The sequence below is a fragment of the Mustela nivalis genome (assembly GCF_964662115.1).
Source record: "Mustela nivalis genome assembly, chromosome: 8".
Taxonomy (NCBI): Eukaryota; Metazoa; Chordata; class Mammalia; order Carnivora; family Mustelidae; genus Mustela; species Mustela nivalis.
The window spans coordinates 6530931-6600598 of NC_139027.1; the positions used below are offsets into that span (position 1 = coordinate 6530931).

At 54.0% G+C, this 69668-nt stretch overlaps 1 protein-coding gene across 12 annotated transcripts; it reads left to right on the top strand.

The window, feature by feature from the left end:
- The first annotated feature begins 2587 nt into the window (after positions 1-2587).
- RRM2 (ribonucleotide reductase regulatory subunit M2) lies at positions 2588-60343 on the top strand. Of its 12 annotated transcripts, XR_014315592.1 has the most exons (13): positions 2921-3108; positions 3199-3273; positions 3626-3772; positions 4045-4161; positions 4734-4867; positions 6908-7002; positions 7129-7262; positions 8212-8316; positions 8403-8516; positions 20363-20465; positions 51301-51400; positions 51700-51847; positions 59033-60343. XR_014315592.1 is itself a non-coding variant. In XM_082745500.1 (10 exons), exons 1-10 carry the CDS (start codon positions 3001-3003, stop codon positions 8744-8746), a joined length of 1179 nt encoding a protein of 392 aa, XP_082601626.1. In that variant the 5' UTR covers positions 2588-3000; the 3' UTR covers positions 8747-10426. The 12 variants fall into 12 exon arrangements, 2 of the variants coding, with proteins under 2 accessions (XP_082601626.1, XP_082601625.1); XR_014315589.1 differs by lacking the exon at positions 59033-60343 and having other exon boundaries at positions 2892-3108; positions 3629-3772; positions 51700-56444; XR_014315590.1 differs by lacking the exons at positions 51301-51400; positions 51700-51847; positions 59033-60343 and adding exons at positions 46515-48134; positions 48497-49390 and having other exon boundaries at positions 2892-3108; positions 3629-3772.
- The last annotated feature ends 9325 nt before the right edge of the window (positions 60344-69668 follow it).

Here is a 69668-nt window from a genome sequence, read left to right on the forward strand (position 1 = left end):
TGTCTTGCAAATGGGTAAATAAAAATCTTAATACAAAAAAAAAGATGTGGTGGATACCTACAAAGGAATATTACTCAGCCGTCAAAAGGAAGAAACTTGCCATCTGCAACAATGTGGATGGAACAGGAAGGTATTATGCTAAGTAAAACAAGTCAGAGAAAGACAGATACCATATGGTTTCATTCACATGAGGAACTTAAGAAAACAGATGAACATAAAGGGAAGGAAAATAAGATGATAATTGAGAGGGAGGCAAACCATGAGACACTGAACTCTAGAAAACAAAGTGAGGGTTGCTGGAGGGGAGGGGGATGGGGTAACTGGGGGATGGGCATTAAAGAGGGCACGTGATGCAATGAACACTGGGTGATATATGCAAGTGATGAACCACTCAATTTGACCTCTGAAACTAAATTAAAAAAAAGTTGGGGTTGAAAATTTCCAGCTGTACAGTTTAAGCTGTGTGACCTTGGGCAGTCTCCTTGCCTCCCTGGCTTTTCTTCCTTCAGCTGAAGAACAGGGCCGCAAATACCCAACGCCGTTGTCTGGACTGAAAGTTTCAAGCGCCTGGCTCAAGGATCCGGGGGCTGTGGGGTATTGGTCATTAGTGTTAACCGACAGTCCCTAGCGGGGGTACTTGGTAGAGTGAGCAGTGGCTTTGAGAAAGCCCCTCAAGTTCCGCTCCGCGGCGGGTTTCTCTGCCTGGGGAGGTGGATGGAGAGGCGGCTCCTCGGTGGCCACCTCACTGTGCCAGCGGGGGACGGGTACAGGCGCAGCCGCGGGGAGCCGGGCAGCCGGAGCGCGGGCCTCGGAAGCGGGGGCGGGGCTTGCAGGTGGGCGGCGTGGGAGCTCCAGCCCCAAGAAGTGTGGCCGCGCGGTCGTCGCGGGGGCGGAGCCTCTCTCTGGCGGACCAATCCTGGAGCAGATGTCAAAACGGGCGCGGCAGGGAAACGAGAAAGAACCGCAGGTAACCCGGCGCCGGCGGCTGGGGCAGCATCCTCCCGGGCGGACTTGGGCGGCCCTGTCTGATCCCGCGCCCTTCTTTCTCCAGCCTAAAGGACAAGAGAGGAGGCTGTGCGAGCCAGAAGGCCCGCTGGGCGGTGTCTCTGGGCGTGATCTTTGCGCAGAGCCACGTAGTTTTCTGCGCCCGCTTCCTCCTGTAAAGTCAGCAGTGAAACCCGTAGGAGGCAGGACGGGACATGCCCAAGTGACTCAGAGCTGGGAGGCAGTGAAGGGGAGAATGGCGACCTTTCTTTCTGCCTCGTGGTACTACCCGTCTTTTCCAAGTTCTCTACAGGGCGCATAGGCTATTTTGGTAGGAAAAAGTTAAGCTGAACATAAAGTCACGAATTCTGGCTAGCTCACAGAGTAATCCTTTATGGTTCCTGGACAAGCAGAGTATAACAGGAGCTGAAGAGCACGTGGTGCCTGAGGGAGCAACCGAAAGGGGTACTTCGGGTACTGATGTGAAATTGGAATGCGAATGGGGTAGCAGAGGATACCAAGGAATCCCTGACCATTTTCTTAGAGGTGATAATGGCTTTATGGGGCATAAAATCACCACTAAAAATAACCATTTTCTGGAGCTGGATGCTGGAGGAAGGTGGAATTGACCACTCCTGCTAGTTGCTTTTAAAATTAAGGATGCTAGACCGAAGTTTTGTCGGTGCTTGCTTTGTCTAAGAGAAATGATTGTCATTAATCTTTCTCTGAGGCTTGAGCACACATTAAACACAGTATGTATGTGAGACTGAGACATGGGAGAAACAGACCCGAGGAGGGGATAGTCCCTATCTCCGACATCTTTATTATACCTAGAGAAAACTGTAAAAAGTCCAATGTTTCTTTTAGAGGCCGCCCTAAGAGTATTTGCAGATGTTGGAACTTTCCCAAGTGAATCATGCATTTTTCAGATCCTAACACTTCTTATTCTTCATTCCTGGCATTATGCCACTTGCAGGGCAAATGTCTGTGGCAAATCCGAAAAACCAAAGTAAAATGAAAACTGCTATTAAGGTCGTGTCTCCCTCATGACAGTGCAGGTTTTCAGTCTCCTCTTCAGGCTCCTTGATGCCCAATCAGCAGTAAATAGATGCCCAGCTCTTTAGTCTTTCTCAGGGCTTTTTTGCTCCGTTTCTAATTTTAAAAAATGCTGACATAGGGGACAGTGGCCTGGCAGCAGACACAAATTCGGTGGGAAACTGCACCAAAAGCGCTCTCTGGCATTTACTTAACTCAGCTCTATCGCATCGCTATTTTATTAATCGTCGCATAGGTTAGGCCCGGCGACAAGTCCCATTTTACCAAGGAGGGCACTGAATCTTTTAGCCAGGTGACATGTCCAAGTGATACAGCACCTGCACTGCGGGACTCGGCAGCCAGCGGCCCTAACCGTTGGGCAGGACGGCTGTCACCGATCCTCCCGCAGATCTGCAGGAACTCGAGGACCCCTTACCCCCGACCCAGGTACACGTATCTAAACGGTCGCAACCCCGCGCTTCTCTCTCAGCCTTGGGCGTTCCCAGGCACTAGCACCAACCTCATTTGCAAAACCACTTGCCCCGACCCGCGACAACGGTCGAGGGGTGGGGGAATCCTCTCCCGCTCCGGGGCGGCCTCCAATCGCGTTGCTGCATTCAATCCCCGGCAGTTCCCGGAGAAGCGAGTTCCGCGCGCGCCGCAGCCCCGGAGTCACGCTGGGGGGTGCAGCCCTTGCCGGGGCGGGGGGCGGCCGGCAGTGGCCGGGGCGGCGGCGCCCCTGAGCGGGTTAGCTGGCCCAGAGAGGGGTCCCAGGGGGTCCCGGGCGGCGGGCGGTCGGCGCTCCCGCGCGCCTCTCGAATCACGCACGTCCGGCCGGAGCGTCCAATGGGAAGGCGGCGTCTGGCCACGCCCACCGCGCGCGCCCCCTCCGCGGTGGGCTTTTAAAGGCAGCCGGGCGGCGCGGGGGCTCCCAGGACCTGCGCGCCGCCTCACCTGCCGTCCCGCCTCGCCGCCGCCGCCATGCTCTCCGTCCGCGTCCCGCTCGCCACCATCGTGGACCCCCAGCAGCAGCAGCAGCTCCAGCTCTCGCCCCTCAAGGGGCTCAGCCTGGCGGACAAGGAGAACACGGTGAGCGCGCGCTCGGGCCGGGCCGGGGCGGCGGGGGGCCTGTGGGGTCGGGGGTCGGGGGCCTGCGCCTCACCGCGCGTCTCCCCGCAGCCCCCGAGTCTCAGCGGGACCCGCGTGCTGGCCAGCAAGACCGCCAGGAGGATCTTCCAGGAACCCGCCGAGCCGGTGAGTGGCCCGAGCGGCCTGCGGGGGCGGGGCGCAGCCGGTTGAGTTCGCCAGCCGCCTCTTGGCGCCAAAGCCTCATTGTCTCCTCTAGGGTTTCAAACCCTAGCCACTCCCCGGGCCCGCGCTTCTTTCCCGCCAAGGCATTCCCTCCCAGTCCTTTGCACTTCCGCAGATCTACTCCTGTTCCTCTGTCACGTCCCGCTTCTGTTCTGAGTAGGATGCGTGTGTGACAGCTCACGCTCACACACCGAACCACCTGGGATTGCCGGGGATTGGACGCACTGGGCCCGAAAAAATGGCAATTTCATGTGGTGCGCCCTATAATTAGCATTTTCATTACTTTCTCGCCCAGCAGAAAACTAAGGTACTTGGCCCCAACGTGGAGGACGAGCCACTACTGCGAGAAAACCCTCGTCGCTTTGTCATCTTCCCTATTGAGTACCATGATATTTGGCAGATGTATAAGAAAGCTGAGGCTTCCTTTTGGACCGCCGAAGAGGTAATCAGAGTCAGGAGCCTGAGACTTAGGAAGTTGAAGCATTGCCCCCAGCTCTGGAGGAAGCCCCCTGCAGTGCGGGTTGTAATTTGTTTGAAATGTCCTTGTTCCCCTGGGGGATGGTTGCCCCCACGGAGGATGCGGGATGCAGGATGCGAGCTGTTCTAACTGGCCAGGGGAGCTATGCACGGGAGGGATGTTCTTTTAAGCCATGAATTAGGTATATGTGCGAGGCCCCACACGCTTAACGTCCCTTGTGAACTTCTAAACTTCAGGTGGATCTCTCCAAGGACATTCAGCACTGGGAGTCCCTGAAGCCTGAGGAGAGATACTTTATATCCCATGTTCTGGCTTTCTTTGCCGCCAGTGATGGCATAGTCAATGAAAACTTGGTGAGTTTCCCAAAAATCTGCTTTCATTCACTTCAAGATTAAAGCGAAAATGAATTCTCTTGCCTCATCTGTTAAGTCACATAGTTGTAAGCTAGTAGTTCTGTTATATGGCGTTTCGTGCTTTATAATATCCTTGGCAATTGTTTTTTCCTTATGGTTAATTCCCCCCACCCCACCACCACTGGCTCTCGGAGAGGCTCAAAGACAAGTTAAGTGCTAGTAATGGGTTTACTCTTTGTGGCTATGACATTGCTTTTCTTTTTGTGGTTTTGCTGTTTTAATCATCTGATTCCATATGTATCCTCTTGTGAGTGGGTTCTTGGTGCCTTGAATTAGGAAAAAAGGAACTGATGAGTGTTTGCAGAATCCCTATACAACAGCCTCTCCGTGTCTCTTGAGCTGTAAATGGAGCATATATGGCATAACATGCTCAGCTTTACCACCGAATAAGGAAGATGTATTGTTTCTAAAAATAGAGACAAATCCTATAATGGTACAAAGGGAGTGTGATGTATCCAGGATCCCCTGAAGGGTTGCGCCTCACGCTGAACTGTGATGTGTTTCACCACTAGGTGGAGCGCTTTAGCCAAGAAGTTCAGATCACAGAAGCCCGCTGTTTCTATGGCTTCCAAATTGCCATGGAAAACATCCATTCGGAGATGTACAGTCTCCTTATTGACACTTACATTAAAGATTCCAAAGAAAGGTGAGTATTTGGCTTGCCTGTTGGTCTGCCAACATGTTTGAGACTCACTAATTGTTACACATTGTTTCAAGTTTCCAGTTCACGTGGGGGTGGAAAAATGACTCTTAAGTGACTAAGCAGACAAAGCAGTTTCTTTCCTTTTTTTTTTTTTAAGATTTTATTTATTTATTTGACAGAGAGAGATCACAAGTAGGCAGAGAGGCAGGCAGAGAGGGAGAAGCAGGCTCCCCCTTGAGCAGGGAGCCTGATGCAGGGCTCGATCCCAGAACCCTGGGACCATGACTTGAGCCGAAGGCAGAGGCTTTAGCGCACTGCGCCACCCAGGCGCCCCCACAAAGCAGTTTCTACTGCCCGTGGTTCTGTCTGAGGATGAGGCCTACACTCAATTTTATTAGCCAGTCACTTAAAAACAAAGTTCTGAGGTTATTCCATTTTTAGAAGTGGAAGTATACTGTTAGTCATTCTCTTTCTTTGTAAACAAAGCAAAACACATCCAAAGAGGCTGTGTACAATGAACTAAATCTTAGGTGTGGCCAGTCTATTAATTTACAATGGGAAGCTGGGGCAAAGTGGAGGGGACTGGAGGGTGCACCTGACTAGAACATTACTACCCTCTTGAAGAGCTCGTAATACAGTACAGAAAATCAGATCTAGAGGTATAAGTGAGAGGAATCCCATAATAAAGTGGGGACAGCAGTTTGCTATTAGATCGGTGAATTTAGGCACAGGACTGTGTGAAGAGATGGTTTGCATCATGGGATCATTTTACAGGTTTGAGATTAGAGAGGAGGAGAACATTAGAAATGGCTGTCTGGGGGCACCTGGGTGGCTCAGTGGGTTAAGCCTCTGCCTTCGGCTCGGGTCATGATCCCAGGGTCCTGAGATCGAACCCCACATTCGGCTTTCTGCTCTGCAGGGAGCCTGCTTTCTCCTCTCTCTCTGCCTGCTTCTCTGCCTACTTGTGATCTCTGTCAGATAAATAAAGAAAAAAATCTTAAAAAAAAAAAAAAAAGAAATGGCTGTCTGAGTGGTCTAGATACTGAGGTCAGCTTCGGCATGAGTCTTTCATGGAACAGAAGTGGTAGGGCCGGAAGGTAGGCCTCCTGGGGGTTACCAGGAAGAGTGTGAAGAGGGAAAATGAGTGGTGGCTTGGCAGGGCTGGCAGGATTGGGGAGACTCTTGGGAGGGGTAGGAAGATTGGAAGACATTTGTAGGCAGAAATAAGGAAAGATAAGGATAGGCATGACTTGGATAAATAACCAGAAGGGGCAGGATCAGGAAGGTGTGGTGGTTAAGCTTCAAAAGCTAGGGAGGGGCAGACCCTGTTTCAGGATGTTGACATGGGAAGACAATGAGGGGAGCCCTTTGGTCCGATGACCTTGGCTTCAGAGAACAAGGTCGTCTCATAAGGAACAGGCTGGGGAATCTGTAGACTGGGAATGCATTGGAGGCGGAAGAGGGCAATAAGGAAGACCCAGGTAAGTGGGGGCCAGTTGGTTTGCTTTCCTGATCTGGGACCATCAGTGTAGTATAGAATTATAGTAGGAAGTAAGCTCAGGTTATCCAGTTTATTGGCTTTAATTATTTTATTACATACATATGGCATTTGGGGCCCATATAAGTGGCCTGATAATATGGACTAGCAAGGAAAGTGCTCTTTGGGAAGATAATGGTCAGCGTAGCTTAAGTCGTCTTAGCAGTTAAGGTTTTATGGCTTCTCAGGTTTAAAGATAGGACCTGTGAACTTTACCATGACCTCATATAATGTCGTGACCTTGATAAAATTAAGCTGATAAATGCTCTTGGTGTAATGGGCTAAGACTTTTCATGTTAGTAGGTCTTGGGGCTCCCTGTGAACTTAAGAATGAATGAATGAATGTTGAGATTTTAGAAAGAACACTGGGGGAAAAACAAAAGCAGTAATGAGAAAACATTTTAGCCTTGAGTCTCTATTTGGCCTTGGCCCCGGTGTTGTTCTCTGGTGGACATTTGAGATAGGCGGTCTTTGTTGTAATTGCTGATGCCCTGCCTGTCTTCTAGGGAATTTCTCTTCAACGCCATCGAGACAATGCCTTGTGTAAAGAAGAAGGCAGATTGGGCCTTGCGTTGGATTGGGGACAAAGAGGCCACCTATGGTAAGGATACCTCTGGCCCCACGTCTGTCAGAGCTTCGGCTTCTGAGTGATGTCCCTAGTCTGTGGCCCCTCCTATGCACCTCCTTCTTAGCTCAGTGGGACTATGTCGGTATTAACTCTTTGCAGGAGAACGGGTTGTGGCCTTTGCTGCCGTGGAAGGAATCTTCTTTTCTGGTTCTTTTGCGTCGATATTCTGGCTCAAGAAACGCGGCCTGATGCCTGGCCTCACGTTTTCCAATGAACTTATCAGCAGAGATGAGGTGAGTCTCGTTCACATTATAGGTTAACATGCATAACCTTGGGCTCACTGCCGGGAACTCAAGATAAAAGGTTGCCCGGTATCCACACTTACCATGTGAGTTCAGCCGTATCCGTACTTGGCAGAAAACAAAAGACTTTAATTCGCTGAGAGTGCTCGTGTTGGCAGTGCCTTTCTGCCTCTGCTGCGCCCTGGGTGATGGGGCGTTTTATTCTTTTGCCCCGTGTTCTGGATGACACTGCTGTCCTTGTAAGTTGTTTGATAAGCGTCCCGATGGAGTAAGAATCCATTCAGGTCCAGTCTATGTCCTCGAGTGCGCTCGGATTAAACGGGAGGGGAAGGTGAAGATGTGCAGATGTTCTGATTTAATTCCAGTCGGCAAGGCAGGCCAGGGCCATGAAGTCTGTCATACTTGGAGTCTCATGGGCAAATGAGTTGGTCTTTCTTTGTAAGAAGCTCATTCCTCCAGTGTAGGCAGATCAGGGTTACTTGGCACTAAGACTCAGGAAGACTGCATTCACTGGAAATCACGGTACTGATTTCCTAAGCTTTAGGCTGTAAGTCTTACAACCAGCTGGCCTCGGTCACTGAGTTTTGCCTTTCTTGCCGGGCATGGTGGCAGAATGGGCGCCCACAGATGTAGGAAGAATGCTTCGAGCAGAAGTCCCACCTCAGCCTTTGCTCCTATTCGGGGCAGTGGGGACCGGACCTGGCCTGCTGTTATTCCCCAGGGAGCAGTGTTGAGGGCCTTGCGTGCAGCTGAACCAGCCATGACCTTCACAGCATGGATGGTATTTGAAGTCCTCTTCCCTTTGACAGCCGAAGCACATACAGCTAGCGCGGCCACACAAGATACAGGAGGAGAATGCAGAAAAGGGGAAAGCCAGTTCCTGTTTGACGTTAATGATAGAAGTTTGGTTTCGACAGTGATCTTAAACCTTTTCTTCTAGGGTTTACACTGTGACTTTGCCTGCCTGATGTTCAAACACCTGGTCCATAAACCTTCCGAGCAGAGAGTGAGGGAAATAATCATCAATGCCGTTCGGATAGAGCAGGTGGGTGACGCATCAGGGTCTCTCGTCCCGGCGAGAAGATGCCTTGATGCTTCCGTTTCATTGAGGAGCTCTGTTTCCGTCCCTAGGAGTTCCTCACGGAGGCGCTGCCTGTGAAGCTCATTGGGATGAACTGCACGTTGATGAAGCAGTACATCGAGTTCGTGGCAGACCGGCTTATGCTGGAGCTGGGTTTTGGCAAGGTACAGTATTGTTTGTAGCCTTCTGGTTCTTCTGAAGTGGGAGTTCCGTATTTAAATTCTGCTGTGAACCTTTTCAGGTTTTCAGAGTAGAAAATCCATTTGACTTTATGGAGAATATTTCACTGGAAGGGAAGACTAACTTCTTTGAGAAGAGAGTAGGCGAGTATCAGAGGATGGGAGTGATGTCCAGTCCAACAGAGAATTCTTTTACCTTGGATGCTGACTTCTAAGTGAACGAAGATGTGCTCTTATTTTGCTGATCCCCGCCCCCTTCTCATAAAAAAAAAAAAAATCAGCCACTTGAAGTGGATCAAACCAGCTACACCATGAATTATCCATAATGTTCATTGATAGTGTTGTTAAAACTGTGTAGCTACCTCATAGGCAAGCCTGTTGATTAGTGACGCTAGTTGTCTCACCTAGAAAGCAGCTTAGACAGAAGCTACTCGGATTGGTAGGAAAGACCTTGGCCGTGTTTGGTGTTTGCAGGCAGGCCGCCATCCGTGAGTTCACCGTGGCTCCTGGCGGCAGTCAGGGCCCAAAGTTCGGGGTCCTGGAGTGAGTCTGACCCCGCAGGATGGGTCAGTTACTCCGAGGTCCTCGGGAGGCTTCAGCCTTGGTGCTTCAAAGCAGATATTAAAGTTTACTTACTGATTTGTATATAAAACTGGCACTTTACACACAAATAAACAGAGTTTGTACTGTTTGAAATAAAGGCCTGATTTCACCTGATTTGGTTTCTAGCCCAAATGCAAAGCCTTCTATTGAGCGCGGATGGGAGCCAGTCTGGAATTTTCCCTGGGCGACCGAAGTTTGTCCATCCTGTGCAGAACAAGCATGTTATTTCTGTTTATTTTCTAGAATGAATCGATGGGCTCTTTGGTCAACTTCAGAGTCAGTCCTGTACACACTAGGTATTAGCCAGCTGGGGCCACAGAGAAGACGGGTTAGGGTTAGGTCGAGTGTCCTGGGACGAGACTGAGGGAAAAGAGCTCCTGACTTCAGTCATTCGAGCTTTAAGTGTGGTGCAGCCTGCCCGCTGGCCACCTGGGGCCGTGCGAGGGGCGGCAGCCTCTTAGTCCTCAAATTGCATCTTTCCCCAACCTCAAGCTCTTACAGAAGATCCTTAGATCCTTAGCATGGATCTGAGATGGTCTTATAAATTGATTTTCCCCCCATCCTTGCACAAAATGCCCCCCTGAGGATCTTGGTGCAATTAAGTGGCACACCCAGGACTGAAGTAGGCGCCCCGAGAGGTTGAGGATGTGTTTTGATTTGGTTGAATTTGTAAGTAGGTACTGTTGACCTAAGCCATTTTCTATTTACTGCATGTTTTTTAAATTGGAATTTTTTTTTACACTGTGTATGTCCTTTTTTTACCTGTGGCTCATAGCTTGAAATAATTGCCCACTTAGTGTGGTTCGGTTGAAGCCATCAGTGTTCAGTGCTGTCACTTCCAGAATTACTCGCAATCTGATCGTTTCCCCCTGACCTTCAGGCGAAAGCTTGAGTCACGTGAGTGATAGTAACACATCCTCGTAATTTTAGATTGAGAGTGTAACATAATAGACTTCATAGGGGGAGTTGGAATCCACCTGCCTTTGTTTCCCTCTGCCTTCTCCTCCCCGCGCCCCCGAAAAAAAACAAAACAACCCAGCCAGGATGTTTGGTGGAAGGTGGTGGAGGACATGCCCCGACCTTTGGCTGCAGTTGGTGACACATTGTATCGTGTTGGCTGCACTGGCCTGTTCTGGTGTCAGTTTTTTTCATTTATTGTATAAATTGTCAAATAGTTGAACCATTTCTGTAACAGGGACTCTCTCTTAAATTATTGTTACCTGAAGTCAGTCCTGATTATGTGGTTCTTAAACTTGTACAACACAAAGGTGAATAAATGTTTTTGCCTCGCATGTCAGGTGCAGGTGGAAGTCGGAAGTCAATTTGGGGATTCGGTGAAGGATTCATTTCTGCCAACTACCAATTCTGTTTCCTGTTGAAAGGGAAGCAGATTCTAGTCAAATGTTTTAAAGTCTCGAAATGGAATGCTGCACAGGGCTTAAGTGAACTTTCTTATGTCCGTTCCTTGATAAACAAGATTGCATTTCAGTTTAGGAAGAAAAAACGGAAGTATTTTTCATGAAGGCGTATGCGTTCATTTGCTTCTCATCTGTTCATACTTATCTCATTCTGCCCTAATGCTTGTTCTGGTTCAAGGTCTATAGCAGACAGGGGTGCCTGAGAGCTGATGGTCAAAAGCATTGCCCAAGCCACTCGAGGAATTTGTAAGCCAGGATCACGGGGGTTTAGCTTCCAACACCCTGGGGAGCCGCTGGCTGAGCCACTGCTCGGCCTCCGTGTTCCCAGCTGTTACATGATGGTGGTGGCACCAGATGGGGCTAAAGGCCCTCCCGGCTTTGCTCTTCCGCATCAGACTGAACTGCGTGGACTTTATGGGCTTGGATTGGCCCTTCTGTCTATAAATGGCCTTTCCTGGCCACCTCCTGAAAGCCATTTTGGAATCCTGACCTCGTATATCCATGCTGCTGCCTTCAGTACGCAGATGTCTGTGACCACAGCTGCCATGGGCGCTCTTCTGAGGTCGGAGGTGCGGCTGGGGGCCTCGCCCTCACTGTGCAGCCGATGCTTCTCCTCGAGGAAGCTGATGCGGGAGCGAACCTGTTAGACAGCGAGCCAGGGCAGGGAAGGAGCAGCAGAGAGCTGGGGGTGGATGGAGCATTAGGAGAGGAGTGTGTGTGCTGGGGATGACCCTGGGGGAGGTGAGGCAGGGGGACCAGTCCGGATTCCCTCCCTGCTCTTCCTGTAAAGGCTCATGGGGAAGGCACATCCACGTCTATGTCCGTCCCCCTGTCTTAGCATGAGGCCTCCGAGGACCGGGCCCTGGTGAATGAGGAAATGAACCGGAGTGGAATAGTTTGGGGCGGGGAGTGTTGGGAGCCGGTGTGTTCTGTGTCTGGGAGGAACCTAGCAGAGATCTTTGCCTTTATACCCAAGGACACTGTGAATGTCATTTGCTTTGTAATATCAGGTTGGTGGCCGACCCAGTGGGGGCGTTCGGGCAGCCATGCTCTCAGGACTGACTCCTAACCGCTTCCTACAGTCCGCTTCACCTGCCGTCCATCGAGGCCAACTGCCCGCTCTAGAACCCCCTTCCGTACTTCGCTTAGAAGTCCTGCGCCAGTTCAGTCTGGTTAGGTCATGGAGTCAGAATTGTCGGATTGCCGGGGCCTGGGTCTCAACCTGAGCTCTGGCTCCTTGCACAGCTGGACCTGGAGGGGTATTGGTAAGGCTGTCGGGTCAGGGAGCTGACTGGCTATTGATGTGAGCTGTTGAGGAAGGGCTTGGCCGTTGTCGGTCTGGAGAGGCTGACAGTGGTTCCGTTCTGCACGGAAGTCTAGTCCAGCTTCCTGGGGAGCGGCTGTAGCTTTGAGGGAACAGGATTGTATGGCTTGGCCTGTTCCAAATGAGAGAAGGCTGATAGCACATCCCACCCTCTCACCGCACCCCCCGTTCTGTAGCGGAGGCTACCCTCCTGCTGTACTCTGGGTACTTGAGAAAGAGTGTGACCAGCGATGGCCCGTGTCACTCCTGGGAGGGGAGTCTCACATCAGGATGTTTTCTGATGAGAGTGGCTGCACCCACTGCACGTGTAAGTTTCAGGGACCACAGTCCCCTTGACCTGGCTCTAAGGACTGGAGTGGTTCCAGCAAGAGAGCAGACTGAGGTGACCCGAACGCCCTCCCAGCTTCCAGCACCTGCCAGTGATCACAAAAGTTAAGTGGGTATTGATTTCCTAAGAAAGGGGAATGTTCAGATGCTGGGAACAAAGACAGGGACTGGGAAGGCTTGGGCTCCTTGCAGCCCTGGCAGTGGGTGGTTATTTGTGACTTCAAGAAATTGCGGGGTGAGGGACCAAGTACCCCTTGGATGTGGAGGGGAGAGATTGCCCTGGGAGGGGGGAGCCCCAGTGGAATGGGGCTAGGAGCTAATCCCGCTGGCGGGGTGGGGAAGATGAGCTGGTTCATCTTTCTGGATTCCACAAATCAAAACCTCAGGCCTGCACCTCTCACCAGGTCGTGGTCTAGGAGGGCCGCCCCAACCTGGGTGCGTGGGATCCTCACCGGTCGTGTTCACTTTGCAAACATGAAACACTGGAGAGAGAGAGAGCCGCATAGGAATAACGGGTATAAAATTCTAAGAACTGGGGTGCCTGGGTGGCTCAGTCGGTGAAGCATCCAGCTCTTGGTTGATTTCAGCTCAGGTCACAATCTCCGGGGTCCTGAGACCAAGCCCCTCATCCAGCTCCATGGGGCGTCGGCTTGGATCGTCTTCCTCTGTTCCTCCCCCTGCTCACATTCTCACTCTGATGGATTTTTTTTTTTGAAAATCCAAGAACTTCTATGATGATCGATTTTATAATGGATCAGAGGGGGAAAAAATGAAAACCCAAAGAACAGAGTATTCTAAAGAAATGGGCACATTTTTACAAAACTTGGTACAATTTCTAGCAATATAACAAGACTACTGGAATGAAAGGTTTTGGAACTTAAAAAAATGCTTAGTAAGGGGAGACACAGCTGAGGGTGAACTGGTGATGGGAAGGGACCTGACAGAATTATCCAGAAATAGATGGGAGAGAGACATGGAGAATGGGAGGGGGCACATATTTTTAAAGGAAGTCTTCATGAGGGACTGCATAGCTAATATTTATAGAGATGATGGCTGATAATATTCTAGAAGCGACTCAATCAGAAAGTGCAAGGAATCCCAAGTCAGATGAATGGAAATAAATCCATACCCAGACTCATTCGTAGTGAATCTGCAGAGCATACAGACAAAGGTCATTCAAGTTTACAGGAACAGTAGATCTATAAAGGAGTAATTATTAGGCTGAAATTTTCAACAGCGCTACAGTCGAAGCCAAAAGGTTATAGAAGCAAATCTTGAGATGCTGAAAAAATAATTACACATATTCAGAAGTAAGAGAAGGACTAAAGGATATACTTTAAAGAGAAAATTGCAGCCAAAAGGAGGGTAGTGAGTGAAGGAATTGGTCAGCATGGGGTGGATGTAAGCGCAGATAAAATGAAGGGGACCCAGAATACTGGATAAGCGGGGGGCCAGGCGTGCGGGTCCTCGTGCTGTGAATCAGCGGGCCAGTGGGCTCACCAGATAGGTCAAGAGTCTACGGCTCTGCTTCCAAGAACACACCAGAGCGTGTCACTTTCAAAGCAGTGGCAGAGAAGGGGTATCGAACGGGTGATCGGTCTAATAGGCAGAGAAGATGAGAAAAAGCAGAGTGGTAAGTGGGAAGCCTGGTCAGATCGATAAGCCCAGTCAGTGTGGGTAGACTAATGAGTTAAAATGACAAGCTCAAGATTCGATGAGAAGAACTCTAGCTAGAAGCTATTTCTGAAAGTTACACACAGGACGCCAAGTGTGGGGAGGATGGGGAAAGCCCCAGGTGACACTGTTCTAAGATAAAAGGGCTTTGAGACAAAAGAGCTTACCGGAAATAGGCGGTCCGACCTGAGGGCTGGTCTAGGAGAAGCGGTTGTAACTTTGCACTTGACCGCAGGGCTTCTGCGTCTGCAGGGTCTGGGGGCATTGCTGTATCTTGCCTCCCAGGGTCAGACGGCGGCTGGACACAGTGGCCAAAGGGGAATGTCTTGTGGTTCTAGTCCACTCCTCTTGAGTCCTGGTCTGTTTTCTTATCCTCCTTAGTGCTTTGCATGGCCCTGTGTTTGCTTTTATGCCAAACCCACAGTCCTCTGAGTCTATGTGCCGTTGGTTAGACTCTCAGGAGCCCAGCCTTTACAGACCGTCTCCTATGACTTCCTGCCAGACACGAGAGGGTGCCTGGTCCTCCTGTGTGCAGGCAGGACCACCGGGGTGGGCTTCTGGGACCCACTGTAGGCTGGGCAGGTGTAACCTATTGGCTGTTCACAACACAAACATTGGGACTAACACCATTTGGCCATACCAGGGGGATGAACCAGGCGAGGGGTTGGGGCCTGGATGGTAGCAGGTGGCAAGAATTGCTGAGTGGGGACGTCAGGCCAGTTTGAGGCAGACTGAGCCTTGGGGGGTGTGGCCTGACCTGAGAGTTCATAGGATCAGGACCAAGGCAGCCTGTGACCCAGAGAAGGCCTTTTCTCTCTCTCTCTCTGTTTTAAGATTTATTTATTTGAGAAAGAACATGAGAGAGTAAGAGGAGGGGCAGAAGGAGAGAATCTTCCAGCAGACCGCCTGCTGAGTGCGGAGCCTGAAACAGCTCAGTCTCACGACCCGGAGATGATGACCTGAGCCGAAACCAAGAGTCGGACACTTAACCGATGAGCCCCCCAGGCGCCCCGGAGAAGGCCTTTCATCCTGCCCTCTGCACTGGGCCGCGCGGTGAGACGGGAGCTCTTGTCTCTCCTGGCACTGATAGATGCTTCAGGCCTGGGTGGGGCCGTGGGAAGCCTTGTTTTTCCCCTCAGAGGCCACTGACTGACCTCTTTTGCTCTGTCAAAAGCTCCCCTGGCCACAGCCCCTGCTGTTCCAGACTCCGTGGGGTGAGGGCTCTGTTCCTCCCAGCCAGAGGGGGAGGGGCGGCTGTTTTTTTCCCTCCTGGCTCTGGAGTTTCAGGTAGAGAGGGGAGGGAGCCACTGTGGCTACCTTGAGGCCAGAAAGGCGGGCCTGTCAAGAGAGGAGCCCACACGCAGGACAGGAGAGCTGATCTGTGGGTCTTCAGAGAAGACAAGGTCTTTGTAACCTTGTGCATTTTCTGGGTCCAGCCATGCCTGAATTCTACGCCTCCCTGAATTTTCACTTAAGTAAACCAATAAAGTCCCAGTAGAATCAGGATGTTTGTGCCACATGCAACGCAGTCATACCTGAACAGCACCCCCAGCCCTGAAATCACTAGGTCCAGCACCACTCTGGGTGGGGGGGCCGCACAGATGACCAGCCCCATCTCACAGAGGTGTCCAGGAGGCTCCGGGAGGCCATGGCCTTGCTGAGGACCGCAGGTAGAAACACAGTGGCCAACCAGAACCGGAACTCGGGTGTCCTAGCCCCATAGCCACATTCTTGTCACTACCCACAGCCCTTCATGAGAGAACAGGCACTCCGGGCCTCCACTCCAGTCCCGAAGAAACTTCTGCTCAGCAGGGATCGTGTCCTCGCTCCCCTTGTCCTGCTCTGCCTTGCCGCTGTGACCGAGGCCAGGTGGCCTCTCTGGGCAGGAGTCTCCCCTGTCCTCACTGGCCCAGGCTTTGGACCCAAGGAGCCCCTCCCAACCTGCTTCTGCGTGTGACTCCCGAGATGAGACCGTTGCCTGCGGAGGCCACACTGCCCTATGAAGGCTGAAGGGGGGGGGGTCCTGCATCACGCAGCTAATTGGACTCACAGGCTTAGTAACGAGGTTGGGGGCAATAACAACTTGAAGAGAAAACAGGAAGGTTCCAGCTGTTTCCAGAAAGAGCCTGGGGGACTCTGTGCTGTGTGAGGGCTTGCACTGGGCCTCCGCTCCACTTGGGGGAGCAGCCTCCCCTGTAGGGGCCCAGGACATGTTTGCTTTGGAAGGTGTGCAAACAGGTGCCTATGGGGGACTGGCCTGGCCTCCCTTGGGCTGATCAGTTTCCCCGTTGCTGAGCTGTATTTCCACACCACAGAGGGCCCGTTTGTTTCTGTTGGTGAAGGGACGGTGGCCAACAGGACTACCTTAGAAATTGTCACCATGAGGGGAACAGGCTGGCTTAGTTGGTACAGTCTGCCACACGTGATCTCAGGGCTGTGGGTTCGAGCCCGACGCTGGGTATAGAGATTACTGAAAAAATTAAAGCTTAAAAAAATTGTCGTTGCAAGAATCAGGTGACAAATGCCTGGTGTATTTTAAACAGCTTTATTGAGATAAAATTACAGACCAAGTCTCCCATTCAGAGTGTACGTTTCATTGGCTTTTATATATTCATATATTCACAGAATTGTGTAACCACCACCACAATCAACTTTAGGACACTTTCCTGCCTTCAAAAAGAGAGCCCGCACCCATCAGCAGGCCCTCCCTGTCCCCCTCACCTTCTCAGCCCCTGGCAACCACTGATCAGAAGTTCTATCTCCATAGGTTTGATTTGGCATTTTTGAGATGCTCAGCAAATAGAAATTAATGGGAGAAGTGATAGATGTTTATTTCTGAGAGATCATTTAGAAGGTGAGAGGCAACACAGAGGTGATGGTTCTGCCTTGCAGGGAGAGGCTTGATTTATGTTTCAGAAAGCTTTTTTTTTCCCTTGCATGTTTGAAAAAATTTCTGCATTAGAAAAAGATTCATGACATTGCCTGATAGTTGTCTTTGCTAGCTGAATTGGAGAGCCTGTGAGCTGGCTGGCTGGCCGTTTCTTCATCCCCAGATCATCAGACACTAACTTTGCCTCCTTCCTCCTGTGCCCGGCCCTGTGCTGGGGGGCGGGGGCTCTGGAGGGGACAGACCGAAGACCCCGGCTCACAAAACTAAGTCTAGGAACCACTTCTGATCCACCGCCTGTTTTTGTGTGGACTCTGGCTAAGAATTTTTAAAGATACATCAACAGAATATTTCGTGACATGTTTAAATGACAGGAACCCACATTTCCGCACTCACAGATGGTTCCCCAGGACACAGGCACACTCGTGCACACACCATCCCGGCTGCTTTGACGCTGACATGTGGAGTGGAAATGGGGCGACATGCTGTATTTGGGTAGAGCTAAAATATTTTCCTATTTGGAGCTTTCCAGAAGGTGTTTGGTGACTTCTAAGTGAGACGTGACCTTGCTCCGGAGGGTCCCCTGTCAAGTCAGGAGAAGGGACAGTGGTAGATGATCGATAAATAACCACCAGGCGCCAGGAAGCACGGGCCGGAGAGCAAATTACTAGATTTTTAGGAATTTTGGGAGCATATTATCTTGCTAGGATTACCAGAGGAACTACCACGGACTGGGCAGCTTGAACAACAGAAAAATATTTCCCTTCAGTTCTTCAGGCTGGAAATCCAAGACCAAGGTGCGGGCAGGGTTGGTTTCTCCTGAGGCGCCTCTGCTTGGCTTGTGGGCTGCTGTCTCCAGGGTCACCCCTCCGCCTTTCTGTCTCTTACAAGGACACGGGTCAGATTGGATCAGGGCCCGTCAGATTGGATCAGGGCCCACCCGCACGAGTTTACTCCACTTTAATTACCTCCTTAGCTCCCAAACCTGTCACATTCTGAGTGTTGGAGGTTGGGACCGAGTATTTGAATTTTAGAGGGACACGATTCAGCTCATAACCGTGAGCCGGTTATTAAATACAGCCATCATTAAGAAGTAAGTTATGTAAGTCTAAAAGTAAATACATTATATTAAAGAGAAATATGGGAAATACTCAAACCTCGTCTTACCATTCGTGAGCATCATCTGCGCTCCCGAGGCCGTTCATGCCTGTCGTGTCTACACGGTAGAAATAACTGGAGAACAGTGTGCCGCTCAGCATTTGGTGGCCCGGCATCCGCTTTGGTGGGAGTATTTACCCCGTGGGAATTGCTAAGTGCTCCAAATTCAGGGTCGCTTTCTGGAGAGCTGGTTGTTAAGCATTTACAAGCACACCACGGGTGCAGGGCGCTAAGGGCTGAGATGTCAGCCTGGGCCCTGTGGGGTACAGAGGAGGATGGCAGGCCCCGGGGAGGCAGGAATGGTTTCTCAGACCGAGTGGCACCCTGGAGGGGCACCCTGGAGGGTGAGGCACACGTAGGGGAAGAGGGCTGAGCTGTGATTGCACAGCCCCGAGGCAAGCAAGGGCAGCCTGTACCTGGGGATGGGAACAATGGTGCAGGAGTCGCCTGTGGGAATCAGAGACTTGGGAAGGGTGGTTGGGCAGGACCTGGGACGCCATGCTGAGGAGCCTCTACTTGACCTGGCAGCCGTGGGGAGCCATGGAAGGGCTAGGAGCCGGGCGTAGGGGCAGGGACAGGTGGTGAGCGGACCCCTGGCTGTCTGTGGGTTTCTGTTTGTGTCTGTGTGGAGGGTGCATGCGAGGCGCTGTGACTTGTTCTGTCTGGGCCCTCTGTAGGTGGAAGGTTCTCCACCAATGCTCATTTTCAAATCTTTAAAAGGGGACTCAGCTTTCCATCTCCAGTTAGAGTTAGAGCTGGAAATAATCTGAGTGCCGAGCAGAAGGGGAACGGGTGTGCGAGTTATGTCCTATCTCTATGCTAACCCACCATTGTACGCGGTAAATAGGGGCGTCTGGGTGGCTCAGTCTGTTAAGCGTCTGCCTTTGGCTCAGGTTGTGATCCCAGGGTCCTGGGATCGAGCCCCGCATCGGGCTCCCTGCTTGGTGGGGAGACTGTTTCTCCCTCTCCTCCTTGCTTGTGCTCAGGACCTCTGTCTCTCAAATAAATAAATAAAATCTTAAATAAATAAATAAATAAGTGGTAAGTAAACGGAGGTCATGTAACCACATGGAGAGCAGCTCACAGAAAACCGGTAAACGAAAACAGCAGAATGTAAATTCTCTGCGTCCCGTGCTTACGGTGACCTGACATACGCGTACATACGGATAAAACCAGGAGGCCTCGCAAATGGAGACATGCAAACAGTTGTCTCAGGGAGGTAGGAGTGACAGCAGTTTTTCTCTCTGTTCTGTTTTTCTGTTTTAATTTTCCTGCAATAAATATTGAGGAGCGGTTATGGCAACTCCGGCAGCGGCTCCCCAGGCAGATGGCAGGTGCCCCCCCCCCACCGCCCCCCAGTGCCTGGAGGGCCGGGCCGGCCCTGGAGTTGTCCCCGGAAGTGCCCTGCAGCGTGCAGGCTGAGTCACACGGACGTCACGGCCCCTCGCGGGGCTGTGCCGGTGATTCATGCACGCGCCCACTCCTCTGCAGGCGCCCCTGGACGGTGCTTGGGAGGCGGAGAGCTCTCCAGAAACCGGGGAGCCACTCGCTTCCGTCCGAAATGGCCAGCCAGCGGGCCGGTTCTGAAGCCCCTTTCAGTTCACAAAACCTTGGGCCTGGGCGCCTGGGTGGCTCAGTGGGTTAAGCCGCTGCCTTCGGCTCAGGTCATGATCTCAGGGTCCTGGGATCGAGTTCTGCACAGGGCTCTCTGCTCAGCAGGGAGCCTGCTTCTCCGTCTCTCTCTCTCTGCCTGCCTCTCTGCTTACTTGTGATCTCTCTCTCTGTCAAATAAATAAAATCTTAAAAAAAAAAAAACCTTGGGCCTTGGAACTCAGTGAACCCAGCTAAGTCCCGCTCCGCTGCTTATGAGACAGTCTCCTGGGCGACAGTCTCCTAGGCCAGGGGTTAAATCTGTGGGTGGCAAAAGCCAGGACCTCAGGTGTGAGGCTGGGCTGGGGTGACCTCCCTTCTATTCGTGTGGCCTCCCCCGGAGGACCGCCAGCCTCTGTGGACAGGACCCATCTTCTCCTTTTGCATTCCTGGTTATGCCACAGAGGCCACAGCTCTCAGAATATACATGGTATGTGCTTGTGTCTGAATGAAGGGAGCCTGCTGTCTTACGCCTGGTCTTGGAGTCAGGAGAGCATGGGATTAAGGGTCCTGTGTCCCAAGGTCACACAGGGGAGGGTGTGATTAGGTAAGGTGGGAGGGAGGGGGTGAGGGGAGGGAGGGGGTAGAGAGCAGGGGAAGAACCCCCTACCTGTTCTTGTCGGGAAGGGAAGAGCGGAGGGGCGCAGGGGCGGGGGGGACTGCTGTTCCAGGGCTAGAAACTGTAGTGCACACAAGACAGAAAACAGGAGGAGGGGCGAGGCGTGGGGTTGAGAGGCCATTAATTTATACATGTTTACTGAGAGCCCTACTATGTGTCTTCTCTGTTCAGGTGCCAGGGAGACAATGAAGCACAAAGCCGATGAAGCCCAGGCCCTCGTGGAGATTGTGCACGGATGGGGGACATTGGAAACGTGCCAGCTAACTGGTGTGCGGTAAGTCGGGAAGGAGACGGAAGTAGGGAGGCGGCGGCGGGCAAAGAGCTCATGCTCTTTCATGTGGGTAGTCGAAGAAGAGCTCTGAGGAAGTGGAGAGGAAGTTGGTGGGGACAAACCACATGGTTGGCAGAGGAAAGCTTGTTTTAGGCATTGGCGTTGCAAGTGCAAAGGCCCTGCGGCGGGGACGTGTTTGTTTTTGTCTGGTGAGAGCAGAGCGAGGCATGGGGGTGGGGTCTGATCAGTGGATGTGTGTGCGTGCGCGCACGTGTGTGTGCGCATGTGCACAGTGGGTCTTGTGGGGCCTTGTTGGCCTAGGTTGGGATTTCATTCTGAGTGGACCGAGAAGCATGGGAAGTTTGGGACCAGCCTTACCTTTTCAAAGGCGCGCTCTTGTTTCCATCGGTTAGGTATCAGTCAGCGCGGGCTAGTGGATGCAGGAGCATCGCTCGGAGGCTGTCGCTGCTGTCCAGGGGACAGGTGGTGGAGACTTGCAGGGGTGGTGAGGGAGAGGAGTGGAGGTGACAAGCAGGCCGAGTTCTGCCTGGTGGGAAAGATAGCCAGTGGAATCGGACTGCGGATTGCCTGTGCGTGAGAGGGGAGTCAGAGCATCCAAGGGTCCTGGAAGGATGAGCTCAGTTTGGGCCTGAGCGGTTTTATGTGGGGGAGAGGACAAGGGAGAAGGGAGGGTGGGGTTGGAGTTTGCGACCAGTCAGCCACCCTGCCAGCATACCAGGCGGGGGTCGCGGGTGCGGGGGGGACCCTCGGAGGGTTTCCAGACCCCACATTTAGGCTTCTCTATCCTTCCTGTGTTTCATCCTAGGGAAGTGACACCCTTTCCCCATCCCGTTCCGTCTCCGCAGCTATTATCCCCTACGCGTGTCCCCTCACACCTTAGTTCCCGCCATGCGGCTTCCTCCCCATCTCACCACTAATGTGTCCCTGAGAGCCTGAGACCTTCCCTTCCGTGCCCGCCACATGCTCTTCTAAAGCCTTTTCATGTACTGACTCACTCACCCCTCACAGTATCCCTTCACAGTTGAGGGACCAAAGAAAGGCACAGAGAGGTTGAGTGCTTGCCCCAGGCCACACAGCTCGTTAAGGGGAGGAGCTGGTACTTGAGCCTGAGCAGCAGGGCAGGCTGACTCTGGGCTCTGAACCTTTCTGTCCGTCGTGCCACTTGTGGCCGTGGCCCCCCCTTCAGTTCTCACAGTCCCGGCTCCATGGTTGCGTCTTTGCCCTCTGTCTGCCCTGCCCCCCTCCTCTGCTCCTGCAAGGTTTTCCCCTGGGGCCTCTTCACCCCTGTCTGGGGAACTGCAGCTCTCCTCAGTGTAGGTTCTGAGTTCCAGACTGAACATTCAACTAAACATCTCCACTTGGGTGCCCCACAGACACTGGTCCAAACTGCACTCCAAATATGCTGGTGGTCTCTTGGGCGAATGGCACCTCAGTCTCTGGGAGGTAGGGTCCAAGATCCAGGCCTTGTCTCTGCTGTTCCACGTGTGGTCAGGAGGGGGCGCCTCGCACCTCTCTTCTCCCTCACCCACACCCCCGCCCCACTACCACCCGCTGATTCACTCCTTGTCGTGGCCCCAGTGCAGCCCCGTGCCCCTGCACATCCCAGGGCCACCTCGCCTGAGTTTCGGCGACACTCGTGGTCAGGCTGCCTGCTCCCACTCCAGCTTCCTCTAGTCCCTTATCCGCACTGCGTTGAGAATGATCTTTCAGAAAACATATCAGGTGGGGCCACTGTGTTGCTAAAGCCCTCAGGGCACCCCCCCACCCCTCGAGGTGACACCCTGGACCCCAGCCCCAGCCTCTCTGATTTCGTCTTGCTGCCCGTGCCCAAGCCCTCCTGGAGCCTCGGCTGCAGACACACCACGTCCGCGGCTCCCCACCCTTGCTTGACCTTGCTGCCAGTCCACCTCTGCACTTGCGGCTCTCAGCCTGGAGACCGCTTTACCTGCCCCCCACCCCCCTAGTGGGCTGGACTCGGGGTGCTCCCTGTGCTCCCGGGGCCCGTAGCAGTACCTGCTCAGAGTCGGCTGTGCAGACTGGGACTCGTCTGCCTCTTTGCTGACCCTCCCCCACCCGGGTTATAAGCCCCTTGAGGCCAGGGACGGGGTCTCCTGTCCCCACAGGATCTTCAGCCAGCCCCTGACACGGGCACAGCCCTTTGGATTCTCTTCATAAATGTTTGTTGAAAGAATGAGCAAATGCAGGAGCAAGTGAGTGACGGACCTGGTGGGGAGTGGGATGTGGCGGGGAAGCTGCTGTCTGCGGGGATTAAAAGATAATTCTTGGGGCACTTGGGGAGCTTAGTTAAGCGTCTGTCTTCCACTCAGGTTATGATCTTGAGGTCCTGGGATCGAGCCCGGCATCCCCGCTGAGCAGGGAGCCCGTTTCTCTCTCTCCCTCTGCCCGCCCTCCTGCTTGTGCACGCGTGTTTTGTTTCTCTCTTTTTCAAATAAATGAAATCTTTAAAAAAAAACAAAAAAAGAAGTGATGCTTCGGAGCCTCTGGCTCCTGTGGGGGTGGTTGGCACACGGGGTTCACTCCCAGCTCCCCCTCTGGTCCCCTGGCTGTCAGGCTAACTGACAATTCTGTCTGTTCTGCCACTGCCGCCCCGCCCCAGGGCCTTCTGGAGACGGTCCCGTGACCCCAAGCCTCAGATGTTCTAGGCCCGGAACCCGGACCCAAGGTAGAATCCTCAGGGCACACTGGCTCTTCCTTCTGCCTGTGTCCCTGGCTCTGGGGCGGGCTGTGCTCCCTTCGGGGGACTCAGAGAAGCCAGAGACAGCAGCTGGCGCCCTGCGCATCTCTGAGGGTGCTCCCAAGGTCAGAGAGGAGGTCTCGCATCTACTTGCTAATGCACAATTTATTTCTTTTTCAATTTTCCCTGGGACCTGGGCTTGTCCAGATGTTTATGTGACGTGATGGGAAATGAGCTTTCCAGAGCTGCTGGCGGTGCACCGTTTGGCATCCCTGTGATTCTAGAGATTTGGGGGCCTTGGGGCTGTGGTTCCAGCTGTGCGCAGCTGCCTGCCTTCTTGCAGTGTTTAGCTTTTGAGCCCAGTGGCTTCCTCAGCCCCAAGCACGTGAGTGACCTCATGACTCTGGCCCCTCCGCGATCCCCGACAAACTGTTCCGGCGTGTAGGTGGAATTCCTATTTTTAATTGAGGAATTATTTTTAGAAATTATTTTTAATTGAGAAGTTGCAGGGCTTCTACATCCTTTTGAACAGAAGGCTTCCAGAAATATTTATACCTTCGCTTCTGTAGACTCTAGGAAGTCATCCTGGCCCAGAGGAGGTCAGCAGGTGGCGTGGGGTTACCTAGGAGACAGGCCCCGTGACATCACGCTCTGCTCCGTCGGTCCGGCTGTCCAGTCCTCCCGGCCAGCTGAGCACCGGCAGGCCCCGGCTGGTCCTGCTCTCTCCTGGGTGTGTCAGGGGTGAGGGTGGACAGGGACCAGGTTGTGGGGACTTTCAGTGTCACACTGAAGGATCTGAACTCTGTCCCTGAGCCTGCACTGAGTTTTAGCAGAGGAGTAAGGAGATCAGATGTGCATTTCTGAGAGGTTGGAGACAGTGGATTAGAGCTGCGTAATGTCAAGTCTTTCATTTTACAGAGACCTGTGTACACCCTCCCAGAACTTCAGGACACAATCCCTCCAACCATGTGCAGTGCATTCCAGAATTTTCTATTCTATTCTGTTTCATTTGTTTTTCTAAAAATGCCATTTGCAACCCTCTGCATTGATTTCCCGTCTCCCTGAATGTTTTAGATGTGTGATGTGAACAGCGCTGGGTGGGAGAGAGGAAGCCTGGGCAGAGGCTGCTGCTGTCTCTGTCCGGCCAGGAAACAGCGGGGGTGGCAGTGCCAGGTCTGGGGCGGACCGGGAGGCTTCCATCGGGGCGGGCCCCGGCCCTCTGGGCTGTGCGCAGCAGCACCTCGAGTCCACGGGCTCAGCGTACCCCCTTCAGGAGACGTGGGGCCACCCCTGAAGCAACCAGAGGGGCCCGTGGTGGTGTTGTGGGGGGATTCAGAAGCTGCGCTTTCATAACTCAGACATGCTGCGTGGTGTCTGAAAGTCATTTCATTAAATGTCGCATGGAATCAAAATAGAAATTACATCTTTGGGACAAAGCCCATTGAGCCAGGAGCCAGGCATTCTGCACTGGATCCAGAATAGTCTCGTGGAAGCTGGGACTGTGGATCCAAGGCAGCCTTGTCTACACGGCCAGCCTCTCCAGCCCCCCCACCCCCGCCCCTGCCCAATAGCTCACACTTGAATCCCCAGATGTGGCAGGTGATCCTGGAGCCCAGCTGACCTGCAGGAATCAATGCAGCTGGGGTGGGGTGGGGTAGGGGGCAGTAGGCAGTGATGACAATGCCGCTTTGTCACTCTCCTAGGTACCCGGGAAGAGCTGAATGGTCACATATGTTATCCCTGAGCCCCACCTACCTTCTGGAAAGGTGGACTTCTTGTATTTGAGGAGACTCAGGGAGGTCAAGGTGTGGGTCTGAGGTCACACAGCTGGCAGGAGGCAGAGACAGGGTTTGAACTCCGGACCAGCCCCCACAACCACCTTCCCTCCTGCATCCCGGGCCGCCTCTCCCCTGTGGCTCCCGGTCCTTGCCCCTAGCTGACCAAAGTTGAGAGACGTACCTGGGGGAGGGGCTCGGGCCTTGGCAGGTTTGCAGGTCCCTGGCAATCCTCACTTCCCGCTAACTGGGGACCACTGGTCTGGGCGGGGGTGTGAGTGGCCTTGTGTCTGCCCTCGCTCCCAGCCTCCGCTCATTCAGCCGGTGTGTGAGAGGGGCCCTCTTCAGCAGGCCTGGTAGCCCGCGTCTGGCAGCCCCGAGTGCAAGCCCCCCACCCCCAGGAGCCTCCAGGTGTGTGGTCATCCCCCCACGCCCTGTCCCCTGGTGTGAGCTCATCACCCCCGTCCCCAGGTGGGCCAGGCTCGGAGGGCAGGAGAGCTGGGGTGGGGTGGGATGGAGTAGGCCCCGGGGGCGGCGCCTGGTGAGCCTAGAGGGGAGGGAGGAGGACGGGGGGGGGCACCCACCTTGAGCCTGGGCTGTGGGAGGGTGTACCCGAAGAGTGAGCAGATGCCCAGGGGCTGACTTTCTCATCCCTTACCTCTGACCCTTACGCGTGCTCTGTCCTACTTTTCTTAGATTGGTTTTGTTCTTTTTCTGACTTCCTACTTAGGACACCTAATTGATTTCCTCTTTTGGGGGGGCTCTGTTTATTTAAATGTCAGTTTTTAAGACTGTGGGTTTTCCTCTGAGGACTCGATGAGCTAAACCCTGCAGAATCTCACGTGCGCGGTTTCCTCATCATCACTTCCAGAGCGTCTGCGGTTTGGGTTTGGACTGCTTTGACTCCTGAGCTAAAGACTTTTCTTCCTTTATGATAGTAGCCTTTCTCCTGCAGATTGTGTCATTTATTCTTAATATAATTGCACAGGAATTCTAGGATGTTTTCCATTGTTGTTGCCTTTTGGAATTTATTGGGATTTTCTCCTTGTTTTTCTGGAATGATTTCTTTTTCCTTTTTTCAGCTGTATTACAGTATAAATGACCCACAATAAGCTGTTCATGTTTAACTGTGCTGTTTAGTAAGCTTTAACATGTGTACGTGCCCACGAAGCCATCCCAGCAGTCAAGCTAATGCCCGTCTCCGTCACTCCCGGTTTGCTGTCACCCCTTTGTGATTTCTCTCTTGGGCTCCTGCTTACCCTCACCCTGTCCCCGGGGCCACCTGCTTTCTGCTGCTGTAGGTTAGTTTGCATTTGCTAGAATTTCATCTAACTAGAATCTTATACGGGCGCCAGGGTGGCTCAGTTGACTGAGCGTCTGCCTTTGACTCAGGTCATGATCTCGACATGCTGAGATCAAATCCCGCGTCAGCCTCTCCGCAGCTCACGTGCTCTCTCTCTCTCTCTCTCTCAAATAAATAAAAAAATCTTTTAAAATAAAATAGAGTCTTAGAGCATATTTTCTCTTTTGTCTGGCTTCGTTCACTTGGAATTATGTTGAAATCCAACCACTCGTGTAAAACCAGGGCCCGTCCCTTTTTATCACTGTGTAATATTCCATATCACCAATGTGCCATGTTTACGTATCCATTCAGCTGCTGATGGACACTTGAGTTCTTCCCCTTTCTGGTTCTTATGAATGGAGCTACTGTGAATGTTCCTGTAGGAGTCTTTTAGGGTTTGCTTTCATTCCTTGTGGGTAAATACCAACGAGCAGAAGGGCTGGTGAGAGAGTAAGGGTATGTTTAACTTTTGAAGAAATTCCCAAACCATTTTCCAAGTGACGGTGCTTGTTCGTGCTGACGACTACGCAAAAGCGACAGGAGAGCTCTAGCGGCTTCACATCCTCATGTGGCCTGTCTTTTGCATTTTAACCATCCCAGCGGGTTGTCCTGTAGCCCCTGGAGTTAATTTACCTTTCACTAATGTATGATGACAATGAGTGTCTTTGCATGTGCTCACTTCTCATGCACACATCTTTGGGTGGCCGTCTATTCCCATCCTTTGTCTTGGGGCTCCTGGGTGGCTCAGTCGGTTAAGCATCCAACTCTTGATCTCAGCTCAGGTCTTGCTCTCGGGGTCGGGAGTTTAAGCCCCATGTTGGGCTCCACACTGGGCAAGGAACCTACTTAAAACAAAAACAGAAACAAAAACAAACCCACACACAACCTATCCTTTGTCTTAATAGGTTGAATTGTAAGGATTTTTGTATATTCTGGATACAAGTCCTTTGTTAGATTGTAAATCTAACAAATATTTTCTCCAGTCTACGCCTTTCCTCTTCATTTTCTCCATAGAAAATCTTACAGTCAAAGGTTTTTAATTTCACTGAATTCCAATGTACTGTTTTGTTTTCCTTCTATAATTAGTGCTTTTGTGTGCCAGGTCTGAGAGACCCCTCCCGACTGTAAGACCATGAGGGTTTCCTCCCATGTTTTCTTCTAGGAGCTTTGCCCATGAACTAGGCTCTTGAGCCATTTTTTAGTTACTTTTCATATACGGTGTGAGGTAAGAGTCATGGTTCATTGTTTGCATGCGACTGTCTTTGCGTTGGCCTCAAAAGGGAGAAGTAGAAGTTTCCAGCTCCTCTGCTGTGTTCCAGCTACAACGTTCCATCCATGTGGTTTCTTTAAGTCGGCAAGTTTGTACTCTCCAATGAGGTAGAGTCTTGTGAAAACGGTAAAATAAATTTGAGGTTAATAAGCTAAATATTTCGCACAGCTGAGCGTCAGATGTTAAGTTGCAGCCCGGCTCTGTGAGACCTTCTGCCAGGTTCTCTCGTGTCTGTGTTTGTGGTCGGCAGCTGGAAGGTACCCGTTCCTCTGTCCATCCCGCCACTCAGCTACGAGGCATCTCCAGAGGAGTGGAGAGGACACGGGCTGGAATCAGCCCGAACTAGTGTGTCAGCTGTCGGGCCCAGCCTCTTCCTCCCAGTCCTCTCCAGCACGTGGGGTTTCCCCAAGGACAGAGCAGAGAGCTCTCCCAGAGCCAGAGGCCCCCGCGCTGCAGGAGCGATGCTGAGCCAGGGCTATGTGACCCCCATCATGCCCCCAGAGAGGTATCATTACACCACCAGGTTCTCACAACATAGCTCTGCTTTAGGGATAAGGAGGCTGAGCCCAGAGAGGCCGTTCAACTTGTCCAAAATGACACAGGCTATCTTCTAAACTGAGCCATCTGACTCCAAAGGCCCCACCCCATGCTGTCTTTCAAGGACTGGGTAGTTCCAGCCAGGGACTGCTTGGGTCTGGGGGTAGAACCTGAAGGCACCCCAAGGAGCCCCTCTAGACTTTGGAAATATTACCACTGTCAAAGCGAAATTTCAAGTCAGCTTGTCATGCAACAGAGACATGCACAGTCTTCTCTGAGGGAGAACAGCTCCCAGGCCTGTAAGACCTAATGGGAAGGGAGTGACTGCAGTGAGCCAAGATAAGGTAGGCTGGCCCTGGGGTCCAAGGTGGGGTGGGGAGGGGCAGGTGTGTTTCCTGGATTAGGCACACCTGAGCAGTCACCACCCGCCCCCCAGGGTCTGTTTGCCTCCTGGGGAAGTGCTTAAAATGGAGGGGCAAAAGCCAGGCAGGTTCATTCATCCATTCCCTCAACAAGATCATTGAGCTTTGACCATGGGAATGGGAATGCTTTGAACTCTGGCATTCAATAAAAAGCAAAAGTGAAATGAGGAGAGTTTTATGAGCTCAACCCATTGTCTGTATTGGGGTTTTCCCAAAAGCTCCAAGGTGAGAAGTTAGAAGTCAAGAGTAGATGGGCAGTGGACTTGGCTGCGGTGATGGGAGGTGGAGTCTGTGCTTCAGTAGCGTGGGGGGCCAGGACAGCCTCACCACTGCAGGGATCAGGAGAGGAGAACCACTCAGAGGCCTGGTCCCTCTGGGACACGAAGACCCCGGGATCCTGTGCAGGAAAAGACCCAGAGTGGTGGATGAAAGCAAGACTGCATCTCTGGGAGAAAACAGTCCAGTCCTTGTCACAGCTCATTTGCTCATTGTCAAAGAAAAGAAAATGGCTTCTGGTGTTATACATCAGCCATGTGAGCTTGGCTAATGTGAGTCTTCCCTGTAAGCAAATCTGTGCCCTGATCTTGGCACTGTAGTGAGGTTTCTGAGTTGGGTCAACTGCCAAAAGCCTCAAATGCTATCTCTTGAGGCTTTTAGCAGTCAGCAAGCCAGTTTCAGCTATCAGCAATGTAGTTGTTCGTGTTTAGTCCTAGCACAAAGATTGTGAAGCCCAACGATGAAAAGCCAGATGAATTCCATTAACCCAGGCATTTCACAAGCCCTGCAGCCTGGGCTAGTGCAGGTGGTCATGATGTGGGCTGCGGAGAGATCTCCCTCAGCTAGGCTGTCCCTCCTGTGTCCTGGAAAAAGAGCCTTCAGGGGCTGGGCCATTGCTTCCTGCTGATCTGTGCTGCTTGTCTGCCATTCTGAACACAGGACATTGCTCCGAGCCCCTCGAGGCCCAGAGAGATGAATCCCACCCATTCTTGCCTTGAGAGGGCTGGGAGGGTGTGGCTCGAGAGGATGGGGAGGCTGGCCCTGCCCTGCCCTCACCTCTCCATACTTGGCTCTCTGTTTTTTCTCCTGATGGAGGGTGGTCACTTTAGGCCAGATTTCCATGAATTCTGTGAATTGGCTCTTCAGTCTGTTATGAAATGTGGTTCTGGATTCCATTGTTTCTGGAAGGTTTGACAGAATGCACAAGGAGCTAGCTGAAATTGAAAAAAAATTGTAATCACCAAGTTAATGACTATGACAATACAAATAATCCAACAACCACATTAATGCAGTATTAGTGCTCATCATTATACTAATAATTTGCTCCCAGCACTACACACACAACTGTTGGTTGGGGAGCAATGGTTCACTGCACGGAGAGCGAAGTTTGGGGAAGTCTTGGAATTTTCTCCCGTGATCTGAGAAGGGAGAGAGGAGCTCAGATTTCTGAGGTGCCCATGGTGGGGGGCAGGATGCAGGGGGTGACAGAGGACAGTCCTGCCTCGGAGAGGTGCTCAGGCTTACATGGTGGGGACAGCTTAAATGACTGTAAAGTGAAGTGGCCTTGAGAGGTAGAGGGCCATAGGGAAGGCTTCCTGGAGGCGGCGGCATGAACTGAGCCTGGCAAGCTAGGCAGGATTCATTAGGTCTTGTCCCCTTCTTTCACCTCCCTTTTCTCAGGAGTCTGCTTTTGTCCCCCTCTTCACCTCCAAAATGCTCTTAGCGACCTTCATGTTGCCAGACCCAAAGGACATCCTCTGTCTTCTCTGGAGCACGTGCTCCTGGAAGCTTTCATGGCCTCCGGTTCCCACCTGCATCACCTGGCCCCCTTCTCTGGCTTCTCTGCGGGGTGCTCTTCCCTTCCTGACCTTGGAACAGGCCCCAGAGCTCCCTCCTGCCTCCTCTCTTCCCACCCTCACCGTGATCCAGACTCCTGTCTACAGAGCACCCCCCTGGGATGCCTAGTAGACTTTTGTTTTAACCAGATTTCATAAAACAGAAAAATGCACGTGCTGTACAGGCACAGCTCAATGCCTGCCCACACAGTGAATATGCTTGGTGTTCCCAGATCAAGAAGGAACCCCTTCCTGCCCCTCCAGATGTCACCGTCACCGGGGGCTGGCTGTGTCCCCTCTCCGTTGCCCGAGGTGGTCTTGCCTCGGTCGGTACTGGGGACGAAGGGAATCCTGGGAAATCCGTCGCCTTGGGCTCAGCGTCCTGCCTGTAGACTCCTCCCTGTGGCAGCCATAACCCGCCCTCTCCGCCGTGGGAGAGAGCATTCCACGGTAGGAATAGGCCACAGTCCATGCATTCGGCTCTTGCGTGCCAGCCTTGCTGTTTCCATTCGGACAACTATGAATAATCCTGGTAGAGGGGGTCGATGGATACCCGATGCCCACAGGACAGTGCCTGCGACACTGTGTTTTAATAGAGACGCGAAAGCCATGGCCTAATGGTGTTTGCTGTTGGAGTCTCGGGCGCCCTGGCTGGCGTTTTTATTTTATTTTATTTTTTATTTCTTTTTCTGTGGCCTTTTTGTTGTAATAAGAGAGCGCGGAAGTTAAGGAAGGAATAAAGGAATGAGTGTGACTGCATCTCTGTAAAGAACATTATTGTGTGTCTCCCTCCATCCGTTACCGGGCTGGTCATTTTCGAAAACGTTAGCATGTTTAATCCTTGCCACCGTCCTCGAGATAGGGGTGATTATGTGGGGTTTACGGAGAGAGTGAGTGGGCGATGCTCATAAGGAAGCCAGCAGAGTCTGTCAGAGGAGGGGGCTCCACAGACTTGTTTGCTTGTCGTCTTTACGGAATGAGGTGACATAGCTCGTAAGTGGCCAAGCCAGGGCTGGAACCTGGGAACCTGGCGTCATCACATGGCGCAGTTCCCGCCACCTTCCACCTCCTGTCTTTGGCGGGACGTGGGAGAGTGAACGGGTCCCAGCCCCGGCCCATCTTCCTCTCTTGGGGCGGCAGGCCGTGTGGGGGCTCCCTCCTGAGCCTCTGCTGTCCTGTCCCTGCCCGCACCCCAACCCGGACCGTGGTGAGAGCCGGGGGCTTAGACCCAGCCCCGGGATCCGGCACCCTCCCTTCCCTGACCTTCCTCAGCCAGGAGGATGAAACTGGCGGACAGTTGCAGTGGTCTGTGCTCACTAATTTCATTTTCTGTGTCTGGAGTAATCGGGCCTCTTGAACTCATTATGCTAATTTAAATTCAAATAATAAGCAGCTTGGTATCTGACTCTGGAGTTAGGGCTGAGGCTCTGCTCTGAGCTCTCAGAACAGGCCTGGCGGCTCCCAGTGGAGAAACAGGCTCGGTGCGGCCGAGGAGCCTCCTCCGCCGGGAGCGAGGGTCAGTGACCCGGTCAGTGAGCTGGGACCATGCCGAAGCCTCACCAGCCCGAGCTGAGCAGGCCCAGGAGAGCTCCCCCGCAGCACACGTCCCTTTGGAGAACCAGCTGGTAGGTAGAACAGTGACCCATCAGGAGCCGTGCCCCTGGGGACCTGGACGGGATGTGAGCGCTTTGGACAGAATGGTCTCTTGGCTTCTTCTGTGAACTTGTCATTCACATCACACTCTTGGACCAAGGGATGGATGTCACTTGGCGGCCAAATCTGGCCCTAATTTTTGTTTAGCTCTGGTCCTGAGAGGGGAGGGGGGGTGGATGACATCCTCAAAGGGGTCCAGGACCCCAAATAGGACAAGAACCCCGTCCCTAGTGAATGGAGACATCCTTAGTTCAGCTTGAGTGGTTGAGGGGCTGCGGGCAGTGGTTCCCACCTGCTCTGATGCCAAGACAAGGAGCAGCGTCCCTGGGCGTCTCTTCCTCAGGCCCCCGGGGGTCCCAGAAGGCCACTGCCACGTTTACTACCCATTGACTCCTGCCCTGTGGCCCTGGGGATGCATGCTGAATTCCTTGTTTCTTCCAGTGACCAGTCCTTGGCTGGCAGTGTTGGCCTAGTGTCTGCTCCTGGCCCAGGAGCTGGGGCCAACCCCTCAGCCTCTCCTCCCATTCAGCTCCACACACCGCCCCAGTCTCCCTCTGCTGGTGATGCCGAGGTCAGACTCAAGGGTCTTTCCATGAGGACCCCACAGAGAGGCAGGGCTCGAGTGCCATTCTCCAAGGCAGGATTTTATTGTATTTTATTTTAAAAAAGATTTTATTATTTATTTGAGAGAGAGAGCACAAGCTGGAGGTGGGAGGGATAGAGCAGAGGGAGAAGCAGACTCCCCAGTGAGTGGGGAGCCAGACATGGGGCTCGATCCCAGGACCCTGAGATCATGACCTGAGCCGAAGGCAGACACTTAACCAACTGAGCCACCCAGGTTCCCCGAGGGCAGGATTCTTTTTCTTTTTCTTTTTTAAGATTTTATTTATTTATTTGACAGAGACACACACAGTGAGAGAGGGAACACAAGCAGGGGGAGTGGGAGAGGGAAAAGCAGGCTTCCCTCCAAGCAGGGATCCTGATATGGGGCTCAATCCTAGGACCCTGGGATCGTGACCTGAGCTGAAGGCAGATGCTTAACAACTGAGGCCCCCAGGCATCCTCCAAAGCAGGAGTTTAGTAGTGCTACCAAAAAAACCAGCTCTAGAGGATGGAAGTTTAGGAAGCACTGGTTGAAACCGTTCAACAGGCTTCCCTCCTGCAGGACTTGTCAGAGGCTTTATGGGCTGCTTGCTTGGTATAGAATGGGAGCAGTTCCCAAACACAAGTGGGCATGACTTTCATGCCCTCTCTTGGGGTGGCAGACCCAAAGGATGTGCACATGTGCCATGTGGCAACCTGGACTAGGCGCTCTCCGGGCCCTGGGAGCTCGGCAGCATCGTCTCCATTTTACAGATGACGGACTGAGGAACCAAGAGGGCAGGGACTTATACGGGTGCACAGAGCTCAAAGAGGAGGAGTCAGTTTACAGTGGGGTCCCCTCACTTGGAGTGATCTCTCTCGAGCCACTAGGTCCTCCAAAGTTGTTGTTCCATGGAATAGTGTGGACCCTTTCCACGGTCCTAGGCTCTGAGTCAATTAGGATGCCATCTTCCCAGAGATTTTATTTACTTATTTGACAGAGACAGAGCATGCGGGGGACAAAGTCAGAGGGAGAAACAGACTCCCCGCAGAGCTGGGAGCCCGATGCGGGATTCGATCCCAGGACTCCAGGATCATGACCTGAGCCGAAGGCAGTTGCTTAAGCAACTGGGATGCAGGATGGCATCTTGTTAGGATTGCAGATACAGGGTTTTGGGGAACAGGGGCCCACTGATAGCTCTCCTGAGCTCTGGCCCAGGAATAGCGGTGGTATGAAGGGTCTCAGATGTTTACTGGCTGTGTGAGCTGGACTGGTCCTTTCTCTGTGTGGAGATAAAGGGTCCCTCTCTGTCCCTAGGAAAGCTACTGGCCATAGCTTCCCGGGCCTGTTGACAATCCGACGCCTGTACCAGTTCAGTGGGGAAAAACCCATTTCCTTTGTTGGACCGGAAGCCCTGACTTTTTTCTGGCAAAAAAGGCTGCGCATCTTAAGCTAGCCGAGTGGTCAGCACGAGATAAGGGCCCCTGCAGGGAGACTGGGTTCAAGTTGGGATACTGCCTCAACGTGCCGTGTGACCTCGGGGCTCCAGCTTTAGAAGGGGGGTTGGACTCGCTAGTCTGCGGAGGTCCACTCTTCACTGACTCTGGACTGGGATCTCTTGGCAGTGACGAATGTCCTGTGGTTGCGGCTGGCCAGGTCTGCCCAGGGAGGGGGCCTCCGGATATGGCCACCCCCTACCACGTCCCAGGAGACAGGTGCGCTTGGCTGGCTGTTCCCCACAACAGCTGCTAGCAGGGGTGAGAGGTAGGGTCTTGGTGGGGGTGGGCCAGCGGGACCGCTCTCCTGCAAGCAGGGCCCTGGGGTCCAGTGCTCATCAGCTAAGCAGGTAATTATGCGTGCGCTTTGTTCCCCGCACAAAGAAGCTCTCAGAGAACTTCGAGAGGCTTTGGTTCCTCACTGATTTGATTTTTTCAGAGCTGGAGTGTGAAAGCCAGGCTGAACCTGCCTAATTGTGCCTGCGAAGGCTATTCAGAGAGACCGTTCTTGGAAGGAAATCAGGACAATTAGCTCTTGGCTGCAGGGAGAGGGGGAAGCAAGCTAATCATGGTGAATGTCAGCCTGTTCCCGGGGGAACCAAAGGGCACCGAGTTGGGAGAAGAAATAGCAGAAAGAGGCACATCTGCGAGGGCCCAGGTCAGCCCCCACCAGGAGGGACCAGAAGCTGGGCCAGGACAGGGAGAGCCTGGGAGCGCCTGCCTCAGGCTGCTGGGGCCCGGCTGTGTGACCTTGGGCAAGTCTCTTAGCCCCCAGGGTCTCCGTTTCCCTGATTCTGCCAAAGAGTGCTGTGCAGAGTGAGCAGATGGGCCCATTCATCACAGGAGCAACAGGTGGGCGCCTTGGGCCCAGGGCAGGTGGTACTGGAAAGGCCTGAAGAGAGAGCTCCAGGGGTCAAGTGCAGACCCAGTCCTCTGGCCACTTCTCACCACCACAGCCTCCCCACCCTCCCTGTTTTCTGCCTGGGCTAGAGGAGAATTTCTAATTCTAATGCAAGTGCCTCATCGGGCTTCCAAGCCAGGTGCAAGTTCAAGTCCCAGCTCTGTCTCTTCTTAGCTCTGTGACGTTAGGGATGCTCTGGTCACAGTTTCGTAAGTAATACATTAGAGTGCCAGTGGTCTGACCCCCAGCAGGTGATCGGGGCTCCTTGTCATTGCTCGGCTTCAGACACAAGGGTCCATATGAGCTCTTTTCCCCCATAACCAGGGTGCGTGCTTGCATGTGTGTATGTGCGCCCACACGCATGTGTGTGCGTGCTTGTGTGTGTGTGTGTGTGCATGTGTATGTGTGGCTGTTTAGACAGAAGAGTTTCTAAAGGGAGTATGTGCTCTTTTTCTACATTTTTTGAATGGAGCCTGGGGAACATATTCCAATGTGGTTGATTTTGTCCCCTTAAAGAGACACAGCAGCGTTCCCAGCCACTGTGCCCGCGCCTGGCTCTCCCCCTCACCAAGTGTGTGTGATAATCACTCTGATCTCTCATTGCCTTATGGTGCGGTGGTGATTAGCTCTTGCTCCATCCATGCGTGCGGGGACGATGCTGGTTAATGTCCTTGGAATGGGACCTAGCGCTGAACAAGTGCTTACGGCCATCATCGTGACTGGACGGTGCGGGGTGGCCCACTAAAGTCTGCGTGTGTCAGTGGTGATAAGTCTATTCCCCCGGGGCCGAAGTGAGCGAATCAGAGCTTGGGTTCAGCCAGTCCCAGATGGCTTGGATGACGTTAATGGTCACATATTTTAGAAACCACCCCCCACCCCAGGGAGAAGAGATGGCCCTCATGGTTACTTCCAAATTTGGGGACCTAGGAGACAGATGTGGGCGTGGTCGGAGCACCCGGCCCAGAGATGAGCCGGTTCTGCCGCGTGGATCCAGGTCCCCTGGTCCTGGTGGCCCACGTGGGATGGGGGGCTGCCATGTTGGCCTCAGCCTTCTCAGCCAGGCACATGGGGACAGGCTGCCACGGGCTGCCCCGGGTTGCCGAGGCCACAATACGAAGCATCCTCATTTGAGTCCTTTATCTTTGGCTGCTCCTCCGATACAAGGCTGTGTGTCTGCCCACTTGCAGGACAGTCCCCTGTACCTTTTAGTTCTCCTAATCTCAACACTTGAGAGGACGTGTAGTGGGTCATCATGCACATTTCCTGGCAGGGTCCTCGTGGAACCCTGTGGGATGACATTTCTGGCTGGGAGCAGGCTGAGACCAAATGTGGGACCTCCCAGTGGGTGGCCTCGTGGCTCGGGGTTATTATGACCGGTTTCCTGTCCGGGACGATCAGGGTGGCGAAGGAGCTGAAAACATGACCTTTGAGGGGCACCTGGTGGCTCAGTCGTTAGGCATCTGCCTTAGGCTCGAGTCACGATCCTAGGGTCCTGGGATCCAGCCCCGTGTCGGGCTCCCTGCTCTTCCGGGAACCTACTTCTCCCTCTCCGACTCCCCCTGCTTGTGTTCCCTTTCTCACTCTCTCTCTTTCTCTCTCAAATAAATAAAAAACAAAACAAACAAACAAAAACATGACCTTTGAGGACTGGTGACCGTACCAGGAGAACCCTTCCCTGGGAGAGACCTGGGCGATCTGCATCTGGCTTATTGGAGTAAGTGTGTGCTTGGAGGCAGTGTGGGCCGCTCACCACGTGCCACACACACGCGTCTTCTCATGCTCACGTTGCTGGGGGTGCAGAGACGCAGTCTGGACTTCGTATTGAGAAGCACTTTCAGGCAGTCAGTGGTGCTGGAAGGTGGAAGGGGCAGTGAGCGGTGCAGGTCCGCAGCTGATAGTGGTTCGCTGGGCTGTCGCGGGGTCCGGAGGTCCCTCCAGCCCGGGTTTGCTGCGTGTGTGGTGGGGCTGGCCGGCCGGCCACCGACGGAGCCCTGCTCAGGGAGCTCTCTCCAGCCCCAGTCCCCCCCCACCCCCCACTGCCTACATGCCAGGGACACACAATTCCATCTTAATGCCTTTTCAATAAAGCCTTAAAGACGACAAGCCCCATTTCCCGAGCAGAGCAGAACAGTTATTTTACACTTCATGTAATTGATTAAAATTACTCCTGTAAATTAACCAGGCCTTGCAGAGCAGAGCGGGGTGGGTGAGAGCCAGAGTCAGGACGGCTTACCCCGCGGGGAGAGTTGCTGCAGGAGCCGGGCAGTGGGGGCTGGTCCGAACCCCGTGGTGGGGGCAGTGGCCCTTCCCCTTGGCCCTGCTCTCGCCACCGCACCCAAGCCCCTGCACGACTTCCACTCTGCCAGCCTCCTGATACCCTACCAACCTCCGTCAGCCATCAGGACCCTAATGGCCCTCCCCAGACACTGGACTGTACTAACCAGGCCCTTCCTCGGGGTCCGGGAGGGCTGGGGACTGGGCGGGGGCTCACTGCTCAGTGCTTACTGGGTGGCAAGTGGGCCAGGTGAGCGGCGTCCAGGTCTTGTGTCTAAGCCTCCAGACTATCGCAGGAGATGGGGAAGTGTGATCCCACTTTATAGCTGAGGAGACTGAGGCCCGCTAAGAGGCACTAGGGACTGGGGCTTCCCTTGCGTGGCCCCCAGGGGCCTAGGAGAGGCACCCTGCTTTTGTAGGTCATCTGCAAAACCTGATGGGAGCGTGCTGAGCCCCCACGGTTCTCCGGCATCTCACGATGCAGACTTGCTTATGAGGGCGCCCGTGTGCTCCCAGCCTCTCCGGGGGAAGCCTTGGCCACCTGGGAGGGCTGGGGCGCGGCGCAGGGACGTCTCTTACCCGGGAGGGAATGGGGACACCCCTTGCTTTGCCAGGGCTGATGTCAACGTGGTGACAGAACCCTCAAGAACAAGAACGGGAGCTCGTGCCCTTGGTGACAGGATGTGACATTCTGTTCGATGCTGGCGTTCTGACACCTGTCAGGCACAGTCTGTTTCGAGACCAGGCGCAGGTGCCGCTGCCTCCTCGCCATCTCTGGGTCCTTTGGCCTCCCCTAGAGCATCTCCCTGCTGTGAACCCCGTTACAGGGGCCCTGTGCTATACCATCTCCATGGTGTCGTGAGTGCCTCAGTTTCCCCGGGTTGGAAACCTCCTGCCCCATGGTGAGCGCCCAGTAAATGATCATTAGTGGAAAGAATGGGCAGATTGAGGTGTGAAGGAATGAGTGAATGAGGAATGAATGATGGGTGCGGGTAGAGCCCCTGGATGGCTCCCGCCGCGCCCCTGATCCACGGCCTCACCTCCGACCCCGCCAGCCTGGGCTTCAGGGGCCCGATAAACACCTCCTCACCATGGCCTGGGCCCACAACTGTGAATAGCCAGTGCCCTTGATCGTGCCCTACACAGCTGGTGGCCAGATTGGGAACTCGCTGGAGGGCAGGGCTCCCTCATGGCCCACAGCCGAGGTGTGGGTCCAGGTGGGTCCGTATTAGGGGACAGGATGCATCGGGGCAGGAAGGCGATGCCCGCCTTGGTGGTCTTCCACACCGTCGGCTGTGCTGGGCCAGTTGGCTGCTGACAAAGGACACAGCGATGGTGAAGATCCTCTTTCCCTTGGCTTTCCTGCCTCCTGGCTCACCCCTCTCTGCTCTCTGCCCTGGGCCAGGACGAGGTGGAGGTAAAACCGAGGCAAAACGGAAGTCCAGAGCCTGGGGAGGAGGCCTGGGGAGCGTGATCAGGTTGGACTGGGATGATGGGACCCAGCGAGTGTGATCAGGCAGGCTCCTGGGAGAATGGCCACAGCAGAGGCCTCCCAGGGCTCAGAGCCCAGGTCCCCAGACCCTGGTGGGTCAGGCCGGGCTGTGGGTTACATGAGGATGGCAGGGAATGGCTGCGGTGGGTAGGACAAGAGAAGGCAGGTTGGCTGGATCGCAGGTGAAGCAGAGCGGTGGGATCTGGGCCAGCGCCCCCTAACCCCGCAGGCAGCATGTTCCGACCGTGCCTGCCCATCTTGAACTACTCGTGGCCCGTGTTCGTGGCCTGCCCATTCCTGTTTCCCAAATGGAAGACGATCGTGGCTGTTCTGATTTCTGTTCCCTGGAAAGGCCATGGTGCCCCACTGCCTCTGTGCAATGAATAAGCCTTTGTCTGCTTGCCCAGAGGAATTATCTCCAGGGCTGTCTTGGAGACGGGTCTCAAACTGTTGGGAGGAAAACCGTTGCCTCCCCGGATTTGGGTCTGGTGGTGGGAGCCTGTGACCTGTGAACGTAGACGGAGTAACTAGAGAAAAGATGAAGTATTACTCGTATGCATGTGAGCACACAAAAGAAGGGGCTTAATACCCAGAGGCGGGGTTAAACTTAACTCAGGAGAGGGAAGGGACAGAGAGAACCGTTTTTCTAGGGAAAAACCGATGCACCTTTAGGGGAACAAAATAGAAGGTGCGACTGTTGTGGTGATGTTTGCGCCTGCGGCCGGCCTCTTCCGGCTTCTTCCTCCCCCGGGGAGGGCCTGGACGGCAGCTGCTCTTCCAGAGAAGGGAAGCTTGGAAAAGGCTTCTTTCTGGACCTGTTGACTCCCAAATCTCTTTAGTTTAATATTATTGTCATCCCCACTCTGGGGCTCTAAGGTCTCCACACTGCTCTTCCCTGCCTCAGCACCCCCACTTTCAAAGAGTATAAAGATGGGTTGCCCGTGAGTCCCCAGGCCCTGGCTGACATCCAGTTTATAGAGACAGGGTGGGCCACCTGCCAATTGTCACCCAGACTCTGTCCCCGAGCGAGAGGGGCGGTGGGGGCGGTGGCAGGGCAGCAGTCCCAGTCCCTCCCTTCAGGCTGCCTGCCGTTCCCTCATTCTCTCTTGGTTCTCCTGCACTCTGGGACCCAGGGAGCCCCACCCAGGTTCCTCCTGCCCTAAGGCCAGCTCTGGGAGCGTCCTGAGGCCCAGATTCAGACTTTCTGGAGGGAAAGGGTCGGACTGCCTTTCTCTGCAGGTTCCCCGCTCTAAGGAGCACTCAGGAACATCCCAGTCTCTCCAGCCATGAGCTCCTGCACCTGCTAGAACCCCTTGCCACCTTTTGCAACTCCTAGAATGAACCATTTGTAATTTTCCCAATTAACTGTCGCATTTCCTCCTTGGCTGGAACCTGGAATTTGTTTTTGAGGCTGAGCAGGTGGCTGGAGATACGGAACATATATCATGCTTTGGAATTGGCTTGGTTATCATGGAAACAGATGTCCTCCCTCCCGAGAAGGGGGCCCCTGGCCAGGCTGCTGCATGATCCCATCGCTGGCTTTGATCTCACCCGTAGGGGAGCTGCAGCCCCCAGCCCAGCGTCTGGCGCTGGAACCAGAGGGCGGCCTGGAGTAGGAGTCACGGATGCCAGAGTGGGGCGCTGGACGGGCTGTGTTCTCAATCTTGTTTCCTTTCTGGTGCATGTGTGTGTGTGTGTGTGTGTGTGAGAGAGAGAGAGAGACAGACAGACAGACAGACAGAGGGAGAGACAGAATGAGAGAGAGAGAAAGAGAGAGGCCCCGTGAGGCTAAGTAGACGATGTCTGGGCGGCTGATTAGCTTAGCTACCCTTGGCGGCTGCTGTCAGTTTGGGCCTGTAATGGGGACAGACAGACTCTGGCTGTGAGGTGGGTCACTTAAGGCCTGGGTCTCTCTCCCCTCCCTGTTCCTTCCAACCTGCCTTTCTGCCGGAAGGATCCGTGAGCCTCCCATAGGCCTTGTAGCAGCAGAGAGGGCAGGAGCCCTGGGGCCCTGCTCCCTCCCAGCCACAGCCCCTTGAAAACACAGGAGATGAACGCCTGATTAGAAATCAGATGCCAGACGGAGGCCGTTTTTTTTTTAAAAAAACAGTCCAAAGTGAGAGGCCAGGAGAGGCAGCGTCTGGCAGAGCCCCTGCAGTCAGGGGCTGGCACCTCAGGGCCGCAGGCTGGTTTGAGATGCGGGCCCCGGGGCTCATCAGAGGAGAGGTCATGGAGCGAGTCCTCTGCCCCGAGCAGACGCACGCGGAGCCTCGCATCACAGGTGTGGGGCCTGCGCAGACCCCAGGCGGCAAGTCTGCAGCAGGGCAGTACTGGCCATCACGGCCAGCCCCTCCTCTGCTCACCTGTAGCATGAGCAGCTTCCCCGAGGATAACCCTGGTCCCATCTCCCTGCAGGGCCGTTGAAGGGATAAAATGAGATAGCCTGAAAAAGAGCTTTGGAAAGAAGAAAAAAAAGACTGTCTGTCAGTCGTCGTGGAATATAATCCTCATGGAAAATAGGGAAGACTCACAAATGGAGCAGAAGGAACCGCGGGCGCAGGGGACTCTGAGTGGGGAAGCTGGGAGGTGTCTGTCTGCCTTTCCCGATCGCTGCCGGGCCTCCCGAGTCTGGCTCCCAGCCCAGCCCCCAGGCCTCTCTCGCCCCCATGGTGCTCCTGCCATTGCCCAGAAGAGGGGCCTGCCGGGGACAGGCACGGGGCTAGCGGTGGGGGGCACCAGCCAGCTCCCAGCGCTCCATGCGTGACCTGTGAACTTGGAAGAGCCTGACTGGAGGCGTGATTCAGGAGCCACCGAAGAGCCGCCCTGGGTGTTGGGTCAGTGATGTCCCAGCTCCCTGTACGACATGGTCCTTGCGCACGGAACAGGGCAGGTCAGCTGGACAGAGACCAGAACCGTCACGGACAGCTCCCCAGAGCCAACATCACTCCGATAGTTTTTCTCATTAAAAATTATTGAGTGTTGCCATGTGTCAGGCACTGTCTGGACACGGGGTCTTAGTGGCAAACACAATAGAGAGAAACTCAGGGCTCGTGGGGTCAGGGGAGTGAGAGCACCGGGAGCTGTGAGCATTTCCCAAGCCCGGCTGGGATCTGGAAGGGTCTGGGTGAGGGTCTGCCTCTGGGAAGACGTCCTGCCGGAGGGACAGGGGCCGCTGTTCCAGGCCAGGGAGCCCCTACTGGCCAGGACCAGAAATCCCCTTTGGGATTTAAAATGGGCCGCAGCATGAAGATATGGAGATGGGGTCATGGTCACCACGTGACCCTGGACAAGTTACAGGGTCTCGGCTCCAGATGGGGTGCGGATCCCTCCCTCACACCACTCTGGGGGGGGCCCACCCTGCGCTGACATGCACGCGGCTCTGGGTCAACGCCGCCCTCCTGCCGCTGCTGCTGCCTCCAGCCCTGAAGGAAGGAGAGCAGGAAGGGAGGACAAAGCGAAACGAGGCTCCCCCTTCCCCACTTGTCAGTGATTTATGGGCATCCAGCTCGGCTCCCAGCGCGGGAAGACACAGCGAGTGCCCTTTTGTCTTTACTTCAATTCTGTGAGCAGAATGCTCCTGGGGCCGATAGACTTTTCCAGTAATGAAATTGTAAAAAGAATTGAGTTATGCCTCTCCAGCTTTAAAGGACAGTCCGCGCCCTTCCCCACCCGCCCTGCGATACCAGCAGACGCTCGGTTCCTCCGCCTCGGTCAGGCCCCCTGTCCCCCCTTCTTCTGACCTGTGGCTACAGCCTCTAGACCGTGGTCCTGCCGGTTGGGGGTGTTTGTCTCACTTCTGCGCTCAGGAACAGAGACGTAATTTGTGGAGTGTGGAGACCCTCCTTCAAACGTGAGGAATTTCCGCATGGCGACAGCATGGGCCTGGGTGACAGCCAGAGTCGCTGCCCGTGGAGCCACCCGGATTGTCCCCAGGTCCTCAGTAGTGCCGTCGGGTAGAGGCGCTCAGGAAATGCCTGTCGGACAGGAGGTCCTTCCCCATCTCAAGCCTTCATCTCTGCTCTCTCTCTTCCTCCACTGTTCCCCAACATCTGGCTGCTGGGGTTCAAGTGCAGCACTGTTACTGCCTCATGTTAAACCCCGAGTCTGGTGACGAACTCTGCGCGGTTTCCTCCAAGTGCCTCCAGCTACCTGGCAGGCGTGGGGCTGGGGCTGCGCTCCGGAGGTGCTGCCTGTGGTTCCCTTTCTCTCTCCTCTCTCTTCTCCTAGTCCTTTGAGTTCCTTCCTTTCTTCTCCCTTCCCGAGGTCCCCTTTCTCCTCCACCACATCCCCAAAGGGCAGAGTAGTAGCTGATGCTGCTGAAAACCTCACACTTGGGGTCGGCAGGTCTTCCAGGAGCAGACGAGAGCCGGAGAGCTGGGGGAGGGGCGATGGGGGCCCCTCCAGGTGCCCCTGCTCTGGGGTATCGCTTCTGTTCTTCCGTCTAGGCATACATGCTTCTTTTGTTTAAAAAGTACATCGAGGTATATAACACACACAGCAGAGCGCCCAGATCTGCAGTGTGTGCTTTGATTAAGTGTCACAGGTATACACACCTGTGGTGTCCCCCCCCCCCCCAATCAGGATGTAGGACATTCAGCACCCGGAGGCCCCCGCGGCCCCCTTTGCAGGCAGTCCTTCCACTCCCTCGGATGCTGCTCTTCCGACCCGTAGCTCTGGAATAGTGCCGCCTGCCCTTGAACTTCGTATCAACAAACCGTATAGTCTGTGGTCTCTGCGTCTGTCTTCTTTGCCTCGTCATCATGTCCATGAGTCTCATCAACTGGATGAGCACTAGATTATGCCTTTTTTTTACATAAACATATAACATATTATTAGCCCCAGGGGTACAGGTCTGTGAATCGCCAGGTTTACACACTTCACAGCACTCACCATAGCACATACCCTCCCCAATGTCCATAACCCCACCCCCCTCTCCCTACCCCTCTCCCCCCAGCAACCCTCAGTTTGTTTTGTGAGATGAAGAGTCTCTTATGGTTTGTCTCCCTCCCAATCCCATCTTGTTTCATTTATTCTTTTCCTACTCCTCAAACCCCCCACGTTGCATCTCCACTTCCTCATATCAGGGAGATCATATGATAGTTGTCTTTCTCTGATTGACTTATTTCGCTCAGCATAATACCCTCTAGTTCCATCCACGTCATTGCAAATGGCAAGATTTCATTTCTTTTGATGGCTGTGTAGTATTCCATTGTGTATATATACCACATCTTCTTTATCCATTCATCTGTGGATGGACATCTAGGTTCTTTCCATAGTTTGGCTATTGTGGCCATTGTTGCTAGCCATTGTTGCTATAAACATTCAGGTGCATGTGCCCCTTCAGATCACTACGTTTGTATCTTTAGGGTAAATAACCAGTAGTGCAATTGCTGGGTCATAGGGTAGCTCTATTTGCAACTTTTTGAGGAAGCTCCATGCTGTTTTCCAGAGTGGTGGCACCAGCTTGCATTCCTAGATTATGCCTTTTTAATTGCCGTGTTAATTTAATTGCCGCAGGTTGACCATAACACAGTCTATCCATTCTACTCTGGGCGGACGTCTGCGTTGTGTCCGGTTATTATGAATAAAGTTGCTGTTAGCCTTACACAGGTTTTCTGGTGGCCACACGCCCACATTTGTCTTGGGAATATATTTAGGGGTGGGAGTGCAGGGCCTGGGGTAGGCCAGGGTGTAGCTTTAGTACATGGGTGTGCGTGTGGCGCTCTGAGAGTAGGACTGGTAATGAGGCACTTTGAGTTTCGTGGTTGGCCTCTGCACCGAGCATTATACCATAACTATTTCTTTAAGTTCAGTCTTTTATTTCTGGATAGGCATAGAGTCACCTGACTCATCCGGTGTGCCTGTTACCAGTTCCCCCAGACATCTTGGCAAACGGTAGTCTAATGGGACTGTCCATTTGTGGACAGCTGTCCCCTCCCCCATCTCCCTCGGATGTCCACGGTTTTATCTGGGACTCATTTATGTACATGTTTTTTGGTCCTGGGCGCTTTGATCATGCAAGGTGTGAGACCCACCACCACTGCGGGCACTGGATGGGGTCCCCCGGCGGTTCCTACCCCGTGAGCCCATCCCCCATCTTTATACATTTGTCATGGCGGAAGTGTCACGTAAATGGACTGAAACGGTCTGGAACATTTCAGGTTGGCTCTTAGGACTCGGCGTGGTTCTTTATGAGCCCAGGTTGTTGGGGGGATCGATCGTGTCCCCCTTTGTTGCTGACGGGTGGCCCGCGGCATGGATGCTACTTCCCACACAGCCTTTCAGGAACATCTGGGTGTTTACAGGTTTTGCCTGTTCTAAGTAAAGCTGCCGTGAACACCTGTGTTCAGATTTTGTGTCATCATAACTTCCCCCAAGAGCCTGCTTGCTGGGTCACGTGGCAATTGCCGCTTGACTATCTTTAGAGAAGCCCAAGTTTGTAGTTATTCTGTGGGTGGCCAATTGCAATGCAGACTCTTTTTGGGACCCTGACGTCTTCATTATGACCTCTCAGGGGTCCCCATCCCTCATTTTGAGGGAATTAGAACCTCCTCTATCTAACCCGGGTCTAGAAACATTTCCTCAGGGGAAGAAGGCGCTTTACCCTTGATGGGCCTCTCTCTGGAGGGTTCCCACTGAGACCCTCCTGGGGGCGTGTCGGAACCCACTGGCTTGGGCAGAGGACATGTCGGGCTGAAGCTCCTTCTCGCCAACGGCAGGATCCCATGAGTTCACAGGCTAAAGTATCCAGCCCCAGAAGCAAGATCTCTTTACCTGGGAAAACTGAAGGTGCGTATCCCCCACTGGATTGACTGAGGCTTTGGGGGAAGTGCCCAGAGCCCCACGGGACTCCTTTTTTCTGGGACACCCTGACTTGGTCTGTTGCCAACTTTCTCACTGGCTTCCAGCTGAAAAGAGCATCTCAGCCTGGAGAGAAGATTGTAATGACATCATTCTCTTAACTAGAAAGAGGCTGGGCAAGGCCACTGCGTCTTCAACATCCTGGACAGAGATCGGTAACCAAATAGTTAAAAAACATTCCAAGCTATCCATTATTTACCCCTGCTGCATAATGCAGGAGCCCCAAGCAGAAGCCCACGGCCAGGCCCCTTTGTGTTCTCCACATTGGCCTCAAATGTCAGCCCACGGCTTGGCAGACAGCGAGGGAAAGGATTCGCCCCTCTTCCCCTTGAGCCTGTTTTATGGGGAAGGGACGGGCCTCAGGCCTCCAGGCTCGCTAGGCTCCCAGCCTGGATTGTCCTGCTCTCCCCATGAGTTCTTATCCTCCTCCAGAGCTAAGTCTGGAAGTCGCTCCTCCCGATTCCTCCCAGGACAGAGTGGGTCCTCCCTTCGGCTCCTACCCCCCCACCGCCAGCACTCTGGGCTCTGACAACATTTACCACCCCCGCCCTGGGACAATAACGACCCCGAGACATGGGTTTCTTAGGGAGGATGTTGTATTTCTTGGTTTTGAGGAGATGCAGGCTGGAGAGGTTGCTCATGTCCCCCGAGGACACACAGTGCAGGTGTCCGCAACTTGCCTTTGCCCATCCATTCTCCAGAACTTGACCCATTTGCTCTCTTTGCAGAAACCAACTTCAGGTTTTTCTGATTCTGTTCGTTTCTTCATTCTTGATTTGTGTTCTCATTTTTACTCCTCCTTTCTACTTTCCTTGGGTTTATCCTGCTGTTTCTTTTGTAACAGATCCAGATGGATCTGAACTAGTTGTTTTTTTAATTTTAATTGTTTTTATTAAAGTCTAGCAGATGTACGACGTCATCTTAGTTCCTGGTGTGGGACACAGCTATTGGAAAATTGTGTCTGTCTCTTGGTGCTTCGCCAGGCAAGTGTGGCCACCCTCTGTCCCCAGGATCAAGTGACTCCCCCCGGGGTCCCTCCTTTCTGCACGGAAGGCCCCCGGTTTCCCCATGAGCACTGCTGTCCCCTGCCCCCAACGCCGTGTGCTCGGTGCGAGTTTGTTTTTCTACTCAGAATGCTTTCTCATTTTCATCGCATTCTCAAGCCGGAGTCGCACGCATACTTGACAGGCTCCCATGCGTGTTTTCGATGATTTTTTGGGAACTGAACAACCCATTTTCACGTCCGCTCCTCCCTCGGGAACACGGTTCAGGTCACCCCTAGCCGCACAGCAGGGCGGCTCCCGGTTGCCTGCCCCCCACTCCTGTAGGCTTGGCCGAGTGAGAGGCCACCTCGGGGTCACGACCACAGTGGGACGAGGGATGAGGGGTGGGTGAGATCACGACCCCAGGGATGCCATAGAAACAAGCAATCCAGAACGCCGGTGCTTTAGCCATTATCGGTCCTGTGTTTTGACCAGGCACCCCCTCGCCGGAGCCCACCCGCCATGCATTCCCATTTTCCCGTTAAAAGGAAGGGGTGACAAGGAACAAGTGGAAGGGAGTGATCCGAATCACGCGGTCCGGACTTCATGATGCAAGGCTGCCCTTCCACATAACCTGCTCAAATGCAGGCCAGTTCCAAATTGGGGAGGCCCCCCCGCTCCAGCCTGCGGTGACAGGTCCGAGGCTGGCAGGTCCTGTGGTACGTGCCAGTGGGGCAGACGTGGCCTTAGACCGTGGCCTCTGGAAGGCACGTGGGGCAGAGGCAGCATACCACCAAGGCAGACCCCCTGGGCCTCCCGCCGGCCCTCCCTGGTTAAGTCACTTTTCTTGGTCCCAGGGCACCACAGGGCTCTGTTTCTCGTTGGCCGATGGACTCCCAGAAGCACGATCCTTCCTGTTGTCTCCTTTGCGGGCTGAGAGAGGCAAAGCCCAGTGGCAGCAGGACTGTGAATGATCTCGAGATTCGGTCTCGGTGATCAGCCCGGTCCTGCTATTTTCGCCGTTTCCATCACGGGGCCTGAAGTTCGTGAACAGCCTCTGCTCCCCACCTCTCCCCAAACTGGCTCATCACGACAAGACTTCATCTCGCTTCCCTTCTAGTAGTCCTCTTTGCCAAGCCAGCCTGACCATGCGCAGGACGACCAGCCAGTCAGGTCGACGGGGACTGGCCCGGCTTTAGCGCTGGAAGCCCAGTGCAGTGGGAGCTCCTCAGACTGGGCAGACTGGGACAGCTGCTCATCTCCTCTGGGAGGCCCCCCTGGGCAGTGCTGGGCTACGCCTGTGGTTGGCAGCGGTTGGGGGAAGCAGGGACCCCGACAGAAGGGCTGGACGGGAGGGTTTGGTCCTGTGGCTCTAGCCTGGCTCGGGGCTGAGGCCTCCGTGCAGCCCCCTCCCCAGCTCCAGTTTCTCTCTCTGGCTCTGTGCAGTGTGCTGGGTGCCCGGAGTAGGAGACCCGAGCCCTTTCTGTCTCCCAGAATGGACCCCAGCGTAGTAACGCCACTGTCCCTGCAAGAAGGTTGGTGCAGCGTCTCGTCCTGGGGCTGGGAGGGGTTTAGTGATCATCTCGTCCTGCCAGTTCATTTATAGATGGGGACACTGAGCCAGGAGAGGAGACTTTGCCGGAAAATGATCTGTTACAAAGCCAAGTCAGCTTTGCTTCTGTGGCCTTCGTGGGTAGCCAGCTAGCCCGGGTCCCCCAGAGGGCGGCCCCATCTCCACCATGAGAGCCAGCGTGGATATGGCTAGTGTGGGCAAATGGCCGAATGGCCACACGTTTAACACTGAGAGCGAATTGTGCAGGATGGCGGGGAGGGGGTGGGATGTGGAAGGTTTCTGCGATGTTTTATTTGACTAATAGTTATTTTTCCTTTGTACCAGTATTTAACAAATGTTTTGGAGGAGAGACCGTGAAATCACTGTGCAGCTGCTAACGTTGGCTGGTGCTGACTTCCAGATGAGGGAGAAAGCGAGCGAGAGGGGGGGCAGGAAACCGAGCGAGCCGAGAGACGGGGTGCGGAAGGAAGGCTGAGGGCATTCATTCATTAATCCACTCTTCTTACAAAAAAAACTGCGTCCAAGAAACTATTCATTACAAAACTCTGGAATGTATTGACTATGTGCTTTTTAAAAGCTTTTTTACGATGGGGAATTTCAAACACACACAAATGGAACAGAAGGAGCCCAGCGTACCACGTGCTTTCCAGCCGTGATCAGTGCATGAGCAGCTCTGTCTCACCTCTGTCCGCGCGCATCGCTCCTCGTCCTTTCCTCTCCCGGCCCGGATGATCGCGGAATCCCAGCCGATCCTGTCGTCTGTCCGTGGAGCTGTGTTCTCGAGCACGCTGCACGCATTCTGGAAAATGCCCTTAAATCTTGGCGATGAAGAATGCCTGCACATACACATTTTTCACACCCCGAATCTCCCCTGCCCTGCTTTTCAGCCTCCCTTCTCTGCCCTTTTGTCTCCTCCCTCACCCCACCGCCTCCCCGCTCGGTCCTCCGCGGCCCCCCTGACCTGCGGATTCCACACTGACCGCCGGCGGCACCTGCTGGAGGTGGGCAATCCGGGCGGTGCTGAGCTGACTTTCCCCCCCCTGAACCCCCTCTCTCCGAGTTTCCGCCAGCTGGAGCAGCGGGGGGCCGGACAGAGCAAGTTCAGCATTTACACAGTCAGGTCCGGAAGAGTGAGCCTCACCTGGCAGAAGTCTTCAGACTCTTTAGAAAGTTCCACCGGTTCTGAATCACTGTAGAAATATAAGTTACTAGGATTGATGACTGTGCTTGACTGACTTGCCTTTGGTGTATGGACTCGGGGCTGTGCGTTCTAGGACGGGTCATTTCGCCCCCCAGAGAATCCATTACCTCTTCTGTAAAGTGGGAAGGTTGGACCCTAACAGGGGTTTCCAAACCGTTTCTGGAAGCAGAGTCCTTTTTCCCCGCAACCAGATCCTTGGTGAACCCCGACAGTCAAAAGCGAGACCAGGGTCCCCGGGAGCAGAGCTGAGATCAGGCAGCCTGGACTCTCCCCGCTGCCCCTCTGTGCCTCAGTTGTCCATCTGCCCAGTGGGTGTGGTCGTTGAGGGCTCCCTGGTTCAGGGGCATTAGTATGGGCCTGGCACACAGTCTGTGCTCAGTGAATAGCAGCCCTCTTTATATATGACTTCCTGGCTAGGGCAGGATGGGGTCAGGGCACTGGCTGGGCCTTGGCCACCCCTCCTCTCCTCACCTTGGGCCAGTCCTCCCCCTCCACAGGGACGTAGGGACACTGGCCTTCTGCGCCGTGTGTTCTCATGTCCCAGAGAGGTTATGCTCTGAACCGTTCAAGTCAGGCAGTGCCAGGACAAGAGACCAGGCGCTCTGGTGCCCATGACCGTGCCCTGGCCCCTTCCCCATCAGGGGGGAGCTTAGAGGGGTAAATGTGGTGCTGGGGGGCGGGGGCCATGGCGCTGTCCCCGTCCAGCCCGCGCGTGGGGCCCCCAGCCTCGCATAGCGCATTCTTTCCAAGTCCCATTCCCTGAAGGCTCCCAGAGCAGGAGTGACCCCGAGGCTCAGATAATCATTCCCCCTTGCTTCGGCTGCCTCCGCCTTTCCCACCAGAAGGGTCCAGGAAAATGATCAACTCTGAAGTTAATTATAATTACGGACAACGGCAGCCTGGGTTGTCATAGAAACCCGTGGCGCCTGGCTCTGTCTGCGGGATCCAGTTCCCCGACCCGACAGCCGCAGCAGGGGACACACACTTTCCTTCCCACCTCGTCTGGGCCTTGACAGCTCTCGGGGAGAGTTTGGGAGGGACCGTAGATTCTCGGATCCTATAGCCATTTTGATCGGGCAGGAATCCTAGAGCCCAAGCAGCCCGAGAGGAGGGCTTTCTCTGTATCTGCCTCTGTCTGCTGCCTCACTGTCAGAGTGACGTCTTGGGAGACGTGGATACTCTGAGGCCTGGGGGTGTCCTGTGTTCCAGGTCACCGTGATGGAGGGTCACCGGGAGAATGGGAAGGGCGGGAGCTGCGGCCCCATGTGCATCTGTGGGGCCCCCAGGGAATCACTTCGTCTCTCTGAGCTGCGGTCTGTCTGTAAAATGGGGGTGGTAATGCCCACCCCCTCAGCCTATCCTGAAGATCCAAGTGGGCCGGTGCAGGGGCCCAACAATCAGGGGGCTTGACAGATGTCCTTCCTCACCGCTGTCCTGGTTCCACGATAGCACTGTGGGCTGGAAGAAGGGGGGGCGTCCTCTGCTCTCTGCCTCTGACTTTGACCATTTGGCTCAGTGCTCCCTCAGTGGTTCGTCAAGTGGGGTTCCCGGAGCAGGAGCACCGCCGCACCTGGGAACTTGCTAGAAATGAGGAATCTTGGGACCTACTCTAGACTTACCGAGTCAGAAACTCCAGGGGTTGGGGGCGCAGCCATCTGGGTTTTGACATGTCCTCCAGGGGCTCCTGATGTCCTCTCAAGGGTGCAAACCACTGTTCTGACAGTTTGTGGATGGGGCCCTCTGTGCCCCTTTCCCTGAGAAACGCAACCCCCCCCCCGACCCCGTATCCGCTCTCCTCCTGAGCTGCCACCCCCACAGTGCTCCTCTTCTACCCGCACGGAGTCTGAGCAGGGTTCAGGATGTCAGCGGCCTGGTGGGCTGGGCTAGGGCCCCTGGGGCTCCCACTTGGAGTCTGACGCCCCCTCAGTGTCTTCGCGCAGGCTGCCATCCAGATGCACAGCAGACATTCATCTTGACCAGTCCGGAGGCTGAAGTCCAGGGTCATGCGCCGGCAGACTCAGTTTCTGGTGAGACCCTTCCTCCTGGCTTCCCGGGTCCCTGGGGGCCTTCTCTCTTATAAGGACACTAATCCTGTCTGACCAGGGCCCCACCCAGATGCCCTCATTTAACCTGAATTACCATCTTAAAGGCCCATCTCCATGTTCACACGGGGGGTTTGGGCTTCCAAGTAGGAATGGGAGGACAAGAGTGCACCCACGGGAGGTTGATGCCCCGCCCCCCCAGGCCTTGTCAGCTCGTGGGACCCGAACACGCCGGGTCCTTAAGGAGCGGGGCCGAGGCTCAGGTGGGTTTCTTGTTCCCACAGGAGGTCTCCTGCGAGGTGCTCCTGCTGCGTCCTCCACAGACGTCTGTTCGAGAAGCCGTAGCTCTGGGTCCCAGTGCTGGCCTCGTGAGGAGGCTCCGTCCTGCTGGGGCAACAGCATCCCTCTGGGATCCCGCCGTGTGCTGGGCATGTATTATGCGGGATATGCCAAATGCGTTTCCTGCCTCCCTGCCCCAAGGGAGGGCCCGCAGTTAGTACCCTTACTCCGGTAAGGCAGCCGGACAGGGGTTGGGGGGTCCCCCCTACACTGTCCGAGGCGGCGATGGCCAGACTCTTCCCTGGCGTTCGCGGGCTCTGGAGCACCGGCTGTCCGCGCCCTGTTGGTTTGTCCCTGCCGGAGGCCTGGGCCGCTCTCAGGGTGTCTGCGAGGTGGGTGCAGAGCGGGCAGTGCCTCCTCCTTTGAGGGTGGCCAGCCTGGCCCATTCCGCAGGCTGCAAAGATCAGGTGGAAACCCAGCCCGGGAGGGAAGGGGGTCGTCGTGGAGGAGAGGGCATTGACTCATGGCCCCGAAGTGGGAGCAGACCGAAGCCTGGAAGCTGAAGGTGACAATGTCATGGGGACAATGTCAAGGAGCAACGGGGGACGAGGGCACACACTCTGACTTTATGGTGTTCTAGGACTTGAGGATCAGGTCAGCTTGGCGGGGACAGGGGGCTGTGTGATGGCAGAACCCTGTCCCCTTACAGCAGCTCTCAGCATTCTGGAACAGGGGGAACAGGCCTTTGGGAAGCCTACCACATGGGGTGCGGTTGTCCTTGTTTGGCTCCTAGCGTTGCCTACTGGTGGCTGAAGTTTTGGGTCTCTCCAGTGTACGAGCGACCTCAGGGAGCCCAAGCCTAAGTGGGAGAGGGACCCAGAGAGAGAGAGGCTTGAGCACCATCCTCTGCCTCCGGGTCTGGTCTCCTATGTCCCCGTTTCCCGTCTGAGGCTCTGGGAGACCCTGGTTCTACCCACTCAGAGGCTGATGGGTTCCCACTGGGATAGGTCCTGTGGCGCTGCATCTCCTCCGGCCCGAAGAGCCCAGAAGGGGTGCATTTGGAGCCTGAAATCCCAACTGATGGTTCTGGTCCCTTCCTTGCCATGACTCAGCTTCCGACCCAACCCCCTCCACCGACAGCCTGCGCCCTCCAGCGGGAGGCAGAACGAGCCTCTGGGCCTCTGCCCCGTGCCCTTCCTGCTGTCCCTCTCCCACAAACCTGCCCGGGGCTCCCTCTCTGCCTCAGGCCTCAGGTGGGGGACTCGGGCCTTTGTCAACCCCCATACCTGTTCTCTGTAATTCTGTCCCATGTGGGTCCCCAGGGCTGGCCTGCATGGGTGCATCAATGACTCACCTGTCCCCCACCGCGTGCCCACTGGCCTGGGGATGCACAGGCAGGAGGGGGGAGCCTGGAACATTCCTCGTGCTCTTCTTTGCCTCAGAACTGCCATCCGGGCAGGGGCTCCTCCCCACCCTTGGCCTGAGAGTGGTACCAGCTCCCCAAAGAGCTGGACACCGTGGGCCTCAACATTTCTCGCTCTGCTGCCACCCCTCTCGCTCCTCCCAATGCCAGCCGAGTGCATCCTGCCCGGGCCTGGACCTGCACGTGGGCACAGCACAGAGATTTCTCAGCAAAACAGGCTAAGTCAAGTGCAGCCCTCCCCCCGGCCCCAGGTCAGGGCCGGGTTTTCTAGGAGCCCGTGCAAGATTGCAGCAAAGGCACAGCTGTCGCACGGAGCAGGAACGACACCCAGGACTTAGCTGGGACGTGACCCTGGGCTTGATGTCCCTAGCCAGACATTTGTCTCGTGGCGGGGTCCTGGGTTGGAGAAGCCTTTCACAAATGAAGATAAATCTTGGGAACCTTCAGCCCATTTTGAAGCTTAATGCAAAACATAAACACATTAAGGTCATTTCAGAATCTGGAGGAGTTTGAATAATTCAGGCCCCATCATCATTTACTCCAAACGCCTCATTTCATTTTATGAGTCATCTTTGAAAGAAAAGGAAGAGAGAGATGTATGGTGGCAAATGACTTGGGACTGGAACCAAGAGAGCTGGAAGGGCTACGAAGAGGAGGCTGCCAGCTTCTTGGATGGGCACGGCCGGGGCCAGTTTCAGAAGTGGTCCTGGGGACCGTCTGCCGGGCTGGGGTCTCAGGGGTTGGGGGGAAGGCCAGACCTGAGTCCAACTCCTGGGGTGGGTTTGGGGGAAAGGCCTTGTTTGGCCCGGGCCTCCGTTTGCCCATCTGTGGGGGGCGGAGCGTGGGCGCCTCGCGTGCGCGCAGAGCAGCTGGATTTGTGACGTCTCTGACAGCCCCGTCCTCAGCAGGCCACGTTCCCACGATCCCCTGTAGGTGAGGACCATGGCTTTATCCCTGTGCCAGCACAGACTCTGGCCCCAGGGCCCCCGCTCGGGGGCTGGTGTCGGGACTCCAGTCCTCAGTCAGGCTGTGACTTCGGGCGGTGACGTATTTCACCTCTGTCATCTTAGTTTTTGGCGGGCGGTGGGGAGGTGGGGGGAAAGGGGCTGATAATGTACCTCCACCGCCAGAAGGCTCAGAGCCCACGTCTGTGAGGTGTGCAGCCCCCCCAGGGCCCCCACCCCCGGCCCAGGGGATGGCTGTCCTGGCTGTTCCGATCTGCGGACCTGCGATGTGTTTTCTAATCCTTCACTTCGGAACACCTGCGGAGTCCCGAGGTGGGACAGACGCTTGTGGTGATGGCAGGGGCCACGGAGAAGAATGCTGGTTTGGGCTCCCAGGGAGCTCGCTGGAGATGACAGACTGCGCTAAAATCACTGTGGTACCAGGGGCGGGAGAAGGGAAGGGGAGCTGCGAGGGTCCCGGAGGTCTTCATGGAGGAGGGGGAGGGGTCAGGTGGTCTCAGAAGGAGGGGTGGGGTTTGGAGGCAGAGGGGAGGGGAGGGGAGGGAGGAGGAGAGCTAGCAGGACTCTTGGGGGGCACGAGTGGACAGGGGCAGCCCTGGGAACACTTGAGTGCTGGCTGTGCCCATGTCACAAGCACAGGAGGGCTGGCACAGGTGTGCTGGGGAGAGAACTTGGTCCAGCCAGGCAGTCGGGGGAGCAGAGACACGTTAGGTAAGATCTGGAGGGTGAGCACCTTCAGCTGGGTGAATAGGTGCGGGAGGGAGGAGTGTTCCTGGAGGAAGGGATTCTACTTACCAGAGCCGGAGAGTGGGAAGCGAGGAAGAAGCCTGGGTGTGTAGAGGCTCGGGTGGACCAGTACGATGGACACACTGGCCATGACCCTGGTTGTGTCCAGCAGCAGTATGCTCCGGGGATGGGCTGTGATCGTTGGTCACGGCAGTTCTGTGCCGGGTGATTGGTTTAGAGATAGGGAGCTGAGCTGGTTTGGCCAGTGAGATGCTAAGGAAAACCTGCTGAAGAGTTTTTTCTCTTTGATCCAAATAATCACTGGAGGAAAATTGCTTCGTTCCCACCCTCCCGCTTTTGGACACACTTGTGCTAGAATACGATGCCTGGAGCTCCTGTAGCCCCCTTGTGAGTGCGAGGGGCGAGGCAGAGCGGCCGACCCGACGACCTGGTGCTGCTGAGTGGCTGAACCAGCCCTGGGTGTGCAGACCGAGTATGAGCTATAAAATGACTTTATTCTGTAAGCAGTTAGTTCGAACGCTGCTTCACATAAGCGCACACATTCCTCATTGATCCACTGCGTTAAGGATTATAATTTTATCCTAGAAGCCATAGGAAGCTATTAAATGGTTTAAACATTTGAAGAGGGATTATATGTGTGCCTTAATATCACTCTGAAAATACATCAGTGTGATCAACTGTATCCACAGATAAAAGAAGAAAACCATATGATCATTTCAATAGATACAGAAAAAATATTGGCAAAATCCAATAATAATTTACGACAGATACTCTCAGCAAACTCGGACTGAAAAGGGACTTCTACAGTCTGATAAAGAGCACCTACACAGGGACGCCTGGGTGGCTCAGTTGGTTAAGCAGCTGCCTTCAGCTCAGGTCATGATCTCAGCGTCCTGGGATCGAGTCCCACATCAGGCTCCTTGCTCCGCAGGGAGCCTGCTTCTCCCTCTGACTCTGCCTTCCACTCTGCCTGCCTGTGCTCGCTCTCTCTCGCTCTCTCTCTGACAAATAAATGAATAAAATCTTAAAAAAAAAAGAGTACCTACACGTACCCCACGGCTGACAGCATCCTTAGTGCTGGAGGGCTGCTTCCCTTGAAAGTCAAGGGTAAGACGAGGATGTTTGCTGTTGTCACCTCTGTTCCATATCAAACCGGGGGCTCTAGCCAATGCAATAAGGCAAGAAAAAGAAATCACAGAGACTGGAAAGCATAGACTAAAACTGTTTCCATCCACAGGTGATGTAATTGTCTATGGAAAAAAAAAAATCCCAAATAATCTACAAAAAAACCTTACTAGAACTCATAAGTGAGCCTAACAAAGTTGCAGGGTAGCGAGTCAATATACAAAAATCAATTGTATTTCATTCTGTCTAGAGACGTGGTGGTTATGCGGAACTACATGGGATAAAATGTTAGAGAATTATACATATTCATTGTACTGATGTCCGTTTCCCAGTTCTGATGTCATACTATCTCGTACTATCTTGTACTTGGACTATCTCCGTGTGCAAGTTGTAATCATTAGGGAGAGCTGGGTGAGAGAACAGGAAACCTCTCTCTACTACCTTTGCCGACTTTTATGAATCTATAATTAAATACCATCTTTTAAATCAATTATATTTCTATGTAGCAGCGATGAATGATTAAAAACCAAAGAAAACACTGTTTACAACAGCTTCCCCAAACATGAACTACTTAGATATAAATCTAACAAATATGTAGAGGGTTTATATGTTGAAAACTAGATGAATGTGACCACTGGAAGTTCATTTCTTAGAATTTTATGTTCTTTTCAATCCTCAAAATTCTCTTCCAAAATGAAAATTTGGGGCAACACCCTGAAACTTTTCCTCTAACAGCCCTTGGCCTTGGCCAAGACCCTGCTGCGTCTGGACTTGTGTCCTCTTCTGAGGCACAGCCAGCAGGGCCTCCAGACCCGTAGGGAGACAGAGGGCTGTGGAGAGGAAAGGCGGTGTGAGACCCTCTGAGGGCCATGCTGTTCCACAGACAGCAAGCCGAGGCCTCTCTGGCGTCTCCAGAGGAGCCCCCTCATGGTTCTCATGGCTCCTCGGGAGATCTGGGCTTATTCCCAGGAACCAGCTAGTTTAGGGACTGGTGCATAGCACCAGGAGCCCCAGAGCCCACAGTGGGGTGGTTTCTGTGGCAACCTGCAGCTGGGAGACAGGGGCCTGCAGCAGTTCCCGGGGGTGCCAATTTAGGAGACCGTGACCAGAGGTAAGACTGCCAGCCCAGACCCCTGCCAAGGGACAGGGATGTGAAGAATCCAGAACCAGCCATCATCCCCCCAGTAGAATGCTTGTTAGACCCAGCCCTGTGAGGGCACTGGGGATCCAAGGATGAGCAGACTAGAGGCCGGAGGCCCTCAGAGTCCACTGCTGGGACAAGGGAGGTAAGAGCTAGGCCGTGACCCTACAGGGGAATGGGTCTGGCAGGCCAGATGCCCAGTCCGAGCCAAGGGCCTGGGGCCACTGAAGGCTGAAGATGCCAGGAGCAAGGAAGGTGGAGCAGGGCTGGGGCGCAAGTGGGATCCAAGGCCTGGGTCCCACCGAGATGTCAGGATGATAGAGAGCAGACCTTACAGAACCGGGCTCCCCAGGCGGCATGTCCCCTCGGAGACCGCAGTCCCCAGGACGCTCCCCGTCACTCGGATACTGACACCACCACTGGCCTTTTAGATGTCTGGGAAGAGGCTCTGGGATCCCGGGGAGCCAGCTCTGCTTGTCCCAGAAATAAGGAAGAGGGGAGCAGTGAGCACATGACTCTCGGGAGCTCTCCATGCTGTGCTCCAGACCAGCTCAACCTGCACCCCGGGCCCACTGCCTCACTCTGGACTTGGATGGCCAGTTCCCCTACCCCAGCTCTAGACTTGCTCAGTCTCTGAGCTCTAACTCTCCCTCTTTCAAAGGGTCCAGGACCCCTGCTTCAAAATACGACATGGGTCAGGTGAGGTCACAGCAAAGGACACTGAAAGGCTGACACGCGTGCAGAGCACTGCTGTGACCTCTCACTGGGAGCATGGGGCTGGGGAGGGGAAGGGCTCCACTGACCAGCTCAGCCCGCTTCTGCGTCTTCGCTCCTGTGTTCTTTATTTTGCCTTTTCCCCTTCTCTTGCTGATCTGGGGGGACACGATGGCTCCTGGGACACGGCTGCTCAACCACCCTGGACGGACACCCTCTAGCTGTGCTGGGCAGCAAATAACCCAGGGACCACGGGGAAGGAGGAGGGGGTAGAAGCAGGAGATGGCCCGCCAGACACAAGTGAGGGGTCGAGAAACACAGCAGCCACCAAGGTGAAAGAGCAGACATCATAATGTAGCATTTAATGAGCCTTACTGGGAAGGCAGCGCCAGCAGCTCCCAAGCCTTTCAACTCTTACGTTTGAGATGTAGTCACATCTATCACTCTAAAACTCGAGGTTCACTCCCAGGCAGGATCTGTGTGTCTGTTGCACAGTCCCCACTCCCTGATGTCCTGCTCATCCTATCAGGATACCCAGCATGGCAGAGGCTGCAGGATTTTGGCCACACTCACCTGGAGGTGGGCTGTGAAGGGGAGAAGGCTCTGAGAAGGTCTGCAGCCAGCTGCTGGTGCAGATATCACCCTGTCCCACCCTTGGCAGGGCACAGATCTCCCTATGCATGGCCCTGATTCTTGGGTGTAAGCCCCAATCACCACTCCCCCGAAGGGGAAGGCAGCCCTCCTCTCTCCCCAGATCCCATTTCCTGCCTCAGGAACTGAGGAGCTGCCTCTTTCCCACATGGGTCCCATAAACTACCATGTGGGAGTACACACTGACTTCATGGGACCCCATCCGCAGGGGCGCACCTGCAGGAGGGCAGTTGTCTTAGCATCTTTGTCCAGGACCAGAGCAACTCTCAACTTCTGGTCCTCCCTGTGTTACCTAACATCTTGCCTATAGTTACTTCTGTGTGCAGATCTGGAGACAAACCCAGGTTGCCCCGATGAACTCTACTCACGGGTTCCTGGGTCTTAGTTGCTAAGTAGTCAGCACCCCCCTTAAAATGAAATGGCCCAGGCGGTGGGACACCCTGCCACCAACCGGGGTCTCACCATCCTCCCGGCCCATTTCCGGAAGCTGCAAACCCCCTCCCGGACCATGCAAGACCGCACAGACCTCCACTTCATCTACAAAACTTTTCTTTGGATCTCGTTGCAGAAAGAACACGGTGAATTTTCTGGGCTGCAGCTTGGCCAGGAGGCCAGCAAGAGAGACATAACTACCTCGGCAGCGACAGGTGTGCTGGCCGTCTTTGATGACCCATCCATCAGGAAGCGCCCGGCACCTGCCCACACCCGGCAGGGGGAGCAGCACGCAGCAGCCGGGGCCAGTTCAGTGCTACGTTGACTAATGTGTTTGCTCAGTTGTTCAACACACATGTCCTTTCTATGTAGCGCTAGGACAGTGTGGCTTAGAGGAGGATCTGGGCCAGTCTGGCTGCTCTCCTTTCCTGATGGCCACCCATCAGCTGCTCCCATGCCTCAGTTTCCCCCACTATAAAACAGGGGACACTAAGGGTATCTATACATATGGGGGTCTGTCAAACATGGAGTCTGACTCCAAGCCACAACCCCTCTTGTTGAGAACCCCAACCAGACCAACGAACCGAGACCAAGAGAGGGCTCTATGGGAGGCAGGGGCGCGGTCCCTAGAGGACGAGGCTGATCTAGTGGCCAGAAGCAGCGGCCTCGTCCACTTACAGTGCAATGAACCCTCTTATGCAACCTCCTGTCCACAGCTCCTTTGTCCTGGCCTTCCCTTCTGGTCACCCTGCTCCTACATCTTGGCTCCTGTCCTGACAAGTGCAGGCTGGTAGCCACGAGTCAGAGACCTGGATAGGGGGAGAGAAAGATGAGGAGAAAGCATGGAATTTGGGGCTGAGGCCAGGACTATGAGGAGGGGCTGAGTATTGGTGGTTACGAAACAGTCCATGAGGTGGCTGTACACATGAAATGGGGTTTTTGCTATCTCCAGTCGCTGCCCTCGGTACATTCTGGTGAATCTTCCTTCCCTTCCTCAGAAAAGCATTGTAGGCAAATCCAGAGTTTTCTCATCACTGCAATCCTGGGGGCCAGCTCACTCCTACAGCTCAATGCTTCTGTCTTGCATGGCTTTTAGCTTTTCCTGTCCCTCCTGTGCCGTGGACTTAGGCCTGAAGTGGGTGAAGGTAGGGGGAGGACTCTGGTTTCTTTTTTTTTTTTTTTTTTTTTCCCTTTTCGTGTTCTACCTTCTCAGGGAGCGTGGCAGGAAGAGAGATGTGAAAGCAACATGTGGGCCTTTCATTTTCCAGAATGTGACAGTCTATGTGCCTGTGGGAGACTCGTGGCGTAGATGCTGGTTGAAAAGCAAACATCAAACAGTTTGGGAGTATCTTCTAAAGTTAAACACACAGCTAACCTGTGACCCAGAAGTCCTCCTTCTAGGTATTTATCCAGGAGAAATAAAACACATGTTCATAAAAAAAAAAAAAAAAGACTTGATAAGATTGTTCGTAACAGCTTTATTTATAACCAGATATCCATTAATATGTGAAAAAGTAGGCACAGGATACCTAGCTTGGGATGCTACTCTGCCATAAAAGATGAAAAGAAGGTAGCTAGATTGCAGGACATGAAAAATATAAAAGGGAAGTGAGAAGTCGAGGGGGCAGGATGGTAGACTGAGAAGGTCTAATGTGTAACAGGTGACTAGCTGGGGTTTCAGGAGGAGATTACCCAGAGAATGGGGGAGAAGCCACAGAAGTCACCAGTCCTTAGATTCAGGAGCCCTAACAATTCCCGAAGAGAGCAGATGAGGAGAAATCCACACCCGGACATGTAATAGCAAAACTGTGGATCACTGAAGACAAACAGAAGATCTTGGCAGCAGCTCATCTAACGAGACACTGCCCTCGAACGGCCGCAGGTAGGTTCACCGCTGACTTCTCAGCGGCAATCATGGGAGGCACGATTCCGAAAGGAAATTAAAGCTGATTAGAATCCTGTACCTAGCCAAAATAGTCTTCAAGGATGAGGGCAAAAGTACTTTCTGATAAAAACGGGGAGTAGTTGTTACCAAGAAACCTTCAACAAGCGAGTCCCACAGTGTACTTTAGGAAGAAGGAGAAGCCTTGGATGCAAGAAGGAATGACTGTCTCAACGGCGATTCAGGGTGGCCAAGCTGAACTCATTATCTGCACCCCAGCCCTTTCTGCCTCCATGAATGGTGGTTGTAATTACACGGGCCAGAAACCGAGAAATCCTCTGATGTCCCTTCTTTCTCACCTCGCCGTTATCCGATCTCCTGGAAGCCTCGGCATCTTTGCCTTCCAACCAGCCCTCAAACCCATCCCCGTGTCTCTGCTCCCACGCTGCAGCCAGGTTCTGCTACACCCCCTGCAGCAGCCTTCCAGCAGCCGGGCGCCCCTCTGATGTGGTCTCCACACTGCAGCCTGGGTGACCTTCGGGAAGTGCAAATCTGACAAAGTCTCCCCTCTGTTTAAAATACAAAATGGCATCCTATCACTCAGGATAGAGACAAAAATCTTTATCAGGTGAGAGAAGGTCTTATGGTCCAGTCCCTGCCTGCTTCTCACACTCACCTCTACTGTACCTGCCCGCTACTTCCCCAGGCCCTCTGGACTCTCTAAGTCCCTGATGTACTATCCGTTTTGCCCACATAGGCTGTTGCCTGTGTGTTTGCCACGGCACAGAGAGCCCTTCCCTTCCTTCTTTTCCTAATTGATGTCCCTCATTCTTCAGATCTCAGTTTAACTGGCACTTCCTCCAGGAAGTCTGTCTTGATTTCCCTGCTGATGTCCGCTCTCCCCACCCCCTTAAATGCACTCATAGAACCATGGTACCCTCATCTATGGCACTTGATACTGGAACAATTTCACATTTATTTGTGTAATTAATTATGGTCTGGCTCCCCCGCTGGACTTCCATTTTCAATAGGGAAAAGCCTTTCTCTTTTTTGTCTTTTTTGTATGTCTCCAGGACAAACACAACCATGGACACCTAGTGAAATTCACCAAATAATGGTTGAATATATGAATCGCTGAATGATGCCTGCTGTCCTGCAAGTCCCCTTGCGTGAAATTCTAGAATATGCAGAGTCACTTCTTTTTCACATCAAGAGAACACTGGTTCTCATATTAATAAATTGAGAGTCTGTGCAATGGGGAAAAAATTGGAAATTGGGAAAAGAAAAGGGAGAAAAACTCAGCAGAGATCGAGTTACAGCTTTTTGCAGTAAGGTGTAGGGGAGGGAGAGAGGAGGTGGGCCAATGGCAGGTGTTTGGGCGAGAGGTTTTCCCCGAGCAGAGCCGAGACCACCCAGTTTCCTAGGGGAGGAGCGGGGAGAGGGGCCGCTCAGCTCTGCCAAGCAAGTTAAAAAAAAAAAAGGGGGGGCCCTCTCCCCGTTTGAAAACATGCAATTCTCTATGTCTCTGGGACTGTGGTGAAGTCCAAGAGTCAGAAATAAACAACCCCGAGTCATACAATCATTAAGGCTCTGGATGTTAGAGTAGACGAACAGACACACAAATGAGCTCCGTGTGTGCATGGCGCCTGTAGCAAAGCCTCATTCTTTCTGCAACCGCTCACAGTGCTCATCTTTGTGAATGTGAGATGTGTAAAGGATTATCGATTCCCTCTTTGTTTCATGAGCGGCTTTAATATTTAATTGCGGTGAACAAAAATATTTGTGGGGGAGGGCACCTGGGTGGCTCAGTTGGTTAAATGTCTGCCTTCGGCTCAGGTCATGATCCCGGGGTCCTGGGATGGAGCCCCACATCAGGCTTCTTGCTCAGCGGGGAGCCTGCTTCACCCCCTCCTTCTGCCGCTCCCCCAACTTGTGCCCCATCCTCGTCACATAAATAAATAAAATCTTTTAAAACAATCGTATGGGGGTTTTCATGGGTCCACTTGCAACCTGAATGCCCCCAGAGCTGCAGAACCATTGGATGTCTGCGCATCCGTGTCCCCCGGTCCCTCGCACCGCACTGAGCTCAGCCCACGGCTCCTCTCACTGTGTCCTCCTCTCAGAGCCACGCCAGAAGCCCAAACATCGCCCTCGATGCCTCTGCACACCGTCCGCATCCAATGGACGCCCATCCCAGCGCCCGCAGCCCCCTGCATCCCGAGACCTCCTTCTCCCGCCGTATCCTGCAAGGCTGCCCGCCTGCTCTCCCCGAATCTGGTCATGCCCCTGCAGCCTAACCTCCCCAGTAGGGTGAAGAGCAGCAGCTGTGAGGAGAGCTGCTCTGGGCAGGAGATCAGGGGCCCAACGCAACCCAGAGTGAGAGTTTAGGCTGGCAAGCTCTGTGGCAACCTGCCGGCCCCCCGCCCGGGCCAGGTCTGCTCGGGGCTGACTTTATCCTTCAGCCCAATGCTTGCGGAATCCACTCTGTTTCATGGTATGGGGAACCAACGTTTATGGAGCACCTGTTACATGTGCGGGGCCCTGCTGTGGGCTCTGGAGGCAGAGGGGCAATTTTTGACAGAGGCAGAAATGTGCCACCTTGACATAAATACCAAACTCCTTACAGAGACCCCAAGGAGCCGTGACAGAGGGTGTCCATCCCACTGGGGGTGGTGTCCACTGGTGCCCCCTGCGGGGGTAGACGGTCAGGTGGCCCCTGGCAGACACACATGGGGCACGAGAGCTGTCCCTTGCTGGCAGACTTCTCTATTCTGTATGTGCCCCCGGGGCTGGACGCCTGTCACCTGCATGTCCCAGGCTCGTGGGCCAGCCAGGTTCCAGCTGGTCATCCACCAGGAGGCGCTGGCTCCAGAATAGAAGTGGGGTGTGTCGTCCGTCCGCCCCACCCCCCACCCCCGCTGGCAAAGAGCCACAGACTGGGAGCTCCTGCTCCCATCTGACCTCCCCTTGACTAATGTCATCTACACTGATCCTAGTTTCTAATAAGGTCACATTCTCAGGGGAGTAGGATTTCAATACTCTAATTTGGCGGGGACACACTCAGCCGTAACAGTAGGCAGATGTGTAAGTCTTTGAGCTTCTAGTGGACGCTCTGGGCACCGGGGGAGCTCGGGCTGTGGCCCCAGCCCAGGGGGCTGGTATCTTCCTCATCTCTGGGTGTGCCCCCTACACACCCACTGCACCCCAGCCAGGAAGTTCGGCGACTCCCTGACCCCCAGGTCACACCATCTCCTCTTTTCTCCATTATTCCTCCAGGAGATAAACTCCTCTTTGCTTGAAATAGCGGGCTTTCTGGTTCATAACTGGGCAGTGACTGGTATGCACATCGTGTGACAGAAGTCACAGAAGTGATGTTCAGGAAGCAACTCAGATGTGTGTGCGCGTGCAAATGGACAAGCTGATTCTAAAATTTATATGGAAATGCAATTGGGCCAAGAAAACTAGATGACCTTAACACGGGAAAACAGAATGGAGGATCTATGCTGCCAGATTCCACAGCAGCCAGGAGACGGCGTGCTAATTGCCGAGGATGAACACATAGATCCATGGGGCCGAAGGGAGAACCCAGAAGAAACCCGCACATTCATCATCACTTGGTTTTTAGCAAAGGTGCAAGAATCATGTGATGGGGGGAAAGGATGAGCTTTTCAAAAAAAAAAAAAAAAGGTGTGGGACTCATTGGATATTCCTATGGGAAAAAGTGAATTTTGATCCCTGCACAAAGGCCAATTTCAGGCAGATTGTAGGTCTAAAATTTCAAAGCAAAATATAATGTTTTTAAAAAGAAATAGAATATCTTCATGACTGGGAGGCAGGCAAATATATCTTAAGCAAGACACAGAAGGCACGCTAACGACAGAGGAAGCAGTGATACATCAGACTCCATTAAAATTAAGCACATCTGTTCAACAAAAGACGCCACTAAGAAAGTGAGAAGCCAGGCGCCTGGGTGGCTCAGTGGGTTAAGCCGCTACCTTCGGCTCAGGTCATGATCTCAGGGTCCTGGGATAGAGTCCTGCATCGGGCTCTCTGCTCAGCAGGGAGCCTGCTTCCCTCTCACTCTCTCTGCCTGCCTCTCTGCCTGCTTGTGATCTCTGTCAAATAAATAAATAAAATCTTTTAAAAAAAAAAAAAGAAAGGAAGAAAGCGAGAAGCCAAATCAAAGCGGTCGGAGAAACCTGCCATGCGTGCATTTGACCTAAGACTTGAAGTCAGAATATATGAAGAACTTCCTCATATCCTTAAGAGTGACAAGCCAACAGAAAAATCTGAACACTTTGCAACAGAGCCTATGCACGGCACTGATAACCCCCTAAGAGCAATCAACTTCATTAGTCACCGGGAAGCAGACATTAAAGCCACCAGGCAGTCGCACCACAGACCCATGAGAGGGGCTAAAGTTCCAAGTCCCCAGTTTCAAGAGAAGGAAGGATGTGAACCACCGTGACTCGCCTGCCTCGTGGGTGGGGGGCATTGCTGGCGGTGTGAGTCGGGCTGGGTGTGAGCGCCCCGTGATGCAGCACGAGTCCTCATTCAACAAGTATGCACCCAAAGTTCCCCAGATCACGTGCATACGTTCACAGCAGCAGGTCCCCCACCTGGAAGCGATCCAGATGTTACCATCGGAACCGGCAAGCACATGGTGTGTGCCCACGTGATGGAAAACCCACCGCCCCGGGCAGGAAGCCACACGCGGCGGTGGGGATGAGCCCATCCAAGTTCAAGACCGGCAACCCTGGTCTGTCTTAGCGGAAGTCAGGGTAGTGTTTACCCTCGGAAAGGGGCGGGGCGGGGGGCGTGTTCCAGCCATGTTTCATTTTTTGATCTGGCGGGTGCTTCTCAGATATGCCGTCTTTGTGAGGATTCACTGAGCCGAAGGAAATACTGTACTTTTTCCAATAAAGAATTATGCCTCAGTTTGTGCTCCGTTGAGCTTAAAATTTTTACACAAAACGAAACTCTAAGTGATTGCATGACTGACAGAATTGAAGTGACTCAAATTTCTTTCCTTGGTTTTGAAAATCACCCGGGGGCCACCCCCTACCAGGAGCACCTCGCACACAGGTGGCCCCAGGCAGCGTGTCTGCCCACACTCTGCTCCCACACATCTGCCCACACTCTGCTCCCACCCCGCCCTTCACAGATCCCTTTGGGCAGGAAGTCCCCAGGCCCGGGGTGCCCGGGAGAGTGGTTGGAGGGGGGTGGGCTCAGGCTCTGAGCGGATAGTCCCCTCAACGCTGCATGGCCGGAGGAGACCCAGAGCAGGACAGCGGCTGGCTGGATGGGTCTTGGGGCAGTACGATGGGCTGCCAAGCCTGGCAGCCTTGGTTGCTGGCCTGGGAGCAGTGTGGGCACCGTTTCCGGTTTCCTAGAGGAAACAGTATTGGTGACAAAATTAGATGAAGGCTGCACCCCCTACCCCCCAAGGAGGATGCAGAGCAGGGGGGGCAGCACCTCCTTTAAGGAATTCTGGCTGTGCGTTTGGTATTATAGGGAGGGGCTGTGAATTTCAACGCAGGCGTGCCTGGCTGCTCCGGCTCGGACGTGGATGACCCCCTTAGCCAGCGTGGCCGAGGGCGGCATTCGGTCCCCATCCAGGCCTTCTGCAGAGGACTCCAGCCCTCTCTGCCTCTCACCCTGTGGTCTGGGCTGGGACACATCGCCTTGAGCTTCGGGTTCTTATCACGCACCATGGGAAGTTCTTGGTCTTCGCTTCTGCGTGTGGGTCAATGCAGAGTCCCCAGGGCAGGGCTGGGGTCCCGGGAGGTCTCTGCTCAGGAAGACACACGAGCTGCTTGGAAAGGGACCCCTTCACTGTGCGGGAACTGGCCAAGGTCCCTTGGGTGCACCTGGATAATGATCCCTCAGAAACCCCACAGGTCTGGGAGAGAAGAAAGCATACCAGGGACTGGAAAGAGGGCAGAGACCCACAGGTGGGGCATTTCCGCACAGTGATCTGAGCCTGGCGGCACTTTTGTGCTGGGCAATTAAAATTGCATTTAATTGAAACCTCTGTTAGATTCCTTAAGTCCAAGTCCTCTCTCTCTCTGCATGGCCTGGGATAACATGCTTACTTTCTTTGAGCTTTGGTTTCCTCATCTGTGAGAGCAGAGAAAGTCCTTTGAAAAACAGTCTATGCAAACACTGGGTTTTTCTTTTCTTTTTTTTTTAAGATTTTATTTATTTCTTTGACAGAGACTCAGCGAGAGAGGGAACACAAGCAGAAAGAGTGGGGGACGGAGCCTGCTTCGGGGCTTGATCCCAGGACCCTGGGGTCATGACCTGAGCCAAAGGCAGACACTTAACTGGCTGAGCCACCCAGATGCCCCAGATACTGGGTTTTTCCATATATGAGCACTTCCAAATGTGCTCTGTGACATGTGGGTGTCTCAGTATATGAGTAGGTCTTAATAGTTTTTTAAAAAAGATTCCTTGGTTAGTTCAGTCATGAGACACTGGGTTAAACAAACTGAAGCCGATTTCCTTATTGCAGGACTTCTCAGGGCCTTTAAAATGTCAATATGCATCGTAGGTTGCCAGGAGGGGGGTATTATCTGTGGTATATCTCAGGCATCTCCAAAGAGCAGGGTGTGTGTGTGTGTGTGTGTGCGCGCGTGTGCGCACGCCATCTCACGGGATTAATTAGAAATCTTGTCGTGGATATTCCGGCAACCAGTGAAGAACTTTGTTCTCATATGAACACCTGCATTTCTTTCCCAGTGCAAATTTCACAGCACAAACGGAATAGAACAACATCGATTAGGGGTGAGGCAGGGGTTTTCTCTGACAGTTACCGTATATACTGCCTGGGTGTTGGGGAAAAGGCCAGGGCTGGAAAAGCCTCCAGACACAAGGAAGCCTGGAGGAATCTTTTGCTCAAAAGACTTGGGGGTGGTGCTTTGTTTGCTTAAATCATGCTCCTAGCAACACTGCAACGTGGGGGCCCGAAGAGCTGGAGGCCCACAGCTGAGCGGTCTGAAGAGTGTAAACGAGAAACAGGTCTGTTTGGGTGAGTGTATCGGTTTGTTTTTGTTTTTATTGAGTTTCGGTCAATCAGTGTACTTTCTTTAGGCTGCAGCTGAAGAATGCTTTTATTGGAGGCATTTAAATTATTTAAATCCCTGCAAAGAAAAGACCGTGTTACTGCAAATCGGAAACACTCCGGCTCTTCGCTCCAGATTTCCCAGAGAAACAATTGTTTTCCGAAGGCACATGCAGGCCATGTGAGGTTTCTCGGGTGCATATCCTGCGTCGATCCTCCTTTCAGAGCAGACAGTCTGGGGCGGTCCGCGGTCACCCCAGTGCGCGTGTGGAAGTGCGGTCCTGGGTATGTCTCCGCACCATTCTGTCTGCTTCTTCTTCTGGAGCGCAGCCTTTCATCTAATTTTGTCACCAATACTAAATGGCCTTTCTATATTTTGACACACTGAATCACTGAGTCCGAATTTGCTCCATTATTTATGACGGCTCATGTTCGCGGATGATGAATCATGGCATTTTTTTTCGAGCCCTTGCCTCCTGGAGTGGCCCCCCCCCCTCTCCTGCTCACCCCTCTTTGAAGCCAGATCCCTGGGGGGTGGGGTTGCCCACTAGGAGCCCTATGAAGGGTGGAAATCAAGATGAAAGGAAGGTTCTGGAATCTCCCAGGTCTGCAAGCCGGCAAACCCCCACTCAGCAGATAAATGGCCGGATAGCAAGAGGAGTCTACAGGGAAACAGAGCATCCTCAGGTCTCCATGGCAGCTGGGACCAAGAGAAAGTGAGCACGCGCTGCTCTGAGCCCCGTGACGAGGGAGCAGGGCGGGCCAGAGAGCAGAGCCTGGTGGCAGCCTCTCCTCCAGCCCCCATCGGGCCTGTGTGTGAGCACCCAGTCCCGCCTGGAGCCCAGAGCCTCGAGGCTGCTCTCCCTGGAGGGTGTGACTTTTCCACAGCTCAGTGCCAGTGTCCTCAGCTTCCTTCCCTTCCATGCTGGGACAGCTTCCCTGGGGATCCAAAATTCCTTATGCTTCTGCAGCCTTGGTCTGGTGCCCTGGCCTGGGCTGGCGTGCCGGGCGGGGGACAGGGCCCAGCAGTCTCTGCGTCTTGACACTAATGACTGGGTTGGAGGTCAGATGCTATGCCCTGACCAGCCCGTGAGAGCCTGCCCTCCTTTAACTTGGTCACTGACCGCATTGCTTGCTTTCTTCCAAGTCCTCCCTGGGAAGCCTCCTGGGACCTCTTGGCTGGGGGAGGGCCTCCCTGTCCCCTTAGCTATCCTGTCCCACGAGATGCTGAATTATCCTTTGCTGCTACCATCAGTCTGGGTCTGCCTCCTCCATTGGACTGGGTTGTACCTTACTCACTTTCACATGCCCCAGGCCTCAGAGTAAAAACTCTTGCCAGTGTCTTCCAGGTCTGAAGCCAGGCACCCACGTCACATGCTTCTTCCAGAACAGGCCCTGGCAGTGCCCACCTGCGAGGCTCTGCCTGTCACTCCGGGCCACCTCCGGCCAGATGAAGGGGATGGGACCTGACAGGGCTGGAGGAGGCGTCCTGATGGAAAGGAGGTCTTGTGTGCCGGAGTCTGACTCCTGGGAGCTTCTCACCCAGAGAGCACCCCTCTCGGGCCCTCGGCTTACAGCGGCGACTTGCAGTGTCGAGAGCATGGGCCCTGGGCCCAGCCTTGGCTACCGGGCCCCGGATGTCACCGCAGGTGCCCCTCAGATCCTGGTGTCGGCCAGGCTGGATGGTCCTCCCATGTGTGCTGGTCCTCATTCCCACGGAGCTCCTACTTAAGTCTGAGCTTCACTAAGCGCTGGCCTCCTCCTCTGTGTTTTGGGGATGGGGCAACTCCCAGGATGACCCGCTGCTTATGACCCCATAGGCTACCGTTTG

Coding starts and splice junctions, on each gene's coding strand:
- RRM2 (XM_082745499.1), top strand. CDS start 3,001: ATGCTCTCCGTCCGCGTCCCGCTCGCCACCATCGTGGACCCCCAGCAG. Junction 3,274..3,625: donor TCCAGGAACCCGCCGAGCCG/GTGAGTGGCCCG, acceptor TTTCTCGCCCAG/CAGAAAACTAAGGTACTTGG. Junction 8,317..8,402: donor ATGCCGTTCGGATAGAGCAG/GTGGGTGACGCA, acceptor TTCCGTCCCTAG/GAGTTCCTCACGGAGGCGCT.